Below are 54,271 nucleotides of genomic sequence, written 5' to 3'. Positions count from 1 at the left end.
ATTCCATATTTAAAAAAAAAAAGATGTCTTGCCACTATCTTTTGGCCTCTATAGTTGCTGCTGAGAAATCAGCTGATAGCCTTATGGTCTTTACTTAGCATGTAACTAGCTGTTTTCCTTTGCTGCATTGAAAATTATCTAACTTTTCCCATTTTAATTGGTGTGTCTTGGTATGTGTGTCTGAGTTCTTTTTGTGGAGGGTGGGGGCAGATTCTGTGCTTCCTGGATGTGAAAGTCTGTTTCCTCTCCCAGGTTTGGAAAGTTTTCAGTCATTTCTTCAAATAAAGTTTCTGTTCCTCTCTCTCTTCACTTTGCAAATGTTTGTGTGCTTGATGTTGCCTGAGAGATCACAGCACAATCTACCCTTAAACTATCCTGATGGTTTTCTTTTTTTCACTGTTCTGATTGGGTGATATCCACTAGTCTATCCTCTAGGTTGCTGATCCATTCTTCTGTGTTAGCTAATCTGATGATTCCTTCTAGTGTTTCTCATTTCAGTTATTGTATTCTTTGTCTTCTGCTTGGCTCTTTTCTATAATTTCTCTTTGTTGAAGTTCTCCCTGAGTTCCTGTATTCCTCTCTCAAGTTTTGTGAGCATCCTTATGACTGTTTCTTTAAATTCTCTGTCAGGCAAATTACTCTGTATTTCTAGTGTACTCCTTGTTTTGAAGTTTATAGCTGACATTAATACAGCACTCTAGATATTACTACAGACTTCGTATGCCTGTAGTTTGCATGGTCTACCTTTTTCCATCCCTTTCTTTCAATGGCAGATAAATGGGTTTTATTTTTTTAATTCTTTCTCTGCTTTGTAGTTGGAATGTTTAGTCCAATTACATTTTTAGGCTAGTAACATTTTAATGTAATTATTGATATGACTGAATTTACATTTAATATTTGCTATTTTCTTTTATTCCACCTTTTTCTTTTCCCTTCATTCTTTTTTCCTGTCCTTTTAGGGAAGGAGGGTGCTAGTTGAATATTTTTTAGAATTTCATTTTAATTTCTCTATTGTCTTTTTAGCTATATTTATTTGCATCTTTTTAATGGTTGCTCTAGGGGTTATAGTATGCATTCTTAACTTTTCACAAACTATTTAGGACTAGTTTTATACCACATTATGTAAAATATAAAGACCTTTCAACTGTAAAGTTCTTATATATCCCCCTTGTCCTTTAGTTACATTTGTGTATGTTAAATCTCACGATATAATGTAATTTTTTGCTTGGAACAGTCATATGTATTTTTTAAAATTAAAGCAAGACAGTGTTGCCCTGGCCAGTGTGGTTCAGTTTGTTGGTGCATCATCCTGTAAACTGAAAGGTTATAGGTTTGATTCCTAGTCAGGGCACATCAATGTTTCTCTCCCTCTCTCTCTCCCTTCCTTCTCTTCTAAAATCAGTATTCAGTGAGCATGTCCTCAGGTGAGGACCAAGATAGCATTTTATATTTACTCACTTGTTTGTATTTGCTAATAATGGGAGGATTGGTCCAACATGAGCTCTTCTGCTATTATCACACAATGATTCTTCCTTAAGAACACAATCGTTTCAATCATACACTTCCAAGTTATACTGTTTGAAATTCATAGTTTTGTACTAACATTATTCAGTAAGAAGGGCATTTTTTCCTTTACTAGTCCATAGTTCCACTTTCCTGCCTCTAGTTTAAGCTATCTAAAACCACACTTTTAAAAATATATTTTGATTATGCTATTACAGTTGTCCCATTTCCCCCCTTCATTCCCCTCCACCCTGCACACCCTCTCCCACCCACATTCCCCTCTTCAGTTCATGTCCATGTGTCATAAGTTCTTTAGCTTCTACATTTCCCATACTATTCTTGCCCTCCCTCTATTTTCTCCCTACCTTCTATGCTACTTATTCTCTGTACCTTTCCCCCTCTCTCCTCCTCCCACTCCCCTGTTGATAACCCTCCATATGATCTCCCTTTCTGTGGTTCTGTTCCTGTTCTAGTTCTTTGCTTAGTTTGTTTTGCCTTTGTTTTAGGTGTGATTGTTAATAATTGTGAGTTTGCTGTCATTTTACTATACATGTTTTTTTATCTTCTTTTTTTTAGATAAGTCCCTTTAACATTCCATAAAATAAAGGCTTGGTGATGATGAACTCCTTTAACTGGACCTTATCTGAGAAGCACTTTCTCTGCCCTTCCATTCTAAATGAAAGCTTTGCTGGATAGAGCAATCTGGGATGTAGGTCCTTGCCTTTCATGACTTGGAATACTTCTTTCCAGCCCCTTCTTGCCTGCAAGGTTTCTTTTGAGAAATCAGCTGTCAGTCTCATGGGAACTCCTTTGTAGGTTACTGTCTCCTTATCTCTTGCTGCCTCTAGGATTCTCTCCTTCATTTTTACCTTGGCTAATGTAATTATGATGTGCCTTGGTGTATTCCTCCTTGGATCCAACTTTTTTGGGACTCTCTGAGCTTCCTGGACTTCCTGGAAGTCTATTTCCTTTGCCAGATTGGGGAAGTTCTCCTTTATTATTTGTTCAGATAACTTTTCCACTTGTTGCTCTTCCTGTTCTCCTTCTGGTACTCCTATAATTTGGATGTTGGAATGTTTAAAGATATCCTGGAGGTTCCTAAGCCTCTCATTTTTTTGGAATTCTTGTTTCTTCGTTCTTTTCTGTTTGGTTGTTCCTTTCTTCCTTCTGGTCCATTCCATTGATTTGAGTCCCAGTTTCCTTCCCATCACTATTGGTTCCCTGTGCATTTTCCTTCATTTCACTTAGGGTAGCCTTCATTTTTTCATCTAATTTGCGACCAAATTCAACCAATTCTGTGAGCATCCTGAACACCAGTACTTTGAACTGTGCATCTTATAGGTTGACTCTTAGTCGCTTAGTTATATTTGCCACGAAGCTTTTATCTGTTCTTCCTTTGGGTCATTTTTTTTGTCTTGTGGTGCTTGTTACGTATGAGGGGTGGAGCCTTAGGTGTTCACCAGTTCAGGGCAACCCAGTGGCTGCGTTGTGATGCTATATGTGGGGGTGTGGTCCAAGAGGGAACAATGGCACTTACTACACTCTGTCAGATTTCAGTCCCCTCCACCACTTTGCCCAAGCAAACTAGGCCCTCTGGTGCTGATTCCCATGTAGGTGGGCCTGTGTACATCCCACAATCCTGTGGGTCTCTCCAACAAACTCTCCCATGAGGCTGGGAGTCTCTCCCTGTGCCTCAACCATCATAAGTGTTTTCAATCGGTGTTTCGAGGCCTTATTTCCCGGCGCTGGGACCCTGGGTTGTGCGGGCTGTCTTGCTCCCCAGTTTTGCCTGGTTTATATGTACACAAATATGAGACCACCCAGTCAGCCAGCTGCCTTGTGTACAGTGCCTCACTGCACAATCGCCGCCTCACTGTCTGCCCATTGCCACCCTGCGCCCAGGGTCTGCCAGCTGCCACCTGCGCGCCCAGGGTCCACCCGTTGCCATCTTGTTCCCCCCAGGGTGTCTTGTGCCACCGCTTTTTGTGCCTTGACTTCTTTTCACCCAGCCTTCCGACTCCGCCCCGTCTACCAGTCTAGATGAATGTGTCTATTTTAATTCCTTGGTTGTCGGACTTCCATACAGTTCAATCTTCTGTCAGCTCTGGTTATTTTGTTTCTAAATTGTTGTTGTCCTTATTTTGATTGTGCGGGGAGGCACAGTGTGTTTACCTACACCTCCATCTTTGCCCGGAGTCTAAAACCACATTTTTATCTGCAGTTATGTACTTTGCCTCCCTTTCTGCTAAAAATTGTGATGACATGAGCACCTCCCATACTAGAAATTATAATAGCTCCTTTCTCACCAAAGTGAAAGAAATGGCAAATCCACATGCCCAAATGACTGGACAGGTACAACCTAGTTTTATTTTTTAAGAAAATCTAAGCTCAAATTAATGTAGAAAGTGCATGTTTCTTGATTGCTGTCCCTGAAATGCAAGGTACCATTGTCTTCTTGCCCGAAGGGGGCTAGAAAAACTGAAGAGTCCTGCTCTTTGCATTCTCTGTCTTCACCATGCTTCACTTAAAAGGCCTTTCTGCCCTTGTCTCCCCAAATGCTAAAATTTTTTCAGATTAGTGTAATGCATTCAATTCTGTCCTCTAAAAACCTCTCTTCCCTATACTTTGATATAACAGCAGTTCAACTCCACTTCAGTCTTCAAGCCCTTGTTTCTCTGTTGTTGCCACTAGTTCACCAAAAGTACATCACTGCTTGATGGTTAATAAGAACAGGTGCTGTGCATCCTGGCCTGGGTTTAAATTCCAATCCTATCATGTACCTTGGAAAATTCATTCTGCCTATCCCAGCTTCAGCTTTATCCTTTATAAAAGGAGGATAACAGCCCCTCTTGGTAGGAAGGGTTCGGTGAAATTGGTCATTCCCTTCCTGAACTTCTCTTCCTTCCCCTTCCCTGACACCACTCTTCTGGTCATCTGCGTCTCCTGTCTCCTTTGTGGGCTCTTCTCCCCTTCAGTACTGGGTTTCCATTTTTGGTCTCCCATTCTTATTCCTAGCTTTCCTTGGGTGACTCCTTTCAAATCTATGGTTTCAGCTATCACCCAAATTCAAACTACTCCTGAACCTTGATCTTCAACTAGATCTCACACCTGAAATCTAGCTGTACAAGTGTTTAATGGCCGTGAGCATTTGGATGCCTCAAAGATAAACATGTAGAACTAGACTCCACAACACTCAACCCCAGTCCCACAATGTTCCTTTTCTCTGATTTGTGGAACTCTCCCCAGCAGCAGGTATCCATCCTAGTCTGTTATCTGCTATTCTCAATCAGGCCCCAGTTTGTGCTGATTTTACCTCCTAAATCTCTCACACCTCCTTCCTCCTCTCCGTCTGTCTTATTTTACACTTTAAATATCACCAAGACCTTTTCAGTCACAAACATACCAGACTCCACAGTGATATAGAAATGAGTTTTCTCAGTTGCTCAGGGTACAAATCCCAGTTCTACCACATACCAGCTGCATGGACAAGGGCATCGCTTCTGTTACCTTACTATTTATTTCTGATATGAGGACTACTGAGTTTTCTGCTCAGGTAGCTGCTACTTCAATGTTAAAATAGACCCAGTCATAATATAAAGAACTCCAAACAGTTTGATGTAGTAATAGGTCAGTCCACCTTCAAATTATGGTGATTAAAGTACAAAATGGGGACTGGCCCTGAAGCAAATTGCTGATGTACCATCCATCAGGGTTGCAGCAGAGACTGGGCTGGCACCAAGTAGGAACTTGGCATGAGGTTCCTTCTCCAGTTTCAAATTCTGTTTCAAAATAGGTAAGGGAAAACTATGATCATAGCTTCTTTTAAAAAGTTTTTATTGTGATCTCTTATTTTTATACCTGAGTAACAACTTTCCCAAAGGGATGATGATACATAATCTTTATTCTAAAAAAGATGTATAGATAGTATATTGATAGCATTTCATCAGTGGTATCATTGATTGTCTTAAAATTCCTTGGTTAAGCCCTGACTGGTGTGGCTCTGTTGGCTGGGCTTCATCCCACAAAGCAAAAGGTTGCCAGTTTGATTCCTGGTCAGGACACATGCTTGGGTTGTGGGTTCAGTCCTTGGTCACAGCTTGTGCAGGAGGCAACCGATTAATGTTTCTCTCACACGTTGATGTTTCTCTCTTCTTTCTCCCTCCCTTCTCCTCTCTCTAAAAAAAAAAAAAATCTTGGTTAAGTTCTTCCTTTTACTTTTTAATCCTTGGTAATGACACCAGAGCAGTCCTTTCCTTCTACTTCTTGTCATCCTGACATGATCTGGCATTACACTCTGATCTCTCTCAAGAGCAAGATACAGGGACTTGTTCTGGATTCCCTTGGACAAGTGCAGCTAGGATACTCAACAAGCTAGGCTTCCATTTACAGAGCTTTTTTCATCACCATTTTTTTAAAAAAATTAAGACCAGTAGAGCTAAATTATAAGCGCAAGATTTGTGTTTGTCTTGGGGACTGACAGGCCCCACAGCCTGAGGATCACCTCAGCTAAGCCAAGGCTTCATCATGATGAGGCTAAGAGCAAAGATCTGTCTCCAACTTTCCTCCAACAAAGGAAGGGGTCAGCCAGGAGGTAAACGTCCTTGCAAAAGCAAAGAGCATCAGGTATTCTGCTGACTCTTGAAGCCACATATGTAGAGCCATAAGCCTTGCTCTCGATTCTTAAAGGACCTGTCTGGGATGGTTTCGCTTTATTTCCTGGGTGATAGGGCCAGTGGGGGGCAGTCAAGGCTTCAGGCTCCTCATGGTAGTCACTACATACCCCTTGTTCTGTGGTGCCCAAGAAATGTGCTGGCCCCCACTCTATTTGTGTCTTGTGACCTTTCTTAATCTGGTATATCCTCGCCAGAAAAACCCTTACTCTGGAGTCTTCCTACTCCTTTTTTTTCTTATTTGTGCTGGTGCTTCAGTTGGATGGATGTGCTTCTACAGTGGGCTCTGGTTCCAGAGGAGCAGATGGTGGCCAGAGTTCTCAGTTCCATAATTCCAAAAGAAATCATTATTTTCACTGTTAAATTTCAAGAAACCCCATATATCCTGGGACCAGTGGGACTGTGGTATAGCTTTGCAGCGATGAAGTTATGTCATAACTGAAGAAATAAAGCAACAGTTGAGTTTGCCTTCAATGACTCACTAATAGAAATCTTTAATTACCTGCACCATGCCAACTCACAATAAGTCAGTGAGGATTGAGGCAAGACTACATAACCAAAAATACTGTGATATGTCTCTAAACTTGTAAAGTCCCAGTGTACGAACCATCCAACTGAGCCAGTAACTATTAGCTAATACACAACTTGCCTTGTAGAAGAGCCAATTTGGCCACCCTGTGGCTTCCCCCCTTGGAGACAACATTACACTGGACATGCTCTAAGTCTGAAAAGTGCAGGCTTCACTCAAAGCAGTAACCTCTGCTGGCACACGTGGCTGTACCCATGAAGTCGTCAAGTTGCCGGGTGACCTCCTACCTGAGGGGAGCTTCCTGTATGCAGCTGCTGAAGACATGGCCTGTCCTAGAGCTTGATTAGAGCCCAGGGGCTGCTGGAAACAGGCAGCTTTGCTGGCTGAAGTGGTCCGGTGCTGTGATTTGGGATCTTTAGCTGGTTTAGTCCAGACCAGTGCCTCCCCAACATGGAGAGCAGCTCCCAACTTCTGAGCCACCTCCACCATCTTGTACCCACATGGGAAGAAATAAAGAATCAAGGTGTGACCAGCAGAGACAAGCCCACCCACCTCTTCTTAGAACTTCCTCCCAGGGGGGTTTTAGTCAAAATACTGACTACTGGTACTAGCATTTGAGGGAAGAAGTACTTATTGCAAGGAAATCTTTCTCAAACAGAAGGAAACACAGGCTGCCCTTAGTGGATGGCAAGGAAGTCCATCTAGGATCTCAAACAACAATTCAAGTTTGGTGTGTTATTGGGCTCAGCCGCACCTTTCCTACAGGAGAAGTGGGAGGAAGCTGCAATAAGATATAGGCCTCAACTCAGATGAGTTGTATTATCAATAACAGATTCAGTAAGCCTGAATTTCCCCTTACTACTTTCCTCCAGGGAAGGTTTTCTCTGGCTGTTACTAGTTGAATAATTCATGCTGCCAGGAACACCAAAGCCAAAACAAACATGAGTTTATAATAGGTTATATTTGGATTATTTGGGCTTGATTCAAAAGTTTCCTGACAGCTTGCTTATAACTCCTAGGAGCTAATAAAAGACATACCTCAGAGTCAAATTCCAGAGAGCTGCTCTCCTTGAGTAGGTTGACTTTCTTCTCCATCTCCTGATACTGGGCCAGGGCGTCCCTCTTCTGGCCCTGATTGTACAGCAGCACAGCGTAATTGAGGTTCACTAAAGGGTTACACCTGCGGCAACCGGACAGGAATTCGATGGAGCTTAGGGTTTGCAACAAATGGTCATTTGGAGATCCTCATGACACAAAAACAAAATAAAACTGATTATAAGTAGAGATTTCTCCATTGTGCAGCAAGGTAGAAACACCCATGGTGTGTGGACTTGTGGGGAAAAATCAAGGAATAATTGCCCAACAAGGAAAGCAGGTAATTACCTGCACCATGCACCATGCCAACTCATGGTAAGGCAGTCAGTGACAATTAAAGGAAGACTTCAAAACAGAAAGTACTGTTAGTATATTTCTAAACATGATTATTGTAAAGTCCCAATGTACTAACCATCCAATCAAGCTAGAAACGCTTACATAGTACACAGCTTGCCTTAAAGAAACAAGAGCCAATTGGGCCATCCTTAGCAGAGACCACCAAGGTGGGTTGAAGAAGGGGTCTCTACCCTGCTGCCTGGCTGATGCCAGTGGAATAACTCCCAAGAGAGTCAAAGATTTAACTAAGCCCAGAGTCACATCTCATATTCCAGCTAGCCCGAGGGTATGCATCAGCAGTCCAAGTCCACTGCCAGCTGATTTTCTCTGGCCTCCTGGCTACTAAGCTTGAGGCTAGAAACACTTTCTCAGAAAGTGCCAGTGTCAGCTCCTGCTGAGCCACTGCAAGCTTAGCATCACATCCACACTTAGGCCTTGTGCACAGAGGCCATGGACAGCAAGCATCTGGCGCCACCTCGTGGCCTTGGAGACTCTAGCCCTCCCCAATACCATTTCCTGCGCAGCAGCTTACTTATCCAAATGGACTGCTTCTGCGTAGACTCTCTTGGCATTCTCAGTATCTTCGAGATTGGTCAGAGCCACTGCAACAACAACAAAAACAACAACAACAACAAAAATAAAAAAATAAAACAGAACTGCAGCTAGAAAGCCCAGCTTAGAAAGAAAAAGGAGTATTTCAAGACCATAGTTCATTCAACCGCAAATTTAACTGCTCCTTGGCCCGCTCAGCTCTCGACACCACCTTCTACTCAATCACTCAGTCCCCAAGTTCTCTGAATCCCATTTTTTTACAGTTTCTTTTTATGACATTACACAAATTGTCTCAGGCTGTGGCAGTGTCCTCCTCTGCCTCCATCCACCTGCCACCATGCTGCCAGCTTTCTCACTGACTTACAAACAAATCTGAACATGTCACTATCCCACTTAAGAATCCTCACGGATCCTCAATCATCTGTGACCATGATATTTAAACTCCGTTTAGTGCCAGGTCACTCTCACCTTTTTAATCAGTATCTTCTGGAAGCCTCACCTATAAAACAGTGACACAGCTGCTCTGGAAGCCCTGTGCACATCCCCTCCCCACCAATGTGCACGCACTTCTGGAAGACACTGCAGGGGAGATCCCGGAATAGAGCTGGAAGAGCATGGCCTCAAGGATAAAGTCTAAAGTCCTTGCACTACACTGTGGCCCTCCGTCATGTGACCTCCAAATGTTCCTGACTCACCTCCCCACTCCCTTCTGTAACACTGCTCCCTGCTAATGGCAGGGTCCTCATGTGACTAAATTCCAGCTTATCTTCGAGAACAGTGTGAAAGCCCTCTCTACTCTGTGACTAAGGCAATTTGTTTACATTCCTGTCTCTATTACAACGAGGCTAGCTTTGCACTTAGACAACCCCCAAATAAACATCACTCAATTTGCTTTTGCAACCTTTCTCTTATAAATAAGAACCCCACAATAATGCCCCCCCAAAAGCACCAGAAGACCAGTGTCAATGAAAACACGCAAACTGCTTTTGGGCTTACATTTAGTAAGTTCAGTATATGGAAAACTATCCCCTAGAAAGAATAATTCAGTCAATACTTTTGTATTATAGTTGCTAACAATAAAACCAATAGTTAGTGTTCACTAGTTATTTAATCATGTAATCCCCTCACCAACCCTGTAAGATATATATCTTACATTTGATGAAATCTGGAACTTATATATATAGATGAATTGTCAAGCTGAGGGAAAACATTTGGTAAAAGATAAACTAAGGGTGATCATGATTTAACCTGCTGGTCTCTGAGGGAAATTCCCCCAAGGTAGAAGCAACCTAGCACTTTGTCATTTTCTTCATTGTTCTCCAAGCTCTAGCACTGTAATCCACATTCCTATTGTTGGGGGGATTCAAGAGTGCGAAAATTTTAGTTTTAGGTAATAGTTAGTAAGCCTAGTAGTTAATGCATGTGAAAAGCTACTGTCTCAGGAACTGCAGTACGGCCCACCCTGACTCCAGGAGACCACAAGCGACTGGCCTTTGTGCTCCAGGGGAGACCATCAGCAGCCAAGGTGGTACCCAAGCCACTGTGTTCCAGGGAGAGACAGTCTGCAGCCCAGGACACAGATAAAGAAAATTGCCCAGGACACAGGAAAAGAAAATGATGGGTCAGTGGATGAAAGGATATTAGGGAAATTGCGGGACTGCAGCTTTTATCTGATTAACCTCTTTCCTGAGTCCCTAATCCCTTACCTACACTTTTCCCACCTTTTAAAGGCTAGCTTGAAAAGGAAGGTAAGATGGTCTGTTAGGGCGCAAACCCACTATCTTCTCAGATCCCCAGCCATCTGAATAAAGCTCCCATAAAGACTCAATCCCTGTCTCTGCTCATTGGGTCTGGTAGGTGACAGGCAGCACGAACCCCAGCTTTTCTGGTTTCACTATGGAATCTGCAAGGGAATGGCTTCTATGGGACATTTAGCCACTGGCATCCAATGACACTAATTCATTTTCCCCTAATTACAGATTGTGGAGAGGGTTCTCCACTTGTCTCTTACCAGCCAAGAGCATGTAGAGCTCCGCCATCTTCGGCTGGAAGTTGATGGCTGCACTGAGAAAATGGAAAGCTGATGCATACTGCTGCATGGTCAAGTGCACAAGGCCCAGATTATAGAGAATCTTCCAATCAAAGGGTGCCAAGTAGTTGGCTCGTTTCAGGCAGCTGATAGCCTGTAGGAGAGAGAGGCATTCAATGAGGGTGGGGCATGCTGGGCAGATCCACTAATGGCATGCATGAACACAAAAAAGGAAGGCAAGAAGACACTCACTGCTACGTATTTCTTCTTGCCAAAGAAACACATTCCAATGTTATTCCAGAGTGGAGGACTTTCTGGAACAGCACAAGCTACAATTCTGTATTTGGTGAGGGCAACATCAAAGTCTCCATGGGTCTGCATCATGCTGCCTGCTGCCAAAATGGCCTGAAAACACAGGACACGCACGGCTGATGATTCAGTCATTCCCAAAAGGCTGTGGCAGTGAGGGGGCCTTCCTGGGTGTTGATACTCTGCATAACATGACTTGAAAAGTTCCAGGGACATAATACCGTATTTTGCTGTGTATGATATGCACTTTTTTGCCCAAATTTTTAAGGGAAGAATAAGGATGCACATTATACATGGATATAATGATTACATACGATGGGTATAATAATCCCATGTATAATGTACACAAAAACATGCATGCACATTATACACGGCAAAATACGGTTTAATGTATTCAAGCTATTGAGATAAATGATAATGAGAAATGTCCCTGCACCCCACACTGTGGCTCTTTTTGGAACAGTACAGAAAAAGAAAAGATAAAATATCACTAACTTTACCCAGCTCATTTGTTTCCTACTTCTCACCTTGAGACAAGTCAGTATTTCTGAGCCTCAGAGCCCTTTAAGTAAATACTGCCTTAATCTGTTCCCCACAGCCCCCGTGCACCAAGTGCTGCTCCAGACAACTCAAATACTCCTTTCTTTGCCACTTAAGGTATGGCTCCTTCTGCCACAGGACAAAGGGTGGCTCAGCTGTAGGCCTCCTCAGTCCAGCTGTCAGGTGGGGAGCCGATGGGAGTCAGGCTAATACAAATCTGAGACAGGATGAGTCTGTATCCTTCACAGCCTGTTTGCTGCATCTCCCTCAGTGATATTCATCCAGTTGATGATCTTCTCATCCCTAAAGACACATCTGGACAAGAGTTCTAATTGCAAATTCATTAAGAATCTGGAAGTCATTTCACCAGAAGTTATTTCTGACAGCAGTTTTGGAAGTTGTGCTAATTTCCTACATACAGTACATAAAACTTTACCAGCACTACAACGTCACTTTCTGCACAAGACACAGGCCTAACAAATATGCTCTTTTAAAAAAAAGATTTTATTTATTTATTTATTTACTTATTTCTTTATAAGGAAAAGGAGGGAGAAAGAGAAGGAGAGAAATACAGATTGGTTTCCCCTTGCACACTCCCTACTGCAGACCTGGCCCACAACGCAGGCACGTACCCTGACTGGGGATCAAACTGGCAACCCCTTGGCTTGCAGGCTGGCGCTCAATCCACTGAGCCACACTACCCAGGGCACAAATGTATTTATTGATTTGAGAGAGAGAAACATCGATCTGTCGTGCCACTTATTTATGCCTTCATTGGTTGCTTCCTGTATGTGCCCTGACAGGGAGTCGACCCCCAACCTTGGCGTATTTGGGATGACACTCCAACCTACTGAGGTACTGGCCAGGGCACAAATGTGCTCTTTTGAAAAATAAGAAACAGACCACCAACACTTTACAATATTTTCAAATAAGAAGATCCACATTTATAATTTTTCTAAGCAAAAGGTAATTTCTCAGGTATTCAAAATGCTTTCCCGGGCCAGGTCGTCTCTAAGAGCAGTGGGACCATCATATGTGAGAGGCTCTGGGGTGTGATAGCCTGTGGTACCTTGTAGTTGGTAGGGTCGTAAGTCAGTGCATTTCCAAGGTATTCAAATGCCTTCTGGTAAATGCCAAGCTTGAAGAAAAAGCAAATCAGAGAATTTTATCAGCGGGGAGATGAGAGTTAAGGAGTCTGGCCAAACATACCCTGAAGCATCCTGACTTTCCTGAGTTCTGTTGATGAAAAGAGAGCTACAGATACCAGATAGAACTACATTTGTCACCTGATAATATTAAAGTATCTATTTGCCAGGAACCACCTCTGTCACACTAGTGCTGCTGCACACTAATGTCTCTAGGCAGGAAATAGGCTGATTAGCTTCATCTCCCCTGAGGCCAACCTCCTAAGACAAAGCAGGAAGGTCCAGGGTTAAACTCCAATTCCTTTTAAAGAAAGAGGAAACAGACAGAAAGGCTACCAAAGGGGCAGAGCTGGAAGCAAGATCAGCTGAGCAGGGAACTAGGGGAGTAAATGGGGGAATGGGATGGGTAGAAGCCCCTCTCGGACACCTCGGCCCCAGTTCTCAGACTGCTAAGAGGAACTGATGGAGCTAAAATAACTTCATTCACACTCAGGAAAGTGGAGAGGAGAGGAGACTGATTTCTTATTCTAGACAATGTTTTGCCTTCTCTCTCCCATAGGACCTGGCTGGGAAGAAGGAACAATAGAAATAGCCTCAGCTCCAAAGCCCAGACGGTGCTAACTTGTATCACAAAATGACAGTCCCCCACAACAAAATGACAGTTCCCATGACCAGACAGTTATTTCTTACATATGTTCTTCCCTTTAAAAGTTGTAATTGCAGAACTTCCGACTAAGATGGAGGCATAGGTAGACACACTGTGCCTCCTCGCACACCAAGATAGGGACAACAATTTAGAAACAAAATAACAACCAGAACTGACAGAAAATTGAACTGTATGGAAGTCAGACAACCAAGGAGTTAAAATAGACCTGTTCATCCAGATAGGTAGGAGGGGTCGAGTCAGGTAGCCAGGCGTGGTTGCAGAGCAGAGAGCATTAGGACCGGGCACATAAGGCATCCGGGGCTTGCAAGACCACAGCGGGTGGACCCTGAGCACGCAAGTGGCAGCTGGCAGACCCAGGGAGGCAGGAATTGTGAAGCAAGGCACTGCGCGCAACCCAGGATCCCAGCGCTGGGAAATAGAGCCTCGGGACATTGACTGAAAACACCTGTGGGGGTTGAGGCGAAGGGAGAGACTCCCAGCCTCACAGGAGAGGTCCTTGGAAAGTCCTGCAGAGTACACAAGCCCATGCACATGGGAATTGGCACCAGAGGGGCCCAGTTTGCTTGGGGGGAGTGGTGGAAGGGACTGAGGTCAAGGAGAGCGGAGCAAGCGCCATTGTTCCTTCTCAGACTCCGCCCCCACAGACAGCTTCACAACCCAGCCACTGGGTTGCCCTGAACTGGTGAACACCTAAGGCTCCGCCTCTCATGCGTAACAGGTGCGACCAGACCAAAGGGGCGGGGGATGGCTCAAGCAGAATGAAAGCCCCCACAGCCAGTACTTTTAAGTGTCTGAGAGATAGCCAACCTATCGGATGCACAGTTCAAAGTACTGGTGATCAAGATGCTCACAGAATTGGTTGATTTTGGTCACAAATTAGATGAAAAAATGAAGGCTACCCTAAGTGAAATGAAGGAAAATGCACAGGGAACCAATAGTGATGGGAAGGAAACTGGGACTCAAATCAATGGAATGGACCAGAAGGAAGAAAGAAACAACCAAACAGAAAAGAATGGAGAAATAAGAATTCAAAAAAATGAGGAGAAGCTTAGGAACCTCCAGAATATCTTTAAATGTTCCAACATCCAAATTATAGGAGTACCAGAAGGAGAACAGGAAGAGCAACAAGTGGAAAAGTTATCTGAACAAATAATAAAGGAGAACTTCCCCAATCTGGCAAAGGAAATAGACTTCCAGGAAGTCCAGGAAGCTCAGAGAGTCCCAAAGGAGTTGGACCCAAGGAGGAACACACCAAGGCACATCATAGTTACATTAGCCAAGGTAAAAATGAAAGAGAGAATCCTAGAGGCAGCAAGAGATAAGGAGACAGTAACCTACAAAGGAGTTCCCATGAGACTGACAGCTGATTTCTCAAAAGAAACCTTGCAGGCAAGAAGGGGCTGGAAAGAAGTATTCCAAGTCATGAAAGGCAAGGACCTACATCCCAGATTGCTCTATCCAGCAAAGCTTTCATTTAGAATGGAAGGGCAGATAAAGTGCTTCTCAGATAAGGTCAAGTTAAAGGAGTTCATCATCACCAAGCCCTTATTTTATGGAATGTTAAAGGGACTTATCTAAGAAAAAGAAGATAAAAAATATGAACAGTAAAAAGACAGCAAACCCACAGTTATTAACAACCATACCTAAAACAAAGGCAAAACAAACTAAGCAAAGAACTAGAACAGGAACAGAACCACAGAAAGGGAGATCATATGGAGGGTTATCAACAGGGGAGTGGGAGGAGGAGAGAAGGGGAAAGGTACAGAGAATAAGTAGCATAGACGGTAGGGAGAAAATAGAGGGAGGGCAAGAATAGTATGGGAAATGTAGAAGCTAAAGAACTTATGACACATGGACATGAACTGAAGAGGGGAATGTGGGTGGGAGAGGGTGTGCAGGGTGGAGGGGAATGAGGGGGGTAATGGGACAACTGTAATAGCATAATCAATAAAATATATTTTTAAAAAATAAAAAAATAAAAGTTGTAATTGCAGTTCTGATTTGAGTGCAGAAAACTAAGTTAATTCCTTTAACATATAAGGTTCATGTGCTTCATACGAGCTTTAGTGAAATGTGTTAATCAAAATGCAAGGAAACCACAATATACATAATCCAAAAGCATTTCTAACATCAGTGCATGAAAGAGTAAAGAGTTCTCCTTACCTGTAAGTACAGTAATCCTAAAGTTGTGAGAAGTTCTGTATTTTCTGGTGAGAATCTGCAACACAAAGATCAATACAGAGACACTCAGAGGGAAACATATGGATGAGACACTGAGGCACACGCACAGTAACATGCCCATGTGTGTGGCATCTGAGAGACTCTACTGCATGCCCCACATGCCACAGAAAGTGTCCCAGGTGCCCGGGGAACTGCCTTCAACCATAGGTCATCCCAACCCTGGCTACAGGAAGGGCTGCTGAATGAGAAAGAAATGGGGTTTAGAATCCAGACTCCCTTTCAGGACCTTTTCTTAGGGTCAAAGTCCTAAGAAAGAGCCTATGGAATATTTTGTGTGATTGTCTTCAATACACTGATAGAATTAAAAAACAATGCTTTATTAACTGAGTCAGTCTGGAACACACATAGTTTTAGCCAGTTCTCTTCAGGTAGGATTTTTTTCTGTTCTCACTCTACTCACAGTGGTAGTCTGAATAATTTTCTCTGTAATTTAGGATCCCAAGGTTCTAATACTCTGCCCTCCACATTAAACAAAAGGCCATAATAAATAGCCATATTGAACAAAAGAAAGAAGACATATCAGCTCTAGGAAAGAATTAGCTACTGGATTTGGGGAGTAAACACTGGTATTTATACCTTACTGATATTTATCTTTGTTACAAAATCAAAGCAACGCTGAGCTGATCTGGCTATAGGATCATCAGACAGTTTCAACAGTAAAAATGCCAAAAGCAAGGAACAATGTCTCATGCTTCTAAGGAATGACACAGGGCTCTGGTTACTTATGGGAAGACCAGATCAGATGGGCCACAGCCCCTGACAGGGAGGCCTGAGCCGGCTAAACAGAGCTTACTCAGTTCAACTATTTGCCCTTCACCTGTGCTATAGTAAATATCCATTCTGATCACCTCTTTCCCCAAACTAAGTAACTCCCATGATTCTGGTGGCGTCCATCCCCCCACCAAAACATAACTGCCATCTCTAAGCTGTGGGTCTCCAAATTCTCAGTATGCTCAGTATGCTCAGTATGCTCAGTATGCTCAATTCTCCATATGCTCAGCTGCCCACTTTTTGCCTTGAAAATTTTTGTGACTTAAGTCCTCTACCAGCCTCTGGATGAATATCACCCTTCACACTTATGTGAGTTAATCTTTTAAAAGGTAGGGGTCACAGGTGAGGGCTCCTTCCTACTTATCCACATAAATTTATCCTCTTGATAACAAAAGTCTCTCTTGTAAGTTAACAAACCAAAGGATTTTTATATCTTTTTAGACACAAATTATGAATAAAATTCAGAAAGCTGTATTGTGACTGATATAACCAGAAAAGTTATGACATTACAACTATGGTAGAAGACAAAGGTGATTAACAAATTAATTTAACAAAGGAAGTTTAGTTCATAGCCTAATTACCAGAAATAGTAGACTCTGTGACCAGGCATCCTGTTAAGTGACTGAACAAACGAGACACTAAAGCACTTTGCTACAACTATCCTACTTGAGATAAGACCCTACACAGAAAAGGCAAGATAGCATGTGTTTCTAGAGAGGGAAGATGGAACGCCATCCTGGGAAAGTCAGTTCCATCATTAATAGGGGTTTGGTCTCCTCTAATGCTGTTTTAAAAAAAAAACAACAAGGTATTGGTCTCATGCTAATAATCCATCCTCCTCTCAAGCACATGTGCCCACTTCCCTTGTAGCTGATTGCGGCCACCTCACTAAATTCGAACCGAGGAATGAGAGCAGGAATGCTGTGTGCAACTTCTGGGCCATTTGAAACACTATTAGCTGTTTATTCAGTACTTAGTCTCCTGTACCACCTCCCCCACCACAACCTGGAACATGGATGCTATAGCAAGTCGGTTTCAACCATGCAGGGGAAGACAACAACCTGAGGAATGATAGGTCAATAAAGAGGGGGCCTGGATCCCTGACTGACCTTGTAGAGCAGAGCTGCCCAGCTAGGCTAAACCAGCCATATTAATAAGTGAGAAAGAAATACAAGTCTTCATTATTTAAGCCATTGGGAGCTCTTAACCATAGCTTAACATTTACTATAATTCATACAACTAGTTATCAGTTACATATTCTGTCTTAGGTTCGGGAGTTCATATACCTGCTCCCATTTTTTTTAAAGTTGTTCCTTGCTCTAAAGGAATCAGACACACTTACTCCACAGCTTTCTTGTAAATTTCGACGGCTTTGTCCAAGTTTCCCTCCAGCAAGTGAATCTTCCCCAGCATTATGTAAGTCAGGTCATGCCTGTTAAGATGTAGGGCATGGTGCAACTGGTCTCGTGCCTAACAAGGTTGATGAGATAAAGAGAACCGAATCACTGCCATGAAAAGGGAGTGCCTAAGGGTGAGAACAGAGCTCCTGCTGTACTAACGTAGGAATGTCACATTTCAAAACAGAGCCCTCAATGCCCCAAAACAACACCACATACCAAAACTGTAGCTGGAAACATGGAGTATCTGCCTCTGGAGCCACTTGGAAGAGTTTATACAAGATGATTAACTTTTTTGAGTGTTTCCTGTTTCTTGCTTCTTGCTAATCATACCCATGACTCACACTTCGCAAGTCAAAAGGGACATCATAGTACAGTATACAGTGCTGCCCAGCTGCACCAGTGACCAACCTTTCCCAGAGTGGACCTCTAATTTTCCTCACTAATATTTTGATAAATCAATGGATTGTTCTCATTTACTCACTCAACATGTATTCACTGAGTGCCTGTTGTTCTAGGTGCTTGCTATACTAGAGCTAACAAACAAACTCCCTGCTCTGAAAGAACTTATATCCTTCTTGTAGACAGTCATGTAGGGGAACCATGCAGGGGAAGACAACAACCTGAGGAATGATAGGTCAATAAAGAGGGGGCCTGGATCCCTGACTGACCTTGTAGAGCAGAGCTGCCCAGCTAGGCACTCACTGATCCAGTCGCTCACTGATCCAGTGAGTATTTGCATAAATGTCAAGTATTATGTTTGCTGTTAGTGTCAGGATGGGCGGGGTAGGACAATTGGGAACCTAGTTACAATTAGCATTTTGGACTACAAATATGGCCACCGTTTGGACTACAAGTAATATGATGACTGAACTCTAACCCAGAAGAGGTGACTGATGTCAGACCAGGAACCACTAATGATATGTTGCTTCTTTGTTCACCGAGAACCAATCCTTGGCTCCCTCAAGAAGTCAAGCCATATAAAACTCCCACCCTTTCCCTTCTCCTGCCATCTTTTCTTAGCCCTTTCTCCAGGCAGAGGAAACCTCGCCGGGGAGCACAAACTTCCAAAATAAAGCTCATCTGCCTGTTTCCATGGCTAATTGGCTGTTTATTTCCTCGGCGGGGTCTAAAAAACCTTACAGTTAGCTTTACAGTAAAATCTAAATATAATCTCATTCTCTTTACAGGTCTGACCAAAGGCCAATTCCGCCTCTTCCTTAGCTCAGAATAATCGTGTTAACAGAAATGTACTTGCTTAGATTATCCTCTGAAGAGAACAATCTCCTAACCAAGTATAAAACACTGTAAGATCTTCCCAAAAACCCGACACACTAAATATATATTTTTAAATTCATATATATTAGTCATTTATTATATATTTCAGAAGAGTAAAAGTTATTCTCACATCTCAACTGCTGGTGTACAGATTTTTTTTTCAACTCCTGAGGGATAGATTAAATACTGTCAAATGGATATTAACTAACTCAGATTCTCAGTCCCACTGGCACTGGAGAGAAGAGAATAAAATTTCTCAGTCACTCCAGAATCACAGTAGAAGCTTCATGAAGGAAATTCTGGACAACCCCACTATCATTAACTTTCAGAGCTCTCAGTAATTTAGTCTCCCCCTCAGTTAGGATACATACATTTTTTTCTCATATCTGAGTACCAAGGTAAGCTCAAATGTTTTATCTTATATAAAGCTGTACAGCCTACAGCTTAATCACAATGAAATATAAATTCTCACATGGAAAATAACCTTAAAAACTGAAACTCTTTAGAAATCATACCCACTTATAACTTAAAATTCATCTCTAATGACCTAAAAGCTAAAACCAGTTGCTGTCAGAGCACAAGAGAGCTCACATGGTCTCTTCTTATACTTTTTAATATCTAAGTTTTATTGAGCACTTGTTTCTATACTGGAAAATTAAACTGGGGTTAGAGAAAAAGAGAGGACAAAGCAATTAGAGTACCATTCCCTCATATTTCTAGAATGTCTCATTTTCTTGTTAAAAGCAGAGGGGGAAAGGGGTGGATAAAAGTTCTGGCTGGTGTGGCTCAGTGGACTGTGTTGGCCTGCAAACCAAAGGGTCACTGGTTTGATTCCCAGTCAGGGCACCTGTCTGGGTTGTGGGCTGGGTCCCTGGTTGGGGGCATGTCAGAGGCAACTGGTTGATGTATCCCTCCACACATTGATGTTTCTCTCCCTCTCTTTCTCCCTCCCCTCCCATTTCTCTAAAAATAAGCAAATAAAATTTTCTTTTTTTAAAAGGTGGAAAATAACAAATAAGAAAATGGGGACAAATGCATGTGGCACTTTTTACTTCCCAAAGTCTCTGCAAGCACAAGGAATAATACACAGTAGCAATGGCACCTTTGTAACAAATGTACCCTCAGTGAAATCACCAGACAACTGCTGCACTGCCCCCAACATTTCTATAAATTACCTTGTTGAACTGTTTCAGATAAATGTAGCAAACTCCTAGGTTATGACAGATCTCCTACACACAAAAGAAAAGATCCGGCTTAGGTTCCACAGTACATATTAGAGTGAAAAAAACAAACACCTAGAGATTGTTATTGTTTAGCAAAGTTTAAACTTTACATTATGCACTACAGTTAGTTTTTTATGATATTTCATACTCAAAATATATTTAATACTAAAACATGGGTTCCTTAATATTAAAAAAACCCACAGATTAAAAGAGATAAAAGTAGAACAAACAGAAGGTTTTGGATCTGTGTGGTACCTTAGGGGCTGTGTGGTACATACCCAGCCCATCCCCATACTTTTCCTCTCTAAGAGATGCCCACTGCCCACATCCTTCGTGCTCTCATTTCAGAAGACTACCCACAGCCCCTGCCTCACCATAGAGATATGGACACATCTATGTGTCTGTTAGATTCCCTTTCCTAGGAATCTAAGAATTCACTAGATGATGTGAACTTGGGGACTGATAGCACCATCTGCAAGGCACTATGATGGAATATCTGTATTTGGAGTAAGTCTGCAGATGCACACAGCAGAGGTGAGCAAACTGACAATCACAGACCAAATCTGTCTCTGCCTTTTTTTGTAAATAAAGTTTTATTGGCATTGTCTATAACTCTTTCACACTAGAACTTCAGAGTTCAGTAGTTGCAACAGAGACTATATGAAGTCACAAAGCTTAAAATATTGACTAGCTGGCCCTTCACAAAAAAATGTTTGCCAAATGCTGATCTACAAAAAGACAAAATGAAACAAATGCAGAGTAGCTACCCTGGTTGCTGACAGTTTTCCATTCTAGATCACTTCAAGACCAACTTGTATTTCCTAACCTTGACTTTTACAGAATCTCCCGAATTCCCTTTATTAAACCTCCCTACATTTAACCCTGACCAGTGTGGCTCAGTTGGTTGGGCATCATTCCATAATGTGAAAGGTCACTGGTTTGATTCCTGGTCAGAGCACGGGCCTGGGTTGCAGGTTTGTGCCCGATTGGGGTATGTACGAGAGACAACCAATCAAAGTTTCTTTCTCTCTCTTTCCCATTCCTTTTCCCTCTCTCTAAAAATTTAAACAAAAATTTAAAATCTTAAAAAAAAAAACCTCCCTTAATTTAAGATAGCTTAGAGAAAGGAGAATGCCCCCAGAAAGAAAGTGAGGTTATCAAAAGGAATCAGAATAATAGCAAACTGCTCAGTAGCAGCACTCACTGCCAGAAAACCATGCAGCAGGGTCTACTAAGTTAAACAGACACATGACTTTCGATCTTATACCTAGCTAAATTGCCAAGCTAGTATGAATAGAAAGACATTTGGGGGCATGTAAGAATTTAATAACAACAAAAGACAGCCATATGATAAACAGATAAACAGATAAACAGATAAACTATTAACATGTTACTAATAACAAAGAACTTAGTTTCCTACTTACCCAATCTTTCTGGTTAAGTTTAGCTGCTTCGTTATATACTTCAGTGGCAGCTTTATGTTTTCCCAAAAGAAATCTGTGGAAGAAATGCATTTTCCATAATAACTTTTAAAATCCTCACCTGAGGGTATGTTTTTATTGATTTTAGAAAGAGAGAAACGATGTGAGGAACAAACATTGATCAGCTGCCTCCTACACGCGCCCCTACCAGGGATCAAACCCACAACTTAGGTATATGCCCTGACCAGGGATCGAACCTGCAAACTTCTGGCATATACTATACATTGTATAGGATGACACGCTGACCAACTGAACCATTTGGTCAAGGCTACATTTTCCATAATTATTAACTCAAAGCTTTTCTAACCCTAACCCCTCTAGTCCCACATCTGACTCAGAGTCCATCCAGCACAGAGTTCTGGAAGCCTCTCCCTAGAGCTCGTTATGCTGGCTTGGCCAGTGAGGCTGCCGTGCAGCAAGAGCAGAACTTTCTTGCTAGGGACTACACTGGTAGTGGTCCCAGGGCCTTGGTCCCATCCTACACCAATATTAGTGGGTCTTCTATAATTTACTTTCCACAGTGTACTACAAATGTAGACCAAAAAAGTAAAAAGCTAAATATTTTATATAGCATGTTAAGCAAGAGTTGACATCATTTACCACCAACGTCTATGAGGGACACGGCCTGCCCTCCCAAGCCTAAGTCTCTGTCCCCGATATTGGATAATGGTTCTGGAGACACTGAGGAAAAATGGGCTCTATGCAAAGACAGAGCAGGTATAAATCACAACATAGGTAAGAAAGTAATGACGGGAACCCCACAGAACACTTTTACTACTTTACTGGAACACTTTACTAGTGTAGTAAAGATATTAGTGTACCTAATGGCTTAGACTTTGGAAGTCGCTTGAATTCAGAAAACTTCAGGGCATCCACTAACAAACACTAAAAACCTACAGAGTTTCAATAGAGTATTATGCTAAGTGTTGCATGAGAAAATTACCATGGTTGGCAATAAGATCAGGGGCCTGAGGGCACAAAATGTCACTGTTTATATAACCAGTATCAGTGTTCCCCTGTCAAACTAGAACAATACAGTGTTTGAAATATTTAATTTCTCTATATGAATTATTTTGTCAAATTTTAAAGTTAAACCTACACTCTTCAAGTGTATCTTTAGAGATCTCTTCCTCTAGGTATCAGGCTGACGAGGCAGCCAGAAGCAGCCTCTGCCTGAGAATGCTCATCACACTGTTTTCTGTGAGTGCCCCGGGGTCCACAGGCTGCCCTTACTCACAGAGATCTGGCCACCTGCTTGAGGTTATCAGCACACTGAGGGCTGAGAACAGCACACGTCTGAAAGAGTTCTAGGGAGTCCTGGATATTTCCTTCCAGGCGAAATATCAATGCTGCCAAGGAACAAAACAAAGAAAAGAAAATCACGTTCTGGGAAGAATGGCACCTGGTATCAGAAAAATTAAAGAAGTGGAAAATTAAAGAAGTGGAGGTGGGGAATTATAATAAATTCTTTGGATAGTTGTATCTTTAATACAACCACATATGACTTCGGGTGGGTTGAAACAATTCTAAAACCTTTCTCTCTCTCTTTTTTGGACACCTGTATGTTTTATTGTAAGAAATACCTTTACTTTGACCCAGTTAACCAAAGAGCTTTCAGTATGATGAGTTCTTCACTTTTCATTTTCATTAAGGGAATAAATATGGTCAAGCTTAAAAGAGAAGGGAGAAGATATTTAAATATCTGGCAGTAAGATTATCTTTCAGAGACTGAAGGGGAAGGAGGAATACATCCTCTTCAAGTTTGTTACTGGGTAACATCGGCAAATCTTTCAATGTGGGCCAAAAGACGTGCAATGGCTTACCTTTCCTAGTACTGACAGGGTTTATAAGCTGACCAACTTCACTGGCATTGTTAGGCTTGGCAGACAATAGTTTTTCATAGTACTCTAGTGGCCCATTGCTTGTATCACCCCCCTTCTCAGATGCAAGACAGCCAGTAGGGACTTCCTCAGAGGTCCTATTGGGCTCTTCATGACCTTCGTTCACCTCTTGAACCTCAATTTTCCTTCTCTCCATTTCCTTATTGAATGATGCCTATTGTCCTTAATACAAGGAATCTGGTTGCCATTTCCACCTTTGACTCAACAATGCTTGAGTCTACTAGGAGAATTTTATTGAGATCATTTAAACTTTTCTGATAATTCTTGACCTTTATGAGCAAGAGCATGTCCACAGCATGCTTTTGCATTCCTGTTATCTGAAGCACCCAGTCACAATCTTGCTTTGCCTCTTCAAAGTGGCACAGCTTCAAGTCTGTTTGTATAAATGGCATATTCCTTATTGTGACTCTTTAAGCATTTACGTTATTTACCAAGGACATCTTTATAATTTTGGTCCTTTACACATTGATTTCCCTGTTTAAGTAAACATTTACACATTGATTTCCCTGTTTAAGTAAACATTTTAAATGTTTTTTCATTTGTGATGCCCAGCTGATGATGATGGCTCCAGGAATCTCCCACTTGATCTGGGGGCATCTTCGCCACAGGCTGCCAAGCTTGCAGTTGCATGGAAGTGAGCACAGAAGGAATGGGTAACAGCTTTCCCACCAGCTCAGTTCATCCAGACCCATTAAAATTCTTGTACTCCTGTTAATACTGTCATTTGCTTTCTGGATTCTATAGTCCATTTGCAAAACACTGTTTTATAATCCCCAGAGCTTTCTGATACTGCTCTAAAGTTTCATAGGCCATTGCACCTTGAAGAAGAGGTTTAATGGAAAATGATGTTCCAGAGTCCTATTACAATCTTAAATACAGTCACTTCAGTTTCCTTCCTTTAGGTAACATGCAGTTCTATTTTAACAGAAGCTACTTAGATCTTCACTTCCACTTCCTGCAGGCTCCAGCTACACCTTTGCAAACTGCCTGGTTTTGAACAACTAGGAGGCAGTGGGAGTGGCAGCAAAAGGCCCAGATGTGGCCCTCTCCAGCTGCTAGCCACCATTGCTTTTGCCCATCAGCTTCAGATGTTGCTCCTGTCGGCTGGAAGACCTCAGTGGGAAATGGATGTGGGAAATGGGAATCAGGAATTTGCATCATCAGGAGAAATTACCTTGGCGGCTATGGGGTGCCTGCCCAGAGTGGAGGTGCAGCCAAGCTAAAACCTTTTTAAATAAGGTGTCTCTGCTTTATCCTGTATATCTCTAGGCTTCTTCCTGACTTACTTTACTAAAAATCCTCAAGCTTTTCCTCATCACTTTTAGCCTGACTATAAGGAGCCCTTTCAAAAGCCTCTTCTGGGCCTGAAACTGCTGTATGACAAAGGGACCTTAATATCCATTCTGAAAAACACCAACCAGAAACTAGAAAATGGGTGAAGTATGGTAACAATTTTATTTAAACAAATCAATCATTTCTGAGGTCAAATCTAGCACAAGAATTTTATGTTCTGATTTCAAAAACAATACTGCAAAAGACCTTCATATCACACTTACTTGAATTTAAGCATTTCATAAGTTGTTTGATCTTTTTCCAGATGCAAGGCAACGTGTGCATTCCTCTAGCAAGAAGAAAAGAAGGATCTACAGTATGTCTTACCTTGGACATAGAGAGCATATTCACACAACCCCTGGGTCTCCCGAAGCTGTTCTTTGATAACAGCCTGAAAAAGAAAGAAAAATACTTCTCAGGAATGGTTAAGTGTCTTCAAGTGTTTTTAAGAAAAGGCAGATATGGGCAAGGAAAAGATGTAAGAATCCAGATACTAATAGTTACTAATAAAGTAGTTCATTCCTATTTTTTTAAAGTCTCAACTCTCTTGTTATGATAATTTATTCTAGATACAGGGGTTGGTGAACAATAGCCCATGGGCCAAACCTAGCCCGCAGAACCTACTTTTGTACAGCTCTCAAGCTAGAAGTAGTTTTCATAGTTTTAAAGGCTTATTATAAAACAATAAGCCCTGACTGGGTGGCTCAGTTAGTTGGAGCATCATCCTGTGCATCAAAAGGCTAAGGGTTCGATCCCTAGTCAGGACACAAACCTAGGTTGTGGGTTTGATCCCCAGTCAGGGCACATGCGGGAGACAATCAATTGATGTTTCTCTCTCACGTCAATGTTTCTCCCTCTCTCTCTTTTCCTCTCTCTCTTTAAAATCAATAAAGCATACCCTCAGGTGAAGATGTAAAAAATAAAATAAAGGAATAATAAGCTTATGACACAGAGAGTTCCTGTGGCCTGCAAAACCTAAAATATTTACCATCTGGCCCACTGCAGGAAAAGTTGCCAACCTTTATCTAGAATCTATCTAGTCAAGCTAAGAAAAAGACGAAAGGATGCCCAAGCACTGTTGTAGATGCTAGGGGCTCTCTGATGAGCAAAACACAGGCTCTGCCTTTCTACCATGATGGGCTCAGCTGCAGGTGCTGGGGGAGCTCAGAGGTCAAGCTCCTGATTCTAACTCGGAAAATCAGGTAAAGCTTTCCAGAGTCACCAGTTTTAAATCCTGTGTTGGCAGGGGGTGGAGAAGCTGGGGTAGCTAGGAGACTCAGAGAGAGAAAGGCTTCAAATGCTATGCTAAAAGGCTGAGAGTAATGGGGAAATAATGATAAGTTTTAAGCAGTAAGTAACCTGATTCTATTTGCTTTATTAAATAAAAAACATTTTTAGACAGGGGGCAAAATTAGAGGCAAGGTTGATATAAGAATTAGTGGTAATTTAAATTAAAATAAACGGGATTAACTAAGGCATGGAGGGTGGGGGAAAGGGGACAATTTCAGGAGACAGTAAGAGAAGGATCTCCAGAATTTGATGATTATCTGTATTATATCAGGGAAAGTGGGTCAGAGGATTCTGACACAGACAGCTGGGTGAATGATGGTACCTATCTTTGAGACAGGGAGCAGGAGAAGGAATAGGTTTGGAAGGAAGCAAATAAATTCAGCTACAGAAAGATGAATTTGAAATGCCTGTGAACTATTCATTAGGTGTTAGATTGGTCTGGAGATCAGGAGGAAATGTGTGCAATGAGCAGATAAAGGGGTCAAGGACAGGACATAGGAATAGCCCCAATTCTTAAGAAACAGGCAGAGAAAGAGAAGCCAAAACAAGGAAACAGAGAGAGTGGTCAAATAAGAAAAAGGAACACAAAGAGAAGATAACACAGTAAAAAGAAAGAAAGAAACTTTTCAAGATTCAGACTGGTACTAACCATTGCTAGTTCTGTGCATTGTTACAGGTATGAATGCCACAGGTATAAATTAAAAACTACAACCTCAGAACCATTACAAATCTCTGAATACCAAGGATGTATCTTGCATGTTAATACTACTGTTTGCCAGCAAATATGTAACATATAGTATGTTATATAAAGATATAGTTTAGAGAAAAGGAAATACAGATGGTTTTTAAATATATAAATAGTGATAAAGCTTACCAGAATAAGAGAATTGTAAAATAAAACTAAATAAAATACCATTTTTCACTTAGCTGAGGATCAAAAAGTGGAATACTATGCTGTGTTAAACATCTGCCCTCCACCGTGTGATTAACAAGTCCCAGAGAGTGACTGCCCCTTCAGCCTGGTCTTCAAATGAGAGGACACGTGGAACATACCTGATCCTGACCCACAACTTGTATTCAAACCCAGCCAACCCCTAGTCAGTATGAAGGCCCATGAGCAAAAATAAACATCCATTGTTGGAGGCCACTGAATTGTTGATGTTGTTAAAGCATCATGATCACAGAAAAAGCTAACAAATACCACCAAGTGTGGGGAAACAGTAACTCATACATTAATGGGATAGACACTGCGACAAATTGTGTGACAGACACTGTTAGCTGCCCCACCAAAGTGTTCACTATCATTGCAATCTCTCACCTTGCATGCTTCATAATCCTTGTGGATATAGTGGAGATGTATCAACCAGTTCTGCTTCTCCAAAATAGGAAACTCTAGAGCTGGGCAGCATATTGTGACAAAACAAAGAACGCAGTCACTGTTAGATTTTCTTTTATCACTGTTCCTCACATCTAAACTAACCACAAGCATTTTGAAAAAATATCAAATTAAATTCTTCATGGTGCTGACCATAAGAATACAGTGCATCAAAAGTATACAGACTATTAAGTGATACATGTCTACTAATATGCATTAAATACATTCTTCTGTCTCGACCAGTATGGCTCAGAGGGTTGGGTGTTGCTCTGCAGGCCAAAAGGTCACCCATTAAGATTCCTAGTGAAGGCACATGCCTGGGTTGATGACCAGGTCCCGGACTGGAGACATGCAAGAGGCAACCTATTGGTATTTCTCTCCCTCCCCGTCTCTCAAAAACTAAATACTTAAATATATACTTCCTTCACTTTTTGTAGATTATAATGTTAGTTTTTCAAGTGAAACTTGGCCAGAAAAAAACCAAAGTCATTTTTAGTCTCTTCTCCTCACTCTCCCCTAGATACAGAAGGTAAATATGAAGACTGTCTAAAAAATATTTCAGGAATGTTACTAACAAAATATATATACTCTCGTATGTAACACAGTTAATGTCACATCTGATCAGAGGACCAAAAATATTTTATATATTTAAACACAGCACTAGCAATAGCTCAAAAGTGAATACTATTGCACAGGAGTGGAAATAAACTCTATTTGCGTTATTGAAAATGATTCATGATGGAGAAACAATAAAATTAGTTACGCGTCCTGGGTGGTTAGCTCAGTTGGTCAGAGCATCATCTCAATGTGCCAGGATTGCAGTTTCTGGGACTTCCGGCCAAGATGGAGGTGAAGGTAGATATATTGTGCCTCCTCCCACAACCAAAAGAAGGACAACAAATTTAAAACCAAAAATAACCAGATTGCCAGGAAACTGAACTGAATGGAAGTCTGACAACCAAGTTGTTAAAGAAGAAACATTCATCCAGACTGGTAGGAGGGGCGGAGACAGGCAGCCAGGTCGGAGAGGACTCACGGCAAAGCAGTGGCTCACGGACAGGCAAGGTAATGGGTGGTGGAGTGGGTGGTCCCACATTCGTATGGAGATAAACTGGGAGGAACAACTAGGGAGTGAGATGGACCAAGCAACCTTGGGTTCCAGCGAGGGGGAAATAAAGCCTCAAAACCTCTGACTGGAAATACCTGTAGGGGTTCAGGCGGCAATGGGAAAAACCCCCAGCCTCCCAGGAAAGTTCCTTGGAGAGACCCACAGGGTCCTAGAACCTACACAAACCCACCCACATGGGAATCAGCACCAGAAGGGCCCAATTTGCTTGTGGGTAGCAAAGAAAGTAACTGAAAGCCAGCTGAGACCCAAGCAAGCAGCATTGTTCCCTTTTGTGCCCCTCCCCCACGTATAGCACCAGAACACAGGTGGACCCAAATGGTGAATAACTAAGGCCCCGCCCCTTACTACATAACTGGCATGCCTAAACAAAAAAGTGGCCCAAATGAAAGAACAGATCAAAGCTCCAGAAAAAATACAACTAAACAACGAAGAGATAGCCAACCTATCAGATGTACAGTTCAAAACACTGGTAAGCAGGTTGCTCACAGAAATGGTTGAGTATGGTCGCAAAATAGAGGAAAAAGTGAAGGCTTATGAAAAGTGAGTTAAAAGATAATGCACAATGATCCAACAGTGATGGGAAGGAAAATGGGACTCAAATCAATGGTTTGAACCAGAAGGAAGAAATAAGCATTCAAACAGAACAGAATGAAGAAACAAGAATTCAAAACTATGAGGAGAACCTTAGGAACCTCTGGGACAACTTCAAATGTTCCAACATCTGAAGCATAGGGGTGCAAAAAGAAGAGGAAGAGCAAGAAATTAAAAACTTATTTGAAAAAAATAATGAAGAACTTCCCCAATCTTGTGAAGGAAATGGACTTCCAAGAAGTCCAGGAAGCTCAGAGAGTCCCAAAGAAGTTGGACCCAAGGAAGCACACACCAAAGCATATCACAATTACATTACCCAAGATGAAAGAGAAGGAGAGAATCTTAAAAGCAGCAAGAGAAAAGGAGACAGTTACCTACAAAGGAGTTCCCATATGACTATCAGCTGATATCTCAAAAGAAATCTTGTAGGCAAGATGGGCTGGAAAGAAGTATTTCAAGTCATGAAAGGCAAAGACCTACATCCAAGATTACTCTATCCAGCAAAGCTATCATTTAAATTGGAAGGGCAGATAAAGTGCTTCCCAGATAAGGTCAAATTAAAGGAGTTCATCATCACCAAGCCCTTATTGTATCAAATGTTAAAGGGACTTATCTAAGAAAAAGATGATGATCCAAAATACAAACCATAAAATGACAACAAACTCACAACTATGAACAACTCAACCTAAAAAAAACAAAACAAACTAAGCAAACAACTAGAACAGGAACAGATTCCCTGAAATAAAGATCACATAGAGGGTTATCAGTGAGGAGGAGGTGGAGGAAGAATGGGGTAAAAGGTGTAGAGAAGAAGCATAAATGGTAGGTACAAAATAGACAGGAGAAGGTTAAGAATAGTATGGGAAATGGAGAAGCCAAAGAACTTATATGTTAGATTCATGGACATGAACTAAGGTGGAAGAATGATGGTGGGCAGCAGGGTACAGGGCAGAGGGAAATAAGGGGGAGAAAAAAAATGGGATAACTGTAATAGCATAATCAATAAGATATATTTTTAAATATATATATATATATAAAAGAAAAAATAATAAGAAAAGAGAGAACACATTTTTAAGGAGCATATTATTTATATACTTCATCAAAGAAAATATAGGGATTGTGGATAAGCACATGAAAAGATGTTCAATATCAACAGTCATTAGGAAAATGCAAATGGAAACAATGAGGTAACACTGCATACTTACTAGAAAGGCTTTAAAAAAACCTGGAAATACCAAGTGCTGTCATGGTTGTGGAATAACTAGGGCTTTCATACTTTGCAGAAGGAAATATAACGATTTTGGAAAACATTTTGTCTATTTCTAATAAAGTTAAAAATATACTCACAACACTATCCAGCAATCTCACTCCAAGGTACTTACACAAATGAAATGAAAATTTCACACACAACAAATGTTTATAGCTTTATTTGTAAGATTAAAAAAAAAAACCAGAAAACAACCCAATGTCCTTCAGCTGGTGAATGGATGGAAAAAGTGTGGCAAAAACATAGAATACAATACTACCCATCAATTTAAAAAAAACTCAGACATACGAGCCCTGGCTGGTGTAGCTCAGTGGACTGAGCATGGGCCTGCCAACCAAAGCGTTGCTGGTTCGATTCCCAGTCAGGACACATGCCTGGGCTGCCTGCTAGGTTCCCGAAGGGAGTGCAACCACACATTGATGTTTCCCTCTCTTTCTCCTTCCCTTCTCCCCTCTCTAAAAATAAATAAGTAAAATTTTAAAAAAAAGATTATTAAAAAAACCTTCAGACATACAACATAGATAACTCAAAAACATTATGCTGATTGAAAAAAGGTCACTCAGATTTTACATAATGTATGACTCCATTTCTATGACATTCTGGGAGAGGCAACAGTATAAGAAGAAAAAAAAGATTAATGGTTGCAAGTAATAGGAAGTGGAAGAAGTAGTTTCTACAAAGTCAAAATGAATTTTGGAAAGTGATTAAGCTGTTCTAATTCCTTTTTCCCTTTTTTAAAAATTTTTTAAAAATATATTTTATTGATTATGCTATTACAGTTGTCCCATTTCCCCTTCACTCCCCTCCACCCTGTATACCCTCTCCCACCCATATCCCCCCCTTTATTCATGTCCATGTGTCATACTTATAAGTTCTTTAGCTTCTACATTTCCCATACTATTCTTACCCTCCCCCTATCTATTTTCAACCTACAATCTATGCTACTTATTCTCTCTACCTTTTCTCCCTCTCTCCTCCTCCCACTCCCCTATTGATAACCCTCCATGTGATCTCCATTTCTGTGGTTCTGTTCCTGTTCTAGTTGTTTGCTTAGTTTCTTTTGGTTTTGCTTTAGGTGTGGTTGTTAATAATTGTGAGTTTGCTGTCATTTTACTATACATGTTTTTTCTTTATCTTCTTTTCTTAGATAAGTCCCTTTAACATTCCATAAAATAAGGGCTTGGTGATGATGAACTCCTTTAACTTGACCTTATCTGAGAAGCACTTTATCTGCCCTTCCATTCTAAATGAAAGCTTTGCTGGATAGAGCAATCTGGGATATAGGTCCTTGTCTTTCATGACTTGGAATACTTTTTTCCAGCCCCTTCTTGCCCGTAAGGTCTCTTTTGAGAAATCAGCTGACAGTCTGATGGGAACTCCTTTGTAGGCGACTGTCCCCTTATCTCTTGCTGCCTCTAGGATTCTCTCCTTCATTTTTACCTTGGCTAATGTAATTATGATGTGCCTTGGTGTGTTTCTTCTTGGGTCCAACTTCTTTGGGGCTCTCTGAGCTTCCTGGATTTCCTGGAAGTCTATTTCCTTTGCCAGAATGGGGAAGTTCTCCTTTATTATTTGTTCAAATACGTGTTCAATCTGTTGCTTCTCCTCTTCCCCTTCTAGTACCCCTATAATTTGGATGTTGGAACATTTAAAGATATTCTGGAGGTTCCTAAGCTTCTCCTCATTTTTTTGAATTCTTATTTCTCCATTCTTTCCTGTTTGGTTGCTTTTTTCTTCCTTCAGGTCTACTCCATTGACTTGAGTCCCAGTTTCCTTCCCATCACTATTGGTTCTCCGTGCATCTTCCTTCATCTCTTTTATGGTAACCTGCATTTTCTCATCTAATTTGTGCCCAAAATCAACCAATTCTGTGAGCTTCCTGATCACCAGTGTTTTGAACTGTGCACCTGATTGATTGGCTATCTCTTGGTCACTCAAAAGGATGAGTCCTGGGGCATTGATCTGTTCTTCTGTTTGAGACATGTCTCTTTCTCCCTCCCTCCCTCCCTCCCTCCCTCCCTCTCTCTCTCTCTCTCTCTCTCTCTCTCTCTCCGTCTGGTCGCTCCTGTTACGGTGAGGGGCGGAGCCTTAGGTGTTCACCAGGGCTGGCCACCCCAGTCACTAGATTGTGACGTTGTATGTGGGGGCAGGAGGGAACAATGGCAGTAGCTCCGTTTTCCTGGGACCTCAATCCCTTCTCTGGGATCCTGGGTTGCGTGCTCTGCCCTGGTCCACAATCGCCGCCTCACTGGGTCTGCCAGCTGCCGCTTGCATACTCAGGGTCCACCTGCTGCGATCTTGCATGCCCCAGATGCCTTACGTGCTCCCGGTTGCCTTATGCGCCCATTTCACCCTGTTCTCCGTGCACCGCGACCCGCATCATGCTGTTCCTCTCCACCCCTCCTACCGGTCTGGATGAACGGGTCTACTTCAACTTCTTGGCTGTCCAACTTCCATTCAGATAAATTCTCTGTCAATTCTGGGTGTTATTCTGCCTCTTCAATTGTTGTTGTTCCAATCTTGGTTGTGCGTGGAGGTGCGGTGTGTCCACCTATGCCTCCATCTTGCCGGAAGTCTTAGCTGTTCTAATTCTTGATTGTGGTGGCAGTTACATGATCACTTTCATTTGTCAAAATTCCCAGAACTCTATACTAAAGTGAATTTTAGTAAATGTATGTAAACTATGTAACAATTACTGTGCAAATACTAGTCAAAACAAAACTGGAACAACTACATTATTATCAAACAAGGAATTGTATCAGGGATAGAAGAGGAATATTACATAATGATAAAAGGGTCAATTCACCAAGAAGTCAAATTATCCTAAATGTATATGCAATCCCTCAATAGATCTTCAAATATACCAAGTAAAATTTGATAGAACTGAAATTAGAAGACAAATCCATAATTACATTTGCATACTTCCACACTCTTCTCTCATTAGAGAAATCAGCATCTAATATTAGTAAGGATACAAATACCCATATCAGCAAGTACACGGAAGAACAATACTCTCAAACAACTGGACTTAACTGACATTTATAGACTACACCATTCAATGGGCAGAATACACATTTGCAGTACATTGAACTTTTTCCAACACAGACCACATTCAGGGCCATAAAACAAACCATAGAAAGCCTGTTCCACCCTGGCTGGTGTAGCTCAGTCGATTGAGTGCAGACCTGTGAACTAAAAGGTCTCTGGTTTGATTCCAGTCAGGGCACATGCCTAGGTTGCAGGCCAGATTCCCAGTGGGGGGTGCATAAGAGGCAACCACACACTGATGTTTCTCTCCCTCTACTTCTCCCTCCCTTTCCCACTCTCTAAAAAAAAATAAATAAAATCGTAAAAAAAAAAGAAAGAAAGTATGTTCTTTGAGAAAGTATGTTCTTTGTGGATGGCTGGGGTGGGTGGGGATAGTGAAAAAAAAACCAAAATGAGGTAATGGATGTTTAACTAGACTTAATGTGATGACTATTTTGTAATATATATAAATATTGAATCATTATGTTGTATACTTGAAACTAATATATATTATACCTCAATAAAAATAATTTAAAATATATACATATACATATATACATACATATGTGTATATATATACATATTTACATAAAATTACAAAAGAAAAAGAAAGTATGTTCTAAGCCGTAGCCAGTGTGGCACAGTTGAGCATTATCCCACAAACCAGAAGGTTGCTTGTTTGATTCTGGTTAAGGCACATGCCTGGGTTGTAGTTTCAGTCTCTGGCCAGAGTGTGTACTGAAGGCAATCAATCAATGTTTCTCTCCCTTTCTCCCTCCTTTTCTGTGTTTCTATAATAAAAAAAATATCTTTAAAAAAAAAACAAAGTATTTTCCGTAACCACAATAGAATTAAACCAGAAACCAATAACAAAAGATATCTGGAAACATCTCCAAATATATGGAAATTAATCAATACTTTTCTTAATAATGCATGGTCAAAGGGGAACACAAAGGAAAATTTTAAATATTAAGAACTGTATATTTAATTTATGAGACAATCAAGAAAATGTGAACAATGACAATTTGGTGATATAAAAATTATTATTAATTTAAAAATAAAGAGTTTTGCACTGACAGGTGTGGCTCAGTTGGTTGGAGCATCATCTGGTAACCAAAGGACTGAGGTTCAATTCTGGTCTGGGCACATACCTAGGCTGTGGATTTGATCCCTGGTCGGGGGCATGTATGATCCCCGGTCCAGGTGCATATAAGAGGCAACCAATTCTCTCTCTCTAAAAAGCAATAAAAAAAAGTCCTTGGGTAAGTGTAAAAATAAAAAAAGGAGTTGTATAAAAGTTAAAACATAACACAACACTTGAAATGTGTATAAACCACGTGAGCACTGTTTAGAGGGACATATGAAGTACTAAATGCTTATAATTGAAAAAAAAAATCTCAAATCAATGATCTAAGTTTCTACCTTAAGAAACTGAATAAAGGACCTGGCTAGTGTGGCTCAGTGAATTGGGTGTCAGACTGCAAAGCAAAGGGTCGCCAAGTTCAATTTCTAGTCTAGGGCACATGCCCGGGTTGTGGGCCAGGTCCCCATTAAAGGGTACACAAGAAGTTAACCACACACTGATGTTTCCCTTCCTTCCCCTCCCTCTAAAAATAAACAAATAAAACCTTTAAAACAAAACTGAATAAAAGAGAGCAAATTAAACACAAGAAACAATTAGATAAGAGCAGAAACCAATGAAATTGAAATAGAAAAGCAAAAGGGGGAAAAAGTAAAATCAAAAGCTAGTTCTTTGAAAAGATCAATGAAATGTATAAACTGGTAGTCAGACTAATTGAGAAAAAGAGAAAACAAATTACCAAAAGCAACAACAGAGGGACATCATTACACATCCTACAGATACTAAAAGGAAAATATAGGAGTACTGTATGTACATATAATGCCAATAAATTTGATAACTGAGGTGAAACTGACCAATTCCTTTGAAAGAAAAACATTATCAGAGCTCTCTCTAAAAAAATATATAACCTTAATAGTCCCACATCTATTAAAGAAATTGAGTTTGTACTTTAAAATGTTCCAGTCAAGAAAAATCCAGGCCCAGATTGCTTCACGGTCATAGAAAGAAAAACACTAAGCCCTGACCAGTGTAGCTCATTTGGTTGGGTGTCATCCTGCAGGGTACAAGGTGGCAGGCTGATTCCCCTGGCTTGCAGGCCCGTCCCTGGTCAGGATATGTGAGACAGGCAACTGATCAATGTTTCTTTGCACATTGGTGTTTCTTTCCCTCTCCTTCTCCCTCCCTTCCCCTCTCTTCAAAAATAAATAAATAAAATATTTAAAACAAACAAAAATAACACCTATTCTGTATAAAATCTTCCAGGATTTCCAATAAAGAGGGAATAGTTTCCAACTTGTTTGAGGCCAGCATAACCCTGATATCAGAGACAAAAGTATCACAAAAGAACAAAACTATAGACCAACATCTTTTGGGAACACAAATATAAAAATCCTTAACAAAATATTAGCAAAGCCCTGGCTGGTGTGGCTCAACGAACTGAACACTGGCCTGTGAAACCAAAAGGTCCCAGGTTTGAGTCCCAGTCAGGACACATGCCTAGGTTGCAGACCAGGTCCCCAGCTGGGGACATGTGAGAGCCAACTGATCAAGGTTTGTCTCCCTCCCATCTCCTCTCTCTAAAAATAAATAAATAAAATCTAAAAAAATATATTAGCAAATTGGATCAAACCATATATAAAAAAGGGTAATACATGATTACCATGTGAGATGTATCCTAGGAAAGCAAGGTTGATACAACATTCCAAAATTCAATGTAATCTACCATATTGATAGATAAAATTATGGGTTGTGGAAACCATAAATTAAGTACACATTAAGAGCATGTTATATCCTCAATATTTTATGGATATGGTCCATAAAATAAACCCATGGATATGGGTTTTGTAAGTCAGAAATTAAGTGCCAATTAAGAGCATTCTATATTCTCAATATTTTAGGGGACTGTGTCACCACCACAACTCCAAAGGCAAATCATTTTTATTGCAATCACTGTATTCTATATGAATGATACTCCTGCCACTGGGCAATACATTTGTATTGCAAATGTACAAAATGAGTGCCCAAAAGGCAATGCAACCTTGAGCTGGACTAACAGAAATAAAAATCCAGATGGAGAGATTTTATCTTCCTGATGTTCCACATGGCCTTGTTCACACCACACCTGGAATACTCTGTTTAGTCCTGAATTTTATACTTCCAAGAGGGCCAACACATTCACCATAGGACCAAAGCAGTTATAGCAAAGAGTTCTAAGCATCTCATCTGAAGATTATTGAAAAAACTGAAAGTATTTAACATTCAAAAGAAAGGACCTAGGGAACATACATTACATTTTAATTACCTGCTTATACTCTATACACCCTGAAGACTGTCAGTTCCCTGAGGGCAGAATCCATGCCCCATTTATTTGTGTATTCCAAACACCTATCATTGGTTCTGGAACCTAGCAAATACTCCTATTTATGAGGGGTTCAAGAACAGGAAAATTTAAACATTAATAACAGAAATCAAAAAGTAGTTGCTCTGCAGTGAAGAAGGGAGAAAGAATTGATTCCAAGGGGCACTGCAGCACTGTTAAATTTTATAATATAACATGTAAATGTGTCCCTTTTCCCCATAGCTTTAAACTTTGTATCTCATAAGCCTGGATTAGGCATGGGCCAATACTTGATTGGTATATACTAATTACAGTTCTCCTGATCTGACAATCAGTGCAACCTTTGGGTTTGACTCTGATGGAAGTGTGGAAGAATATCGGAGATATATCCACAACACCCACTAGCTCCACCTAACTAGTCAAATCACCATGGTGATTAAATGAAGTGACAGACATCATAGGAAGATGACTTTCATGCCCAGAAATGGTGTAAAAATATTAGCAATTATGTTAAATATTGGCAAATTACATCTAAATTTCACAAATAATCTAAATTATAGATGTACTGATCTTTCAGTGAAAGATGTTTTCTTGAAAAACTCTTTGAAAATAAATTTCTGAGGCAATCATATTTTCCTACAACTTGCATTATAATTTCAAATAGTAACAGAAATGCCCCAAGTAAACTAAACAATTTATTAACAGAATCAACTTTAAACTCTTAGCAGACAACAAGAAAGCACATGCTGCAAAGGAAGTATAGCCTGATGACTAAAACTCAGATATGCAGACAAGAATAATACATAAGGCTGTGACCAAGACACACCTCTTCCATTCAGCCTTTGTTTACCTAGACAATAATGAATAAATGAGTAAGTAACAAAATAGATGGTCTCTTCTGCCAAATAAAAAGTTCAGGTGTGGGAGGAGACCCAATATATGTAGTCACCTACACCAGATGCAAACTCCTCCTAAGACTAGGTCATCAAATGAAGGAATCTTGTTCCTCTAAAAATAAAGTATACATCAGACCCCTATCAGGGTGTAAAATGTAGTTCTTTACAGTATAGGTCCTTATCAAATTAGGCTTCCCAGATTCAATATTTATAAAACTTCACACTTACTTAACATATACATGAAATTATTTGAGGCCTGATATGTACTCATGGGAATTTTAGAGTAGTTTACCACAAGTACAAAATTAATATACATTTACATAATACTAAAGCTCCACTTAAACACACTTCTAGGTAAAATCAATACCCTAATATCTAACAACTCCATAAAATAAAAATTAAATATGGCAAAACATTTACACTAATAGTGCTTTTGTCAATAATTACATTTTTAAAAGCTCTACTGCATACAGAATAGAACAAAAGTAATAATAAAAGAAATCTGCAAACATACACATACAATGAAATTGCATACAGACCTTTTTTTAGCTGGGGGTTTTGAGATTCAGCAGATGTGGGAAGCTGAGTTCTCTGAAATGAAAGAAGTCTGTGTTAGAGCACCACCATTCCAATAACAAGCATCAGTAAGTAGCTCTCCAATCATGCAATTAATCCATTAACTGCATATAGATACAAATAATTATTTTGAATACAGTTTACAAAACAAATGTCAAACTATTAATAATATAAAATGCATATTTTATATATACTTACATGTGTTTATAATGTATAATTATGATACATGATAAATGTGTATAAATAAATGTACTAAGTTCTTAAGACACTACATATTACTAGTATTAAATTTAATGCTATACTTCTCAGCAACTAAAGCAAAAGAAGTGTTAACTTTAATAAAAGGGAGCTTATGAGTTAGAGCAGCAGCCTTTGGAGCAGACAAGGATATACCTTCTCAGAAGCTTCAGAGCAGGGAAAGCAGAGACAATGAAGTTCTCATTCTTTGCACAAAACTGGATGGCTTCTACAGGAGCCAGGCATCTGATATAGACAAGATTTTTATATTCTTCAGGGATGGTGCCCCCGCCTCCACCAACAAAAAGCTCAGGAAGCTGCTTCCAAGATAAAAAAATCAGAAGTCAGCCCGGGCTGGCCGTAACCTCAGTGGATTGGGCGCAGGCTGCGAACCAAAGTGTCGCAGGTTTGATTCCCAGTTAGGGCACATGCCTGGGTTGCAGGCCACGGCCCCCAGCACATTGATGTTTCTCTCTCTCTCTTTCTCACTCCCTTCCCTCTCTAAAAAAATAAATAAATAAAATCTTTAAAAAGAAAAAAATCAGACGCCTTAAGAACTTATGCCAGTGACTGGAACCAGCATTAATGATGCAGTTGTACCTCAGGTTCCCAGCCTGAAATTCTAGAACTGGGTTAGTTAATTCAGGCCCTACTGGATACTGCCACTGATTTTGATCTTCTAGAAGACGAAGAGACACCCTGGATGTTGTAGCTCAGTGGATTGAGTGTTGGCCTGAGAACCAAAAGGCTCCCAGTTGGATTCCCAGTCAGGTCACATGCCTGGATTGTGGGCCAGGTCCCTAGTTAGGGGTGTGGCAACCGATTGATGATTGATGTATCTCTCACACATCGGTATTTCTCTCCCTCATTCTCCCTCCCTTCCCCTCTCTCTAAAAATAAATAAAAATAGAAGAGGAGAGCTTAAAATTTCAGAAATATCTCCATGAAGACAAGAATCTTGTTCACGTTGCCCATGACCTTTACCAGAAACTCTCTCCTCGTACTAGTAATGTTCAAGCCATATTTTTCAAGGACTGTTTATTGTTACTTTTTAAAGATTTTATTGATTTACTTTTAGGGACAGGGGAAGGGAGGGAGACAGAGAGGAAGAAAAACATCATTGTGTGAGAGAAACATCGACCAGTTCCCTCTCGCACACCCCAACCAGCGACCTGGCCTGCAATCCAGGCATGTACCCTGACTGGGCATCGAACTGGTGACCTTTCAGTTTGCAGGTGGGCACTCAGTCCACTCAGACACACCAGCCTTCAAGGACTGCTTATATAAAGTATTTGATGATTTGGAGTCAAAGATGGAAGACTCTGGAAAACAGCTATTTAGTCAGTTCTCCACCTGATGGAAAATGGAGCTCTGGTCTTGACCACAAATTTCAACAATCAAATCCCTTGATCTTACTGGTGAAAAAAAGGTCCTAGAGTGGGCTCAAGAGAAATATAAGCTGACCATGTTACACACCAATGGAGTCTACACAAACCCTAGTGGCACGTCCTCCATCCAGCTGGGTATCAGAGTGTGCTCAGGACCACTCAAGTTACAAGAGATTCAGAAACTCTATAAAAACAAGTCATTTCTTTTCCTGGGTTGTGACTGGACTGTGGATGATATCACTTTCCAAGTCCTTTTTCTGGAGGCCATCAAGCATAAATCTGACTTAGAACATTTCATACCGGTTCAGAGAAGAGATGTAGATGAGTTCAAGAAGCTTTGGGAAAGGATTAAAGTCATCTGCTATTGAAATTAACATGCTGACCTTCCAGAACATTTCAAGCCACTGACTGTGAGATCTCCATGGGTGGCAGATCAGCAGGGATAGTGAGAGAAGGTCAGCTAAATGCCTCATCTGTAGCACACGGTGGAATGAGAGACTGCAGTACATGAGAGTGCTTTGGAAGTCACCCCCATTAGACCAAGCTGTAAGGCCCTACTGTGAACAGTGTTTAATAGTCAACTTATAAGAACCCAACACAATTCCTGGGAAGAACCAAAACCCACAAGTTAAATGTTAGGCGTAGAGTGGGGGGAAGGGAATGTTTCAACTTAATCCTTCATGCCATCTGGTTCTTGGTCTTATGTGGCCTGTTCCAGGTTGAGAATACCCAAATAACAACAGGACCCAGATGCAGCTCCCCACCCCACCCCTAGGCTGGTTGATGCCTGTGTCCACGCAGCAGAGCAGCGTGATATCCACGGACTGAGGCCACTGTTCTGTGTGAAGGACTTGGGAGGTAGATGGCATGGAATCACCATGGCCCTTATTGCAGTTTTGTACTCTGTACTTGGTTTTTCACTTAAGCTTAATGGCTTTTTAAAAACAAGACTTCAAGCTCTAGTTTTCTAGATCTTTTACAGTATACAGTAAAAGTTAAAAAAAATAAAAGGGAGCTTATGAGGTTATCTACACAGAAATTGTCTAGCACTTAATACCAGAAGGGAGTTTTTTTAAGGGATACACCATATTAAATAACATAATAAATAACATCTTATATTATAACTCTGTTGAAAATCTTCAAATGTATCTTTCCACCTCCTATGTTTGATATGATATGAGCAAAAAATAATGGCTAAAAATTTCCAGAAGTAATAAGAGACACTAATCTTTAGATTCTGGATATTCAACCAATTCTGACCAGGTTAAATGAAAATAAAACTGCCCTTACATACATTACAGGGACCTGCACCACAGACAATAAGTGTCTGTTTTAATTTGTAGCCTTAGAAAAATCTTTGCATTGGACCTCCTGCTCTGTACACTGAGTTTCCTGATTACGCTAAAATAATTTGATTTCTCAGTGTTACAGTGTTTCTGCAGCCAATATGAACTACCTAGCTAAGTTACTTGAGAGACTGTATGGCCCATAAATTTCAAAATACTTATTTTTGGCCCTTTCAAAAACACTTCGCCAACCTCTGTTCTTTTAAACACTTAGACCAATCAAACTAACTTTCAAGAACAATGGCAAATTAAAATGACTGTCAGATAAGTAAAATCTGACAGTTTTTAAGCTCACGAAATAAATTTTTAAAAGCTATACATTAGGAAAAAGGAAAATAACCCCAGAATGAAGGAGTGAACAAGCAAAGGAATTGGTAAATATGGAACTATTCTAAGTATTTACTGACTGTATAAAACAGAGATTAGAAAGTATAATTTGTGGTGTTATATTGAAAAATATAAAAACTACAAAAATGAACAACAATGGCATGAATTGGCAGAAGGCAATGGGCAATAAAGCATTCAAGGATCCCTGTATTATTCAAATTTAAGTTTGAGCTTTAAGCATGTAATATTTTAAAAACTGGAGTACTCACTAAAGACCAAAGAACAGAATATATAACTTCTAAGGAATGAAATGAGAAAAGCAGAAGATAATAAGAAACTCAGCCCAAAAGTGTTGGGGGGCGGTGAACAGAAAAAAAAAAATGAAATTCCCCAATGAAAAGACAGATTATGAGGATGAATTTTTTAATTATAGATTTATAATATTTGTATAAAGACAAACCTAAAACATAAGGAAAAAGAAACACAAAGTTAAAAAATGGCAAAACGTATACCACAGAAATAGAAATAAAATGAAAACCAAAGTAGCAATATTAATATTAGACAAAATAGACTTCCAGAGAAAAAAACTCCATCAGAGAAATGAAAATGAAGTAAAGTTTTGAAGACTGAAATGGAAAAGGCAAATTTTAAAACCTTTAAAAAATATATAAGGCAGGGAAGGATTACTTCCACAAGATATAAAAGCACAAACTAATTAGAAAAGATCTAACAGAAAGAAAAATTAAGAAAACAACCCCAGTTATATTGCATCAAAAATAAATAAATAAATAAAACACCTAGCCATGGCTGGAGTGGCTCAGTGGATTAAGCGCTGGCCTGTGAACCAAAAGGTTGCTAGTTCGATTCCCAATCAGGGCTGGCCTGCCGGCCAGGTCCCCAGTTGGAAGCATGTGATAGGCAACAGATCAATGTTTTTCACTCACACTGATGATCTTTCTCTCCCTCTCTTCTTCCCTTCCCCTCTCTCTAAAAATAAATAAATAAAATCTTTAAAATATATCCCTCCCCACCTGGCTCAGTCGGTTAGAGCATCATCCCATGCACACCAAAAGGTTGTGGGTTCAATTCTGGGTCAGGGCACATATCTGGTTGTGGTGTGACCACCACATGGGAGGCAGCTGATCAATGTTTCTCTCTCTCTCCCCCACATCCTTCCCCTCTCTGTAAAATCAGTAAACATATCCTCAGGTGAGGATATCCGTCTCCTCTTCCATTTTGAAAAAAATATTAAAAACAAAAAGAGAACATACTCTAGAATAAATTTAACCAAGAAGGTAAAAGGCCTTGACAAACTATAAGACACTGAAAAAAGAAACTGAAGAAGACACAAATAAATGGAAGCACATACTGTGTTCATGGATAGGAAGAATTAACATCCTTAAAATGTCCATACTACCCATAGCAATCTATAAATTCAACATAATCCTATAAAAATACCAATGGTGCTTTGCACCAAACTAGAACAAATCATCCTAAAATTTATATAAAACCACAAAAGACCTTGAACAGCTAATGAAATCTTGAGAAAAAAGAGCAAACTTGAAGGTGTCATGTGACTGGATATCAAACTATACTGCAAGGCTAGAGTAATCAAAGCAGCATGGTATTGCTATGAAAACTAATACACAGATCAATGAAACAGAATAGAGAACCCAAATATAAACTCTCGCTGTCACAGAGGCAAGAATGTACAATGGGACAGTCTCTTCAATAAATGGTGTTGGGAAAAATGAAACTAGACCATTTTCTTATACCATATACAAAAATAAAACTCAAAATGGATTAAAGATATAAATGTAAGATGTGAAGCCATGAAATTCCTAGAACAAAACACAGGCAGTAAACCCTTTGAAATTATTCTAAGCAATATTTTTTTTTGGATATGCATCCTTGTGCAAGGGAAATGACTGAAAAAAAAAAAAACCCAATGAAACAACATTAAAATAAAAAGTTTCTGTATGGCAAAGGAAGCCATTAACAAAACAAAAAGACAAGGTACTGAATGGGAGAATGGTACACAATATAAGGGGTTAATATCCAAAATACATAAAGAACTCTTAAAACTTAACACACACACACAAAAAGAAGTCCAAATAAAAAATGGGCAGAGGACCTGCATAGACACTTCTCCAAAGAGGACATACAGATGGCCAAAAGACATGAAAAGATGCTCAATGTCACTAATCATCAGAGAAATACAAATTAAAAACACAGTGAGATACCACCGCACTCCTGTCAGAATGGCTATCATTAATAAATCAATAAACAAGTTTTGGGGAGGATATGGAGATAAGAGAAAACTCATGCACTGTTGGTACAGCCACTGTGGAAAACAGTATGAAGGTTGCTCAAAGAATTAAAAATAGAACTACCATATGATCCTGCAATTCCACTTCCGGTTATTTATCCAAAGAAATCTAAAATACTAATTGAAAAAATACATGCTCCCCTATGTTTACTGCAGCATCATTTATGGTAACCCAGATATGGAAGCAACCTATATGTCTAAAGATAGACAAATGGATAAAGATGATGTGGTACATATCTACAATGAAATATTACTCAGCCATGAAAAAGGGAAAGGTTACTATTTGGAACAACATAGATGGGCCTAGAGAGTATTATGCTAAGTAAAATACATGAGACAGAGAAAGACATATGATTTCACTTATATGCAGAATTCAAACAACAAAAACAAATAAAACAGAAACAAACTCACAGGTACAAAGAACAAATTGATAGTCACCAGATGGGGGGTGGTTGGGGGGCTGGATGGCAAAGATGACACGGTGAAGGAGTTCAAATTGCCAGTTATTAAAAACAGTCAGAGACATAAAGTGCAGCATAGAAAACATAGTCAATAACATTGTGATAATTATGTATGGTGTCAGATGGGTACTAGGCTGATCAGAATGACCACTTGATAGGGTATATAAATGTCTATCCACTATATTGTAGACCAGAAGTTAATACGTTATTGTATGTCAACTGTGATTGAAAAATAAATTTAAAAAAGAAAAAGATCTAAATATTTAACCACTTAAAATTAGTAACTTCTGTTCCAAAAGGAAGACAAAAAATTAAAAGATATTTGCACTATAGGACTTCTGGCCAAGATGGAGGCATAGGTAGACACACTGTGACTCCTCACACAACCAAAATAAGGACAATAAAAATTTAGAAACAAAAAACAACTAGTACCGACAGAAAATTGAACTGAATGGAAGTCCAAAAACCAAGGAGTTAAAGTAGATATATTCACCCAGACCAGTAGGAGGGGAAGAGGGGGGTTGCAGCAAAGTGGTGGCTGGCAAACCCCAGGTCCACAAGGTGGCGACGGACCCAGCAAAGCATCAGATTGTGGCGGGGCACGGTGTACAAGGTGGCTGGTGGACCTGGCTGACCCACATTCGCATGCAGATAAACCAGGTGAAAGTGGGGAGCAAAACAGACCTCACAACCTGGGGTCCCAGCAAGAGGAAATGAAGCCTCAAATCACTGAAAACACCTGTGGCAGTTGAGGTGCCAGGAGAAACTCTCAGCTTCACAGGAGTTCCTTGGCGAGACCCACAGAGTCCTAGAACATATACAAACCCGCCCACACAGGAATCAGCACCAGAAGGGCCCAATTTGCTGGTGGGAAGTAGGGAAAGTGGCTGAAATTCTGCACAGAGTGGAGCAAGTGCCAGTGTTCCCTCTTGGACCCCTCCCCACATACAGCATCACAACCCAGCGACATGGGTTGCCTTGCCCTGGTGAACAACCAAGGCTCTGCCCCTCACTACATTACACGCACATCAAGACAAAAAAAAAAAAAAATGGCCCAAACAAAAGAACAGATCAAAGTTCCAGAAAAAATTCAGCTAAGCAACAAAGAGACAGTCAACCTATCAGATGCACAGTTCAAAACACTGGTAATCAGGATGCACACAGAACTGGTTGAATTTGGTCACAAATTAGATGAAAAAAATGAAGGCTACGCTAAGTGAAATAAAGGAAAATGTACAGGGAACCAATAGTGATGGGAAGGAAACTGGGACTCAAATCAATGGAGCAGACCAGAAGGAAGAAAGAAACATCCAATCAGAAAAGAATGAAGAAACAAGAATTCAAAAAATTAGGAGAGGCTTAGGAACCTCCAGGACATCTTTAGACGTTCCGAATTATATGAGCATCTATAAACATCTGAATTATATGGATACCAGAAGGGGAAGAGGAAGAGCAACAAGTGGAAAAGTTATTTGAACAAATAATGAAGAACTTCCCCAATCTGGCAAAGGAAATAGCTTCCAGGAAGTCCAGGAAGCTCAGAGAGTCCCAAAGAACTTGGACCCAAGGAGGAACCAAGGCACATCATAATTACATTAGCCAAGATGAAAGATCAGGAGGGAATCTTAAAAGCAGCAAGAGATAAGGAGACAGTAACCTACAAAGGAGTTCCCATAAGACTGTCCACTGACTTCTCAAAAGAGACCTTACAGGCAAGAAGGGGGTGGAAAGAAGTATTCCAAGGCATGAAAGGCAAGGACCTACATCCCAGATTGCTCTGTCCAGCAAAGCTTTCATTTAGAATGGAAGGGCAGATAAAGTGCTTCCCAGATAAGGTCAAGTTAAAGGAGTTCATTATCACCAAGCCCTTATTATATGAAATGTTAAAGGGATTTATCTAAGAAAAAGATAAAAAACATGTATAGTAAAATGACAGCAAACTCACAATTATTAACAACCACACCTAAAACAAAAACAAAAGCAAACTAAGCAAACAACTAGAACAGGAACAGAACCACAGAAAGGGAGATCACATGGAGGGTTGGCAACAGGTGAGTGGGAGGGGGAAAGAGAGGGAAAAGGTACAGAGAATAAGTAAAATAGATGGTAGGTAGAAAATAGACAGGGTAAGAATAGTATGGGAAATGCAGAAGATAAAGAACTTGTAAGGATGGCACATGGACATGAACTAAAGGTGGGGAATGTGGGTGGGAGGGGGTGTGCAGGGTGGAGGGGAGTGAAGGGGGAAAATGGTACAACTATAACAGCATAATCAATAAAATATTTTTAAAAAGATATTTGTACTACAGAACACAACAACAAAAAAAAGAAAGCCAGAAAATATAAATAACTACAAATCAATAAGAAAGACAGCAAATAGAAAACTAAGCAAAACATGAACCAGGCACTGCACAGAAAAGAAAAAGTAACAACCTATTATAGGTAGAACAACCTGTTCTATCTCACCAATAATCAGGGAATGATAAACTAATATTACATAAAACATTTCATTTCATACCCATTATATTGACAAAAGTTTAAATTGGAACAATAACAAGGACGTAAGCAACAGGAACTGGTGGTAGCAGCATAAACTGTTATAACTACCTTAGAGTTTCCTATAAGTAATGAAGTTGAAGATGTACATATCCCATGGTCCAGCAATCCATTTGTATAAATACCCTAGAGAAACTCTTTTATGAGGTCTGTCCAGGAAAACTCCAGCCATGGTTAATATAATGAGAATGGTTTGCACAACACTGAGGTAACCTGGCAGCCAAGGAGAGTGGACTGGAATGTGCGTGCATTCATGAAAAATGACTTCACTGTACTAGTCAATGGAGGTGGTAGATGCCATGAAGTGAGAATGTGTACTGTGTGGCCATTGCATTCCAAATGACTGAGAGAGTCGAGCAATGAAAGTGCATCAAATTTTGCATTAAGTTTGAACATTCCTCAGGAGAAACTATTCAGATCATCCAGAAGGCTTTCAGGGACAACGCATTAAGTGCAGCACAAGGAAAAGTGTGGAACAAATGCTTAAAAGATGGTTGAGAATCTGTTGAAAGTGATCCACATTCTGGAAGGCCTCCAACAAGCAAAACACCTAAGAATGTTGAATGTGTAGGGGCTGCAGTCAACAAAGAGCAGTGCCTGACAATGAGAGAAATAGAAGCTGATCTAGGGATTCCAAAAACTACTGTGTCCAAGATTTTGATGCTGGATCCTGGCATGAAATGAGTCTTGGCAAAATTCATCCCGTGACTTCTGCTACCACAGCAGAAGGAACATCATGCTGCAGTTGCTAATGACTTGATTCAAACCACTACCAATGAACTAGATTTCCTCAAGGAAGTCATACTGGAGATGAATTGTGGGACTATAGCTATGATCTGGACATGAAGGCCCAGTCATCCCAAGGAAAGTTGCCTGGTTCTCCATGCCTGAAGAAAGCACAGCAAAGTTGCAGCAAAATCAAGACCATGTTAACTGTGCTTTTTGATTGGAAAGGTGTTGTCCATCACAAGTATCCCCGCTCCAGGACAAATTAATAAGAAGTACTACCTCTACGTTCTTTGTCGGTTGGGTGATGCAATACCACGAAAAGTTGTAGCTTTCGGCAACTGGATATTGGCAGCTTCATCACGATAATGCACCCACTCATGCATCATGTCTTGTGCAAAGTTTTTTAGCAAAACATCAAATCACCCAGGTGACTCAGCCCCCCTAGAGCCCAGATTTGGTGCCCTGCCAACTGCTGACTTTTTCCCAAAACTAAAATCACCTTTGAAAGGGAAGAGATTTCAGACCATCGATGAGATTCAGGAAAATACAACAAAGCAGCCGATGGCAATACCAACAAAGGACGTTGTAGTGTTTTGAACAGTGGAAGAGATGCTGGCAGAACTGTGAGGTACCAAGGTGTCTACTTCCAAGAGGACTGAGGCATCATTGTCCCATGTACAATATTTCTTGTACATTCTTCTGTACAAGAAGACATTCTTTCTCATGAATGTCTCCAGTTCTCATATTACATGGCAGAATATTTTCTGGGCAGACCTGTTAAAAGAATGTTCATAGCTAAGTCTGAGACACTCTTACTTCTCAATTTTGCCTTACCCTAGTCCTAGCCCTGTTCATAGCAGCATTCTTTTTAATAACTAAAAATCAGATGGGGGGGGGGGGCTGAATTAATAGGGAATAGAGAAGCAGTTCCCAGGAGTTGGAAGACATAGGGAGAGGTTAGTATAAGAGTACAAATTTTCAGCTATAGGATGAATAAAGTCTAAGGCTCAAATGTATAGCATGGTGATTATAGTTAACAATAATATACTGTATTGTATAACTGAAATTTGCTAAGAAAGTAGAACTTAACTGTTCTCACACAAAAAAATGGGGTGGGGTGATAGCTATGTTAATTATATTAATGGTGGGAATCCTTTCACAATGCATCAATATATGTATATCAGATCACCACATACACTTTAAATATCTTACAACTCTGTCAATTATACCTCAATAAAGTTTTAAAAAAATCAGAAATAACCCAAATCTCTATTTGGTAAGATGGATAAATTAACTGTATTTTCATATACTGGGATACTATACAGCATAAAAAATGAACTAAACTTTAGTTTTTAAAGACCAATATAGGCCCCTGGCAGGTAGCTCAACTAGTTAGAGCATTATCCTCATATGCCAAGGTTGGGGATTCCATCTCTGGGCAGGGTACATACAAGAAGCAACCAATGAATGCATCAATAAGTGGAACAACAAATCAATGTTTCCTTTTCTCTCTCTAAAAAATAAAATAAAAACAATATATTATTTAGGGGTATTAAATATGGTAAAACTACTTTTAAAAAGCAAAATAACATAAAATTGAGGGAACAGATTACTTCTAGTGGGGAAGGAAGAAAATGCAGCAGGGAAGAGAGTCTTAGGAGATTCCAGAGTTACTGTTAATGACATTTTCTTATTCCCTCTTTTAGAAGATGTATTTCATAACAAAAATTAATCCTCAAAACACAAGAGAACAACTTGTTCTTTTAACTAATTGTCTTGATTTAACAAACAGAAAACTTAATACTAAAACAAATAACCCATTTAAAATGGACAAAAGAAAATATGAAAAAATATAAAACTAAAAATAGGCAAAAAATTTATAGAGACACTTCACCAAGAGATATGGATGAATAGGCACATAAAAAAAGTACTCAGTACCATTTTCCATTACAGAAATACAAATTAAAACCAAAATAACCTTGAGTACACATCTAGTAAAATGGCTGAAAAAAAAAAAAGAATGACAATACCAAGTGTTAAATTAACAAAGATGTGGAAAAACTAAAATGCTCATGCACTGCTCAGGAAATGTAAAAAGGTACAGCCACTTTGGAAAACAGTTTGGCAGGTTTTATTTAAAATATATATTTACAACCCAGCAATCCCACTCCTAGAGAAATAAAAATATACCCATGCATAAACTTGTATGCCAATATTTAAAACATTATTCAAAATAGCCAAAACCAAGAAACAATCCAAATGCCCATCAATTTATGGATAAATGTATTTATACAATGGAATACTGCTTAGGAATAAAAACAAACTACTGTCACATATAACAGTATAAATGAACTTCATAAAACACGCTAAATTAAAATTAGACACATAAGACTACATATTATGATTCCATTATGTGAAACTGCAAAAAAAGGCAAAACTATAGACAGAAAGCAAATCGGCAGGGGGCTGGGGTCATAAGTACAGGTTGGCTTGCAAATTGACACAAGGTAACTGTTTGGAGTGATGGACATAAGTTGTGGTGATGGTTGTACAACTACATAAAGTTACTAAAATTAATAAAACTTTATGTTTAAAATGGGTAAATTTTCCCTAGCTGGTATGGCTCAGTGGCTGTTGCTGGTTCAATTCCCAGTCAGGGCACATGCCTGCGTTTCAGACCAAGTCCCCAGCTGGAGTGCTCAAAGCAACAGATTGATGTTTTTCTCCCTATTTTTATTCCTCCCTCTCCCTCTTTCTAAAAATAAATAAATAAAATCTTTAAAAAATTTAAAAAACAAATAAAATGGGTAAATTTTATGATATGTATAATTATACCCCAAAGAACTATACTGTTTTTGATCTGGGAATTTTTATTTTGAACTTTGGGGAACATACTAAGTAAAGAATTTTAATGGTTCAAAAGCATCTTCATGAATCAGCAACCTTTTTTCCTACATCAAGTAAAATGAAGTATATATTTTTTTGATGTGTCCCTCAAAAGACTTTCCAGAACATTCTAGGATTCTATTAACCTATTTGATCTCATTTATGGCTGGGATGTATGTAGAATAAAATCTTTTTTTTGGGGGGGAGGGAGTTCTTTCTTCATTTTTATGTAGTTCTGTGATCATTTGCGCATCTAACAAATATTTTTGTCATGCTTGATATGTGGTAGGTACTCTATTTGAACAAAATCAACTAGTGCAGTAGTGATTTTGGCTACATTCCAAAAAACTTTACTGGAAGAAAGTTGTTTATACAAATACATCAAATAATGGGAACTAGAGAATCACAAAAAATGTTGTAAGTCAGGGACACTAAAATTATCTGCTCAGATTTTTCAAAAAGATCTCTGAACAATTTATTATATTCTTAAATAAAATAAAATATAAATGTCAGCCCCCATTTTCCCTCCCTAAGGAACTAGTAGTAATCTAAATAATGTGGGTAGTAAATTAGAACTTCCATGTCCCACACTGGGCTAGTTTCACTCCATTTTGCTGGGATGTCACCTGTCCTCAAGGCCGTTACAGCATTTGTAGACTTTTATTTATGTGTTTGTTCAAAGTTCTCTGTGAGTTTCAAGTCTTTGTCTTCTCCACATCTATATACCCATATCTACAGATCTGTGTTTTTTTTCCTTTGTGTCACAAAATTAAGACTACACAATATACCCCACTTCACATCTAGCTTTTATTTAAATACATACTATAGAAATCCTTCCATGTCAACATATATAGTTCTAACATTATTATTTAAAAAAAAAAATTTATGCCCTGGCTGGTGTGGCTCAGTGGACTGAGTGCCAGCCTGCGAACCAAAGTGTCTCAGATTTGATTCCCAGTCAGGGCACATACCTAGGTTGCAGGCCAGGTCTCCAGGATGGGGCACGCGAGAGTTCACAGACCCACACTCAACCCACTGAGCCACACCAGCCAGGGCCTAACATTCTTTTAAATGGCTGCATAATCTTCTTACACATGGAAATATCAGAAGTCATCCATTACTTCATCAATGGGCGTTTATTGTTTCCAGCTTTTTGCAACTGTAAGCAATAATGCAAATAAATATCCTTGTACTATATGCATATGTTTTGCTTCTATTTTGACAGGATACCGGTCTAGGAGGACTGTTGGGTCATTTTATTAAAAGATTCAAACAATTTAAAAAAAAAAAACAGAAACTCAAATTTCCATGCAGTGGTAACTTGAAAAAAATATTACTGTAAATATAACACTGCTAGCAATAAATTTGACAATAATGATAGTAATTAAACTTCAGGCTCAAGTGCTAAATTCATATCAAAATAAAAAATCCATTGCATTTAAAACACTATTAGAGCCCTGGCTAGGGTAGCTAGTGGATTGAGCGCGGGCCTGTGGTCCATTCCCAATCAGAGCATATGCCTTGCTTATGGGCTAGGTGGCCAGTTGGGGGCGTGTGAGAGGCAACCAATCAATGTATCTCTCACACATCCGTATTTCTCTCCCACTTTCTCCCTCCTTTCCTCTCTCTAAAGAAATAAATAAATAAAGTCTTTTTAAAAAATCACTTTCTCTTAAAAAAAATAAAATACTATTAGAGATTGAAAAGCACAGGTCAATCCTGCCATCACAGAAAGCTAGTTCACATACAATAGCACATGAACACATTTCAATACCTGCAATGAGCACTAAAGTATAAACTATATTTGTAGCAAATGCCATGTTACCATGATATCTTACATTTAAGATTATGTAGACGAAGTATTTTTGGTATGTTTCCAATATTAAAAACCTAGTAACACTGATCCTACTTTTTTTTTTAATTCGTAGCTTTAAAAAATCTTTGCGTTGGGCATCCGGCTCTGTACTCCTAGTTCCCGGATTACACTAAAATAATTTGATTTCTCTAACATAAAAAGAACAGAAAACAAATGGCCCCTCTGAGAGATAACAATGGCCTTGCTCTTTAACAGCTAAAATTTGTCTATGCTTTCCAGGGCGCTTTTCAAATGGCAATAAATTCCGAGTGAATAACTAAAGTCATTTTAACATGCGCAAAACAAGCTCTGAAATCCAATACTAAAATAAGGTAAACAAAGTTTCACGCTTGGAACTTTCTAAAGTATACCCAATTATGAACGTACATCTCAAAAATTAGTACTACTGGATCACCCCGATTTCAACTAGACTACTTTGTTAAGACAACTCTGTGGAGTTTAATCCCTGAAGACTCCTTTCCTAAATGTAATCACACCGGAGAAAACAAGGCCCCGCCCCACGAGCAGAAGGCAGCGACGCTAAACGCTGGCAGGTTTTTGTCACATTCAATTCCTAATCCAGGGGATTAACAGAAACTGCCTGCCTTGCACAGGAGGTGTTTAGTGCCTTTCCAACCCCAGTAAAACAGAAAAGATGGGGCTAGGAAAAAGCCATTTTTGACGAAGAGCTGCCTTTTCCGTTTAGTGGGCTCCAAGGGGTGCCATGGGCCCAGCACTGCAAAGAATTCAGCGCTGCTCCCAGGCGGACCACTTCTCCGGAGCTAGCCCGTGCCTCCCCACCCGCTGCAAATCGCTCGCCGCAAGCCGCTCGCCCGGGGCACTAGTCTGCACTAGAACAAGGGCAGCAGGTTACACGGAGGCAACCTGACAACGTGCCTCGCGCTCCACTCCGCTCCGCCCCTACCAGTACGGCCTTGCCCGGTCCAGTCCCGCCTTGCGAGGAACTAAACGTGATCTACGCTCACCATCACAGTTCTCTCCTCAGCCATCTTGGCTCCGCCCACGGCTGCGCCGGGCGGAAGTAAGCAGTTTCCCAGACAACTATGCGGAAGTTGTAGGACTGGCGAAGTGGGAAGGGCCTAAGCAGAGAAGGGAGTAGTTGGGGGAGTGAGGGTTTCGTCCGCTCCGTTTGATGGTTTTCTGGAAGCTGGAGAGGGGTTGGGTGCTGCTCCACAGATAGTTTTGGCTGATGAGGGAATGTGCATCCAGTCATCCCTGGGCAACCCCTACCACTGCCCACACTTTTAAGGATGGTGCTGGAGAAACCCAGGGCCGCGAGGACTGGAGTGACCAGCCATACCTGGAACCCTCCTGCCACACGACTTTGCCTGGCTTTACAGTCACAGCATAGCAACATTTTGGCCAATGAGGAACCCTAAGATTTCAATGGAGCTAAAAAATTCCTATCACCTAGTGACGTCAGAGCTGTCCTAACATAATGCAAGGCATTGAATGTTTGTGGTGACAAACCTGCTGCACTGCCAGTCATAAAAGTATAGCACATACTGTCCTGGCTGGTGTGGCTCAGTGGCTTGACCTGCGGGCCAGAGAAACAAAGGGTTCGATT

General features: G+C 40.2%; 1 protein-coding gene and 1 pseudogene across 6 annotated transcripts; one reads left to right on the top strand and one right to left on the bottom strand.

Annotated features, from left to right (window-relative positions):
- Positions 1-5,618: 5,618 nt before the first annotated feature.
- BBS4 (Bardet-Biedl syndrome 4) lies at positions 5,619-53,711 on the bottom strand. Of its 6 annotated transcripts, XM_045848698.1 has the most exons (18): positions 53,670-53,687; positions 38,963-39,052; positions 38,533-38,584; positions 34,830-34,912; positions 27,608-27,687; positions 25,327-25,390; positions 23,004-23,115; positions 21,710-21,782; positions 20,238-20,291; positions 17,730-17,857; positions 15,539-15,593; positions 12,633-12,701; positions 10,967-11,119; positions 10,697-10,868; positions 8,666-8,735; positions 7,741-7,882; positions 6,990-7,191; positions 5,619-5,678 (listed from the first exon to the last, which is right to left on the bottom strand). In XM_045848698.1, exons 4-18 carry the CDS (start codon positions 34,885-34,887, stop codon positions 5,632-5,634), a joined length of 1,479 nt encoding a protein of 492 aa, XP_045704654.1. In that variant the 5' UTR covers positions 34,888-34,912; positions 38,533-38,584; positions 38,963-39,052; positions 53,670-53,687; the 3' UTR covers positions 5,619-5,631. The 6 variants fall into 6 exon arrangements, with proteins under 6 accessions (XP_045704654.1, XP_045704655.1, XP_045704653.1 ...); XM_045848699.1 differs by lacking the exon at positions 38,963-39,052 and having other exon boundaries at positions 53,670-53,705; XM_045848697.1 differs by lacking the exon at positions 53,670-53,687 and having other exon boundaries at positions 38,963-39,099.
- On the top strand, positions 38,796-40,705 carry LOC123825115 (annotated as a pseudogene).
- Positions 53,712-54,271: the final 560 nt, after the last annotated feature.

The sequence above is a fragment of the Phyllostomus hastatus genome, unplaced genomic scaffold, assembly GCF_019186645.2.
Source record: "Phyllostomus hastatus isolate PE091 unplaced genomic scaffold, TTU_PhHast_1.1 phas_contig_62, whole genome shotgun sequence".
NCBI lineage: Eukaryota > Metazoa > Chordata > Mammalia > Chiroptera > Phyllostomidae > Phyllostomus > Phyllostomus hastatus.
This window is presented reverse-complemented; position numbering and strand designations above follow the sequence as displayed.

Coding starts and splice junctions, on each gene's coding strand:
- BBS4 (XM_045848696.1), bottom strand. CDS start 53,693: ATGGCTGAGGAGAGAACTGTGATG. Junction 7,192..7,740: donor CTCTGGAATTTGACTCTGAG/GTATGTCTTTTA, acceptor TGTGGGTACAAG/ATGGTGGAGGTGGCTCAGAA. Junction 5,679..6,989: donor ATACAGGAAGCTCCCCTCAG/GTAGGAGGTCAC, acceptor TTTTTTTTTTAG/AGAGAGGAGAAGGGAGGGAG.